The sequence below is a fragment of the Phyllostomus hastatus genome, unplaced genomic scaffold, assembly GCF_019186645.2.
Source record: "Phyllostomus hastatus isolate PE091 unplaced genomic scaffold, TTU_PhHast_1.1 phas_contig_62, whole genome shotgun sequence".
NCBI classification, from domain to species: domain Eukaryota; kingdom Metazoa; phylum Chordata; class Mammalia; order Chiroptera; family Phyllostomidae; genus Phyllostomus; species Phyllostomus hastatus.
This window is the reverse complement of record NW_025333921.1, coordinates 18117585-18184715: the sequence shown is the minus strand read 5'-3', so window position 1 is coordinate 18184715 and position 67131 is coordinate 18117585. Positions and strand designations below refer to the sequence as shown.

At 46.3% G+C, this 67131-nt stretch overlaps 1 long non-coding RNA gene and 1 pseudogene across 1 annotated transcript; both read right to left on the bottom strand.

The window, feature by feature from the left end:
- Nucleotides 1-9638: 9638 nt before the first annotated feature.
- On the bottom strand, nucleotides 9639-10813 carry LOC123825154 (annotated as a pseudogene).
- A 10754-nt stretch (nucleotides 10814-21567) lies between these two features.
- Nucleotides 21568-45503, bottom strand: LOC123825291. The gene is made up of 3 exons (XR_006786866.1): nucleotides 45415-45503; nucleotides 44844-44965; nucleotides 21568-21865 (listed from the first exon to the last, which is right to left on the bottom strand). It is a non-coding gene; the product is annotated as an uncharacterized LOC123825291 (long non-coding RNA).
- Nucleotides 45504-67131: the final 21628 nt, after the last annotated feature.

Here is a 67131-nt window from a genome sequence, read left to right as displayed (position 1 = left end):
TATCATTATGGAATATTTCTGTGTAACCCTGATAATGTTACAGAACAGACAAGGGGGGCCTGGGACAATATACTATTATTGTATAGGCCCCGGGTCCGTTATGTCCGCCGCCTGAGGAAAGACATCTCTCAATGCCAGAGATTCGTGAAAAGGAAAGGAAATGTTTATTTAATGCTATACAGACTTCAAGTAGTGACCTAATGTCTTCATCAAAAATCCTAAAGTCCCTTAAAACACCCACAAACAGACACAGTCCTTCCTTCCCCCTTTGCCCAGTCCAGAGTACCGTACCTCAGGAAAGGAAAACGAAGTCCATGGCTCAGGCAGTCCTCTGGTTCTTATTAGTCCTCCATCTCGACTGGGAGACCTCCCTGGGTTCCCGGCACCCTCGGCTGAGTCGCCGGGATCTCTGCTAAAACCAGGTGGTGGTTCCCCTTCTAAAGCTGTGGGGGTCCCCACTCCATCCAGGCCTCGTGGTTCTCCCTCTCAGGGCTGCGCATGGCTCTCCTTCTCAGGGCTGTGGGAAGGGGAGAGTCCCCACTCCGTCAAAGCCACGTGGTTCTCTCTCCTAGGGCTGTGCATGGCTCTCCTTCCTAAAGCAGCATGGTTCTCTCCGGGATGCAGGAGTCTCCACTCCATCAAAGCCGCGTGGTTCTCTTTCCTATGGCTGCGGGAAGGGAGAGTCCTCACTCTGCCAAAGCCGCGTGGTTCACTCTCTCAGGGCTGCGCATGGTTCTCTTTTCTAATGGCCGCCAAGTCTGGGTTTTAAATCCCCGCGGCCAATCTTCCTCTGCAGCCTCATTTCTGACTCCTCCCACACTCGGCTTCACTTGCCAGAATTCATATCCTTCTAGCTTTACTGGGCTGCCATCATGAGTCTGGGCAGGTGTGGCCCCATGTCCTGGAGCCAATCTTCTCCGAGCTCCCACGCAGGCGCTGTAGCTTGGGGATCTGCCCCCAGTCACATGTTGGTGGGGAAGTTACTTCCATTCCCCTGGCTCAGAGATGATCACAGCTATTTAACATATCTAAGCGACAAGCTAAAGGCTATAGATATGTTAAGTGACCACGCCAGAGGGTAGCTGCAAGGCTGTTGCTATGCAAAACAGATCTCAATGGCCCTGCTCCATTTGTCCCTTCCCCCAACCCACACCGTGGGTGGGGGGGATGGAGACATCTTAAAATCTCCTGGACACCTTAAGTTCTGGACCCCATTTCAAATGCCCATTTGGGGTCCCCCCTCTTGGCTGCACCCTGTAACAATAAGTTTTTGTCTCCAGGACTCACTTTGTTTGACATTAATATAGCCTTCAGAGCTTTTTTAAAAAAAGTTTTATGCTATATTTCTTTCATCTTTTTAATCTATATTATGTCATTATATTTAAAGTGAGTTTCTTGTAGACAACATGAATTTGGGTTTAAATCTGGTCTGTCTTGTAACTGGTATGTTTAAATCATTTATATTTAATATATTTATTGATATGGTTGGATTTAGGTCTACCATTTTATTGTTTGGTTTTGGTTTCTCCCTCTGTTTTTCATTCCTCTGTTTCTGCTTTTCTGCCTTCTTTGGATTATTTGAATATTGTTTTAGTATTCCATTTTTATTTTTCTGTTGGATTTTTTGCTATATCTTTTTGTATAGTTTTAAAGTGATTGTTCTAGAGATTATGACACACATACCTAACTCTTCATGGTCTATTTAGAGTTAATATTTTACCACTTCAAGTGAAATATGTTGAACTTGCAGCCACACAAGTTCTGTTTCCCTCCTCCTTTTATGCTGTATTTATTATAGGTAGTACATCAATATGCATTGAAAACTGAATTAGACAGTGCTATCATTTTTACTTTTAGTAATCATATATATTATAAAGTACATACGAGGTTGAAAATGGCCTATTACTTATCATTTTTGTTTCTCTTATTTTATTCCTAAAGTTCCAGTCTTCCTTCTAGTATCATTTCTCTTCTCAAGAACTTCCTCTAGCATTTCTTGTATAGTTGGCAATGAACTATCTTAGTTTTCCTACATCTAAATATGTCTTCCAAATATATATTTTCACAAGATAGACAATTCTGAGTTGGCAGTTTTTTTATTTCAGAACTTTAGAGGTGTTATTCTACCATCTTCTGGCCTCCCTGATTTCTAATGAGAAATCTACAGTCATTTAAATTATTGCCCGCCCCCTGCCCGAATACTATACCTGCTTTAGTCAGATGGACACACAGTGTTGTCTATCAGAGGATCAGCTTGAGATGAGATGTTAAGACTGTTTCGAGGGTACATAACTGGACATCTTCTCAGATCGCCAGCATCTGAATAAAGCTCCTATAAAGATTCAAATCTGAGATCCAAGATGGTGGAGGAGTAAGTGGAAGCTGCACTAATCTCCTCACAGGACCAATCTGGAATTACGACTGAATTGTAGAGAAATCATCCAGAATAAATAACTGAACAACAGTGGGAGAGAAGCCTTATAACTACAGACAGACAAAAGAAACAGCTTCACAAAAATGTGACTGGTACAGAGTGCAGCAAAGATGCAAGAGGGCAGGCTGGGCTCCCATAGGTGGTAGCTGAAGTGTTGGAGGAATATTTCTGTGGCTGGGGATTCACCCTGAGGAGTGTGGGGTCTAACCCCCAAGCTGGGCTCCCCAACCTATAGCACCAGACCTCAGAAAGAACCCAGATAACATCCAGCTGTGAAAAGCTGCAGGGTTTCTTCCTGCCAGGGACAGATGGCTGATGTTATAGAAAGCTTTTAAAGGGTAAATGCACAAAATTTCATTTGCAGCTGCTTACCCTGGTCTCTGGCAAAGGGGGGACAGAGTAGACTAGAGACACTTGAGAAGAGACTTGGGGATGGTGGCTTTGGGAAGAGAACTGAGGGAGCAGCCACCAGGATGCTAGTGCTGAGTTCATCCCCTATACTGCAGGAGCCATCTTGCTCAGGTAGATCATTCCCTTCCAAGTGGCATCAGCCTGAGAGAAGCAGTAGCCCCAGTAAGTCCACAGGAATTACTCTGACCCACCCTGTGGTGGTGAAGCCAGACTGCTGATTACAAAGTGACTAGATTAATAACTAAAGGAGTCAGCCATGGACTGTGGATCCCTGGTAGTCTCGAAAAGGCTACCTAATGCCAGACTGGGACACCATCTGACAACATCAGAGGCATGTCCAGAAAGAAAAAAACAGTGATTTCCTACCATAGAAGGTCACACCATTAAGACAGGGAGTCAAAGCAGATCAATCTAAAAAGCAGAAACAAAAAGAGTGCCTAAGGTGGGGGAACAAAGAAAAAACCCACAACTGAAATGGAAAGAAGAATCCCCAGAAAGAGTGACAAATGAAATACAGGCAAGTGAACTATCAGACACTGAGTTAAAAATAATGGTTATAAGGAAGCTCATGAGCTCAGTGAGAACCACAAAGAACTACAGGGAAGCTACAAGGAACTTACTGAAAACTACATCAGCATGGGAAAAGGGCAAAGAAACTATCCATAAAAGCCAGGAGGAAATGAAGAATACAATTTCTGAATTGAAGAACACCGCAGAAGGAATCAAAAACTGGCTAGATAAAGCAGAGGATCCAACCAGTGACCTGGAGGACAAGGTAGAAAAAACCTCCCAGAAAGAGCAAGAAAATGAGAAAACACTAAAAAAGATTGAAGAGGCATTGAGGGAAATTCAGGACAACATGAAATGTAATAATATCCATATAATAAGGATATCAGAAACAGAAGAAGAAGAGCAAGGCATAGAAAACCTGTTTGAAAAAGAAATGACAGAAAACTTCCTAACTTGATGAGAGAAAAAGTCATGCAAGTCCAGGAAGTAGAGAGGGTCCCAATCAAGATGAATCCAAAGAGGCCTACTCCAAGAAACATCATAATAAAAATGACAAAATTTAAAACAACAAGTGAATACTAAAGGCAGCAAGGGAGAAACAGCTAGTAACATACAAGGGAGCCAAGATAAGGATAGCAGCTGATTACTCAATAGAAACACTACAGGCCAGAAGGGAATGGCAAGAAATATTCCAAATAATGAAAAGCAAAGGTCTGCAAATAAGACTACTCTACCCAGCAAGGCTCTCATTTAAAATGGAAGGTGAAATAAGGAGCTTCCCAGACAAAAGAAGGCTAAAAGAATACACCTCTACCAAACGAGCACTGCAAGATATGCTAAAGGGACTCTTCATCTTTAAGAAGATGAAGAAAAAGAATGAGAGAGAGAGGAACACAGACACAAAGGGGGTAAAATGGCAATGAATAAGTGCCTACCAATAATAACCTTAAATGTAAATGGATTAACTGCTCTAATCAAAAGACATAGGGTAGCCGAATGGATAAGAAAATATGACTTGCATATATGCTGTCTAAAAGAGACCCACCTCAGAACAAAATACCTACATGGACTGAAACTGAAGGGGGGGGAAATATTCCAAATAAATGGACATGAAAAAAAGCCATAGTAGCAATATTTATAACAGACAAAATAGATTTCAAAACAAAGGCCATAAAAAGAGACAAAGATACTGTATAATACTTAAGAGAATAATCCATTGAGAAGATAAAACCCTTGTAAACATATATGCATTCAACATAGGAGCACCCAAATATATAAGGAAGACTTATTGGGAGATAAGTCTTCCAAAATATTGGAAGACTTCAAGAAAGATATCAATAGCAACACACATAGTAGGGGATTTTAACACCCCATTGTCAACAATGGATAGATCTTCCAAGCAAAGAATCAACAAAGATATTGTGGCATTGAACAACACTCTAGATCAAATAGACTTAATTGATATTTATAGAACATTTCACCCCAAAGAAGCAAAATGTATATTCTTTTCAAATGCACATGGAACATTTTCAAAGGTAGACTACATGGTAGGTCACAAAACAAGCTTCAACAAACTCAAGAAAATTGAAATCATATCAAGTATCTTCACAGATCACAATGGCTTGAAACTAGAAACCAACCTCAAGGAAAAAACTCAAAAACATTCAATTTCATGGAGACTGAATAACATGTTATTAAATAATGAATGGGTTAGCAATGAGATCAAGGAAGAAACCAAAAAGTTTCTGGAAACAGATGAAAATAAACACATAACAACCCAAAACCAACGGGACACAGAGAAGGCAGTCCTGAGAGGGAAGTTCATAGCAATACAGGCCCACCTAAAAAAGAGAGAAACATTCCAGATAAACAGCCTAATGCTACGTCTACAAGAACTACAGGAACAACAATAACAATGCCCAGAGAGAGTAGAAGGAAGGAAGTAATCAAGATCAGAGCAGATTTAAATGACATGGGGACTTAAAGGACAATTCAAAGAATCCAGGAGCTGGTTCTTTGAAAAGGTAAATAAAATTGACAAGCTTTTAACTAGACTCATCAGGAAAAACAGAGAGAGAGGACCCAAATAAATAAAATCAAAAACTAAAAAGGAGAAATTACAACCGATACCACAGAAATACAAAGGATTGTAAGAAATTACTATGAAAAACTATGCGCCAAGAAATTTGACAACTTGGGTGAAATGGACAAGTTTCTAGGAACATTGTCTTCCAAAACTGAAGAAAGAAGAAGCAGAAAACCTAAAGAGACTGATAACAGCTAGTGAAATTGAAGCAGTAATCAAACAACTCCTGGCACACAAAAGCCCTGGACTGGATGGCTTCACAGATGAATTTTACCAAACGTTTAGGGAAGAGCTAAATTCTATTTTTCTCAAACTATTCCAAAAAATTCAAGAAGAGGGAAAACTCCTAAACTCTTTTTATGCGGCCAGTATTGTCCTAATTCCAAAACCAGGCAAAGACACAACAAAGAAAAACACAGGCCAGCTAATATTGTTGATGAACATACATGCTAAAATCCTCAACCAAATATTGGCCAATCAGACCCAGTAAAACATTAAAAAGATCATACACCATGATCAAGTGGGATTCACCCCAAGGGATACAAGGATGGTACAATATTCACAAATCAATAAACATAATACACCACATAAACAAAAGGAAAGACTAAAATCACATGATATGGCTGAAAAGCACTTGATAAAGTACAGCACCCAGAAATAATCTGACTTCTGGCCAAGGTAGACATATGTTGTCTCCTAGCACAACCAAAAGAAGGACAACAACAAATGAGAAAAAAAACCAACCCACCAGAATTGCCAGAAAATAGAATTATATGGAAGTCTGACAATCAAGGAGTTAAAGAAACATTAATTCAGACTGGTAGGAGGGGCGGAGATGGGCAGCTGGGGTAGAGAGGGTGTGTGGCAAGGCAGCATATGGCAGTCCCACACGTGTGTGGATAAACTGAAGGAACAACTGGGGAGCAAAAAGGAACTGCACAACCCAGGGCTCTAGCACAGGGAAATAAAACCTCAAACTTCTGATTGAAAACACCAGAGGCAGGGAGCTGTTGAGGCAGCAGCGGGAGAAACTCTCAGCCTCACAGGAGAGTTCGTTGGAGAGACCCACAGGGTCCTAGAACGTACACAAATGCACCGACTCAGGAATCAGCACCACAAGGGCCCAATTTGCTTGTGGGAAGTGGGGGAAGTGACTGAAAACTGTCAGAGAGCAGAGCAAGCGCCATTGTTCCCTCTTGGACCCCACCCCATATAAGCGTCACAAAGCAGCAACATGGGTTACCCCACCCTGGTGACCACTCTTTACAATGTAACAGGTGCACCAATACAAAGGAATATGGCTCAAATGAAAGAACAGATCCAACTCCAGAAAAATAACTAAGTGACAAGAAGATAGCCAACTTATCAGATGCAGAGTTCAACACACTGGTAATCAGGATGCTCACAGAAATGTTTGAGAATGGTCACAAAATAGAAGAAAAAAAAGTGAAGGCTATGCAAAGTGAAGTAAAGAAAAGTATACAGGGAACCAACAGTGAGGGAAGGAAATAGACTCAAATCAATAATTTGGAGCAGAAGGAAGAAAAAACAACCAAACAGAAAAGAATGAAGAAACAAGAATAAAAAAAAAATGAGGAGAGGCTTAGGAATCTCTGGGACAAGTTTAAACATTCCAACATCTGAATCATAGGAGTGCTGGAAGGAGAAGAGGAATAGCAAGAAAATGAAAACTTATTTGAAAAAATAGTGAAGGAGAAATTCTCCAATCTGGCAAAGGAAATAGACTTCCAGGAAGTCCAGGAAGCTCAGAGAGTCCCAAAGAAGTTGGACCCAAGGAAGCATACACCAAGGCACATCATAATTACATTACCCAATATTAAAGATAAGGAGAGAATCTTCAAAGCAGCAAGAGAAAAGGAGACAATTACCTACAAAGGAGTTCCCATCAGAATGTCAGCTGATTTCTCAAAAGAGATCTTGCAGGCAAGAAGGGGCTGGAAAGAAGTATTCCAAGTCATGAAAGGCAAGGACCTACCTTCAAAATTGCTCTATCCAGCAAAGCTTTCATTAGAATGGAAGGGCAGATAAAGGCTTCTCAGATAAGGTCAAATTAAAGGAGTTCATCATCACCAAGCCCTTATTATATGAAATGTTAAAGGGATTTATCTAAGAAAAAGAAGATAAAAAATACAAACAGTAAAATGACAGCAAACTCACAATCATTAACAACCACACCTAAAACAAAAACAAAAGCAAACTAAGCAAACAACTAGAGAAGGAACAGAACCACAGAAATGGAGATCATATGGAGGGTTATCAACAGGGGAATGGGAGGAGGAAAGAGGGGGGAAAAGGTACAGAGAATAAGTAGCTTAGATGGTAGGTAGAAAATAGGGGGAGGTTAGAAATAGTAGAGTAAATGTAGAAGGCAAAGAACTTGGACAACCCATGGACATGAACTAAAGGGGGGGAGGTATTTGAGTGGGAGGGGTTGTGCATCTCGGAAGGGAATAAAGGGGAAAAGTGGGACAACTGTAATAGCGTAATCAATAAAATATATTTAAAACAAAAGAAATTAGTTTTTAAGATCAGTCTTAAATATTCCAGAACATACAAGAATATGACCTAATAATTCTTTGAATTACTGGACTGAAGATTCCAGTAACTATATAGGTCTAACTTTGGACTAAGGCACAGTTTTAAAAATACGTAATGTAGGAAGTTTGAAGTGATGTTTGGTTTCTTTATATAAGTATAAATACATTTTAAATTCCATCACGCGTGTGAGTCAGCATGTCGAATTACACCACGTGTCCACAGCAGGGAGGCAATATTTTATTTTGAGGGATAAAAAGAATACATTTCTGTTCTACAGAGGAAAATAGAACACTAAGAAATTGTAACAGGGAAAGAAAAGCCGTGTCCCAAGATAAAAAGGCCATTAATTGAAGAGAGTAATATTATTCTTTATTGACACTTAGAAGCAGTACTCCTGTTATTACTCCTATTATCAGGAGTAATGTAATAATGTAGCCGAGGGGTCAGGCCAAACTACCCAGAGAAGGCAGGGGCAGAGGGAAAAGCCCAAGGTGCAAGCGAAGGTCAGGTGCAGCCTGCGCTCCCGGCGGAGGGAGGGGCCGGAGGAAGGGCGCAGGCAGGCACAGAGCACAGGCGGCTGTGGCCTGTGCGGGAGTGTTACACATGGCGGCACTGGCCACGGTGGGTTGCACAGCTGGACACTCCCTGTGGTGCTCAGCACGCCTGGGATTCTGGGATTCTGGGACTTGAAATGGAGGGCGCCAGAAAGCAAAGAGCTGGTGGGTTCTTTCCCCTTCCCCAGCAGAGGGTGTGGCCACGGCGGCCAGTATGGGCCTGTGAGCCCAGGCCTGGGGGCAGACCCTGAAGGACGCTGGCAGCTGGAGACCCCCTAAGCCACCTACGATTATGACGCTTCGGGCGGGAGAAGAGGTTCCTGGTGCAACCTTGAACTGAGCTGGCAGAGGGTGACAGGGTGAGTTTTCTTTGAGCGTCTTAGAGGGAACGAACGGGCTTTCGGGCAGAAACTTGCCATTATTTCCAAAGACCTTGGTGATGATAGTCAGTACTGTGAACAGATTTCTGTTCTTCTGTTATTTTCAGGTATTGAACCTATATAGTAGTTGTAATGACAGATATTTAAATAGCTATTTTTGATGTCATACTGTGACTTTTTCTTTACCCTTTTGTTACCCAGATATTTTAGACAGAAACTTGCCATTATCTCCAATTAAATGATGGTTAAATAAAAGATTCTTTTCCACCGAACTGAATATTTGCCTGGTAGGCAGTGAGCAGTAAGATCCCCCACTACTGGTTGGGTTTGGTAGCAATAACACCTCCTGCTTTTATGTATTATAATCATTGAGTGTTTCTAAGTACATATATAAAAAATACAGATACAGCATTCATAAGTACTTTATATCTTAACTGCTCATTTACACCTGAACAAGTTTTCATTAACATACTAATAATTTTCAAATGCTGTAATAGAAAATCTGGTTGCAGTATTTTATTATTTTGCTGAATACATTTGGGAAAAGGAAGCTAGACGCTTCACCTATTTTAATGCTAGCTACATTCTGGATCATATTATATAAATACATGTATTGAAACTTAAAAGATTATAAGTTTCCCAGAAGGAAAATTATTTAGTCTGTGTCATTGGTGTGCACTTCTACACAAGGCCCTTTAGTGGCATCAGTCAACTGGAGGTAGGAGTTTATGGATGAATTGCTTGATATCCATCATTTCCTGTTGACATGAATTATGCATCATGCCTTCATGGGTTTTGAATGTTACATTGGCTGGATTTGCCAATGTTTTTAGCTTTTTCACAGTAAGAGAACCAAACATTAGGGGAACTAAAGGGTCCTAATCTCCCTGGCACTGAAGAATAGAAATATCTCTATTGACACCACTGATAGGACCCTGTGGAAATGCAGCCCGCAGTGGAAGCCAGCAACGGAGCGCCGTGACACCTGCCAGTTTCTGGAGTATAAAGATAAAGCTCCTCCCTGAGAAAATCCTCTCAAAATAATTCTCTTTGAAGGAATGCCATTCTTCATCTCTTGCTTTATCAAAGCTTTTACATTTTCTGTTGCCTTTTAAATTCCAGGTTCATCCTCCCATGAATCAGGTGAAAGTACAATAATATCAAGCCAAGAAGGCATAGCCATGTTCATATTTTATGTTACAGGCATAAGTGGTGCAGCCAGGCAGATATATTTGATATGTGAACTTCTGATACCTGCAAAGGCAGGTACCCATCCATGACCCGAGTCTCCCAATCTATGAAGGAAAGTCACCGCAGCAGTGACCTTCCGGGGTTGGCCTGATGGTGGGAAACCGGGCAGACGCCTTATTGCCGCGCACGCTCCGGCTGCGCGGACTGCAAGCACCTCGGAGGCGGAAAGGGCGCCCAGCCACTGCCCGGGGTGGGGGGGGGTGGGGCGGGCACGAAAGCGGTGAGTCTGTGATGTATTATTATTTTTTAATGTACTGTTGTATTTTCCTCTGATTGTTTTTGAAAAGTTTTTTCTTTATCCTTGGTTTTTAGCGAGGCTTTGATTAGGATATATTTTGGTCAGGTTCTCTATGAGTTCATTCTTTGGGGAGGTGGGTAACCGAGCTTCTTGAATCTATAAAGTTGTGTTTTTTCACTGAATTTGGTAGGTTTTCAGCCATGATTTTTTCAAATATGTTTTCTACACCAACCTTTTTCTCTTCTCTATCTGACATGAATATTAGATCTTTCGATATTGTCATTTAATTCCTTGAAACTCTATTTTTTAAAATAATTGTCCTGCTGTTAAGATTAGATAATTTCTATTGATTTATTTTCAAGTTCACTCACTTTCCTCTGTCATTTCCATTTTGCTATTGAGCCTATAAAGTGAATTTCAAAATTTTGATTATTGAATTCTTAGTTATAAATTTCCCTTTAATTTTTAAACAGTTTTCTTTCTTTCCCAAGAGCTTCTATCCTTCTGTTTATGTTAGATCAGTCTTACCTTATGGACTGTGGTTATAACAGCTGCTTTAATGTCTGTGTGTGATCACTCCATTGTCTGAGTCATCTTGAGGCCAGCATCTGCTAATTGTATTTTCCTTTGTGAGTAGTTGAGATTTCCCTGGCCCTTTGTATGTGGAGTAATCAGGGGCATTTTGAATATTATGTAATCAGTCTGACTTGTTTCAGACCACAAGTCCTGGTTTGCCCTGTGCTTTGGGTCAGTCCTACCCATTCCCAGCTGACGGGCGAGTCCAGGACTTCAGTGTCGACTCTGGGAAGGTCTTTTTCAGTTCCCCGTGCCCACCCACCCCCACTTTCTGGATAAAGCAGTGATATAAAAGAGAGAGAGAATTAGCAGAATTTCCCCCACATTCCCATAAGGGCCCACTTTTCTCAGTTTCTGTGGCCAGAGAGGGTTTTCTCTCAGGCTCTGAGGTCCTGTGCCACCAGCACTGTGGAAGCACAGCTTTATGGTTGGGACTGAATGTGCAGCAACCATGGGGAGTAACAGAAAAAAAAAAGTGAGATTTCGGCCCCCCCCCAACCCCACGCAGTCCCAGTCCCTGTGCCCAGTCCTCGGGCCAGAAAGAGAGGTTTCTCTTGGAACCTTTTCAATATGTGCCCATTGCACAGTTCTAGGATTCAGGGTCCTGTACAATACCAGCTGAAAGATATGGGAAGAAAATCCCCAGGAAATTCACTGCCATGTTGGTCATTCTTTAAGTGTTTATTTCCCTCCTTAATCCACCTGCATTTATCTGTTTTCTTAAAGAGTCCTTAGTGCTGTCTGTGTCTGTTCCAGCCTTTTTACTTGCAATCAGTGGGAGAGAGAGAGTGAATTCCATATCTGAGGTTGAAAGATATGGAAGAATTGGACTAATTTTGCAAAAGTATTGCAACATTTAAGAGAACATGAAAGTTGCTATATTTATACATTTAATTTATTCAATTTACAACAGTTTTTCAGGTACACAATAGAAAGTTTTTGCTGGTTCAGGAAGACATTTAAGTTACTTAGGAAAATCAAACATATTAAATGTTGAAATGTAGTTGAAATTGTTTAAGCAAATTTAATTAAGTTGTGAGTGCCACTGACTGGTTAAGGGAGTTTAGTTTTTTCAACCTGAGTTAATCAAATTCTAATTGAAGAAAAAGTGAAGGTCATGTTTTTATTATTCTTATAAATTGAACAATAAGATTGGTAAGTGGAACTTAATCCTTAGGAAAAGCTATGTTTTTAAATGTGTCCCTAATAAATTGAATATTAACTAAAAATATATAACTATATAAGTAGTATTTTTATGTGCCCAACCTTGCCCCAGCACACGGTACAAAAGCTTCACTGATTGGGGGGCTCACTTCCTGGGGACACAGACACGTCAGGTTGGAGAGATGTCTTCCTTTCCACCTGACACCTGTAGGCAGTGTAGACTCTACAGGTTTTGGAAACAAAGTGGCAAGTTACTTTACTTCTCTGAGAATCAGTTTCCTTATCTACAAAATGGGAATGAAAGGTTTGTTCTGAAGATGAATAAGAGGGGGTGTGTGTGTACGAGGAGTGCTCAGTGCAGAGAGCTGTTGCAGATGAGTGGAAGCAGACAGCAGTTACAGTAGAGATTATTGCTGTTGCTGGTTCTCTTACGCTCTGAACCAGTTTCCCGAGGTCCCAGCCCTGGCACAGGGAGAAGCAATGAGAAAGCCAAACTGGAGTGGGACAGTCAGGGGACTTCACTCTGGTGCTGCCTGCAGGTCACTCTCTGCTCAGCCCAGCCCTTCCTGACAGTGCACACAGGTATCTGGTGTGTCCAGGTGATGCTGGAAAGATACAGAGCTTAGGCTTCAGAGAAACTTGTTTTCAAACCCCGGCTCTGCCCTTCCTCCATGGTGATTTGGACTCTCCTTTACTCACCTGTGGCATGAGGCTGAGGATAATTCGCTCATATGATGGACTCGAGTCCTACTTGAGGCCCCGTGAAGTGTCCGGCACAGCACCTAGCATGGCAGCCTTATACTCACACACTGTGGTCATCACGCATCTCCACAGGGCCAGTTGTATTTCAAAATGTGTTCTTTTGCCCCAGGTAATCTGGTTGTCTGCACTGACCCAGGTTATCTGGTTGGCATTTCTATGCTGACTTAACTGAGGAGAAGGAGGCTCAGGAGGCTCAGGATCCAGTTCTGATCAAAGCACTTCTCCTCCCTCAGGCTGGGTTTTCTCATCTCTAGATGGGGTGTGACAATCTCCACTCTGCCTCCAGGGGAGCCCCATGGCTCAGGTGGCTTGAGTGTGTGTATGAGGGGTGGTACCCTGGCAGCCCTGGAAGGTCTGTGAATCTTGGAGAATTCTCTGGCCTCTTCTCACCCTGACAGAAAGTTGGACACCTTGAGATTCTGAGGGCTGATGATTCTGGCCAGCCTCATGGGAAAACCAGACAGCCACTCACAGGAGTGTGTTCTGGGTTATCCATTCCTTTGGAGCAAAAGCTGCTGTGACAGGAGCAGAAGGGAACCTCTGGGACACCAGTGCCATCCCTCCTCTGCTCAAGCTCCCCTCCAGCCACCATAGGCCCTGCTGCTGAACATCTACGCATGGGTGGGCGTCTGTTTCTTGGACCTGGATGGGCACAAGCACCTCCCCTGGAGTTTGGTTGTTCTGCTTCCAGGCTGTGTAACCTCAATCAGCCATGCCCATGCTCACTGCAGCTGCAACTGCATCCTTTAAGATCAGCTTATGCCTCTTCCTCCTCCAGGAAGCCCTCTGGACTCCTTCAGGCCCCACACCACCCTCCTCCTTCCTGGAGATTCTAAGCTCACACTCTGCCCTACTCTGATCTCTTATTGTTCACCTTGTCAACACCCCAAGTGAGAAGCTTCTGAAGGGAAGGCTCAGAATACTTCCTTCTCTGCCTAGCTAACAGCCCTATCTGACTGCTGGCCGGTTGGGGGAGCACGAAGTGGGGTATGGGGATGAGGAGGAGAGTCATGTCCAGGTCATGCTCCTCAAAGCCTAGGCTGCAAAGAGTCTGCAAAGGAGGGACATGAGACCCCCACGATGAGGCCCAAGGCACATTGGAGACCACTCTGTGGGCTCAAAAAATGAAAACATCTATGTATAGAGGGCCTCTTAGGTTCAGAATGTCTTCCCCATCCCTGAGACCATTCGACAGAATGAGCTTAATTACGTCTTGCCTGCAGAAGAGATAACCAGATGTTCAGATATCCAAAAGAAGAGTTGGATTTTCCAAGGGCAAATGCCCGACTAGAACCTCAAGTTCTGACTTCCAGCCTCTTGGTCTCTGTCTCTGACTTTCACAGAAGGAGGGTAGATGGTGGGATGGGAACAGAACAGCAAGGGAGCACCTTGCCACAGCTTTTCCATGCTTCCTGCAAGCCTTCTCTGGAGACTGAGGCAGCCAAGAAAGAGCATAGAAGCAAAGCTGAAGACTCTGCATCAGGTCAGCCCCTCGTGGCCTGGGATGGACAGTATGTGGAGGCCTTGGGTAGCAGGGTGGATATGAGTACAGGCCTGGCTTTCCTCCACCCTGCCATCCCAGCCATAGCAACAAACACCCCATGAACTCCTGTCCCGTGTTCTTTCCTGAAACTCTGAGGGCACATATGATCTGAGCGTCTCTGGAGCTTCCCCAGCTCCAAAACAGCACAGAGGTGAGGTTGGAGCAAGAGCAACACTGGCTAGAGACTGCAATCTAGCTGCAGAGAGCCTTCCTGCACTCTCCTAGGTGCAGGAAGGGAGGCAGGGGCCCTCTGCCTTCTGAAAGCTCTCATCCTTGTTTTTGAAAAGCTGAAGTGGACAGGTCTTTTGATCTCTGTGTAATTTAGTGCTGGCCCATTTTCCTTCTGTTTCTTCTTCCCACCTGACTCTGGCAATGGAAATCCAGCCAGTCAGCATTCCTTCCTAGTGGTCCAGCAGAAGCTGCCAGGAGAGAAGCTGTGTGTACACATGTGCATATGTATGTGTGCATGTGTATGCACATGTGTGTGTGAATTTCCTGAAGATGGGCTAGGACTTTCCAGTCAAACAGGCAGGGGCCCAGCCTTGCCTGGCGGAGCTTCCAGGAGAGGTGACTTGCACCACCAGGGCCTCAATAATCCCAGGGGCAACTTTAGGAAGAGGAGGACGCTGGCAGTCAGAAGCCAGACCAACTCAGCAGCCACCGTTCTCTGAAAGCTTGGCTGGTTTGAGAGCAGGCGGGAAGCTCTGACACAGTCAGAGCCAAGGATGAGTGGTGGGAGGAACAGGCCAGGGCTGGCAGTCAGAGACAGGACACATGGGCAAACTTCACAGATGCTCAGCATTGGCAGGCAGTGGGGAGAGGGGTCAAACCCTAATTATATATAGGGGGAAACTGAGACGGAGGGAGGGACAGGACTGTGTCAAGTATTACAGAGCAAGGTAAGGACTGAATATAGGTCTTTCGATTTTTTAATATAGTGTATGATGTCTCCTTATTTCAAAATCAATAGCTGGAAAGTATATTAATCTCTACTCATTGCCCACTGCCCAGATGCTTCTGGGCCCTGTGCTAAGCCTCTGCAGGATCTAGGGTTACATGAGACCTACTCCCTCTGTGGCCAGGTAGGACCTACTTACTGCACAGGGGATTCTACAGCTCCATAGACTGATAACTTTGAAAGAGATAACTACAGGACCACCACAGCGGGGTACACAGGAGGGACAGGGGGGTGGATTTTACTTCCTTCCTTTACCTTACCTCCTTCCCAAAAGGTTTATAGTGGCTGTGAGGCTGTGTGTCCACAAAGGTTTCTAGGCTATGACCTATGACCTAATCTTGACATGTGAACAGGATCCACAGAGGAAAAGATGGCCAGGCATTCCAGAGGAGAGAACAGGTTGTGCAAAGGTCCAGGACATGTATGAGGCCTCAAAAAACCCAAAGTGGCTGGAACGGAGTAGCAGTGAGCAGTGCTTGATGCAAAGGTAGACTGCTCAGACTGCCTATTTGCTTAGCTTATTATGTGCACCATGTGGATAAGCCTACTTCTCCACGGGCTGCTCTCCTTGACCTTAGTCACTGTATCATCGCAGTAATGCTGTGCAACAAACTCCCCCAAATTTAGTAGCTTAAAATAATTAGCATTAAACTTACTGTTCTGTGGGTCAGAAATGTAGGTTAGGCTCCACTGGGTGGCTCTTTAAGTCTCAGCTGGGCTCATGTCTGTGGAGGTGGGCTGGCTACTGGCTGACCTAGGCTGTCCTTGGCTGGAGGCTAGGACAGCTTGGCTCTGCTCCACAGATCTCTCATCCTCCAGCGGGCTAGCTCAGGTGTGTTCTCATGGTGGTGACAAAGCACAGGGAGCAGGCTCCAAGGTAAAAGCTCATTGCAAGCCTCTGCTCAATGCATGTCTTGTCTGCTGGCATCCATTGGCTAAGGCAAGTCACATACCTGGCCAGGAGTCAATGGGCAAGGCAGGTTGGGGAGAGAAGTACAAAGTTACACATAAACAGCATGGGCCCAGGGAGGGTGAAGTGTTGGGGTCGTGAAAGTGATCCGCCACAGTCGTTTTCACCCAGCCTTGGCACAAGGGCCCACACCCACACCTGTCGATAGTCACAGAGCAAGCTGCCAAGACCTAGCTCCAGTCCTGCCTTCTCAGGGCACCTGCCTTATTGACTTAGCCCTCAACTCAGTGACACTGCTTGATCCTGTGAAGGCTCAGATGGTTCTGTATGTTTGTAATTTTGTGAGTGTGCATGAGAAGTATATGTGAATGGTGTGTATCATATGAGAGTGTGTCAGCGTACATGTGGACACAGATGGGGCTGTGTGTGCGTGCATGAGCATAACTGTTCTGTGTAGATGTGCTCTGTTGTCACCTCAGCCAGATGGTGGGAAATGGTGAAGGGCTGCCTGGTTCCTCATCATCCCCATGTGTTGGGCTGGGGAGCTCAGAGGTCAGTCAGACATGTTCCTATCCTCCAGGAGACAGTCCCACTGGCAGTGACAGCCAGTGTGGCTAGGACCAAAACAAAGAACATAGGGCACAGAAAGAGCACTGGCCTGGCCTGGCAGCCAGGAAAGCTTTTCCAAAGAAGATGAAGCTTGAATGGAGTTTAGAAAATGAGTGAAAGAAGGGAGAGGACCTTTGTGTTCAGGCAGGTGGAGGCCTAGGGCCAGTGGGAAGGGCAAGGGTGTGTTTTATGTCATGGCTGTGTGTAGCTGAGGCCAGGCCATACACAGGGGAGAATGAGGATGAACCTGGAGAGGTCAGGGGGGCCATATCATTGTACCTTGGGTCTTGAGTGAAGGATGAGAAAGGCATTGACACTGAGTTAGAAACTGGGCTCTGCCATGGTTTGGGCAGACCAGACGTGTGACAGCAATCCAAGGGGAGATGGGGAAGGTCTGAACAAAGCACAGGTAACAGAACCAAAGAAGACAGAGTAGATTAGAAAAAGGCATTTAAAATCTGCAAGACTGGGTGACCTGTAAGACATGGCCTCTGAGGCAGAAACATCTTGGACCCAGGGTTCAGGGGCTGGAGATGGGGGTGTGTGGTTCTTTGCGGTCTTAGGGGTAAACTGGGCTGGTGCTGGGAGACTGCTGATTAGAAGCCAGTGAGACATGGGCCAGGGCCACTCAGAAGCCAGGGGTTCCCAGAGGCAGAGGCTGTGGACTCCTGGGCTGGGTCTGGGCTGCAGATAGGCTTCAGCTCCCTGACTCCACACCCCCGAGGTCCCAGCACCAGGGCAGGGCTCTCTTCCCTCTCGAGCCGCCTGGAGCAGCCCCTCCTACTACCTGTTGCTTCTTCATCTGGCACATCTTCACACAACAGTGCTACTTGATAAAGAGCTGAGGAATCTTGAGAAAGCCACAGAAGAAAGGAAGCATCAAGGTGCCTTCCTAGACCCGCAATCTCCCCCATAGTTCCAAAGCTTGCTTCAGAAAACCCACTCATGTCTCAGGCTCAAAGGGCCTGACTGATCACCAGGGAGGCTCTGAGCCTCATGTCCCTGCCCTGAGGAGCTTCAAAGACGGCCTTGCCACCGACCTCCTGTTTCTCGCTAGAGTGGAAGTCTTAGTTCCACCTGCCACCTGGATGTCTTTGGTGTCTTCACCTCTGAGCTTCTGGTTGACATCAGCTCATGAAGCATGCCCTCCTCCCCCCAAGGTGTCCTCTTGCCCCTGGGTTCCCTTTGAGAATTGTCACAAGCTATTTCTACTCTGGCCCAGAGCAAAGGCTTCTCTCTTTTGCCAAGGGTGCAGGTCCTTGCCAGGCCTGAGTCTGGTTCACCATGCTGGCAATGTGGCCTGTCTCTCCTGAAGAGCTAGACTTAGCTCTTGAGCAGCTGCTGAGGGCAGTGAGGCCCCCTGGATCTCAAACTCAGAATCCCCTGGGGAAGAGTAGTCCTCTGTATAAGTTTTTCTTCTTTTATTTACAGGCAGAAGCTGGGGTTCAGTACCAGTCTGGCTGCACAATCAGGAGACATGTGTTCCTATCATTTGACTTTGTGAGACCATTTGGGCTTCAGGTCCTTCAACTCTAAAATGGGGCCAATATGCCTTGAAAGACTGATCTATAAATCCAATAAGGTAACACATCTGAAAAATGTCAGATACTGCCTGAAACATAGAAAGTATTACTTTTAAAAAAATTATTAATTCAATAATGTACATAGGTTACCACGTAGCCCCTAGTCCTCATGTACAGGGAAGCCCCAGAAGGGAAGATCCTGGAGGGGAAGCCCTAAGACGGGAAGGACCTTGGAGAGTTCACAGGCAGTTTCCATGAAACACCCTGTTCCACTCTGTGCCAAAGAACACAGGTCAGGTGTAAAGTCAGCAAGTTCCGGGGTGGGAGAGATCAGTGCTGAGAGCCCAGGTAGTCTGCCAGGGCTGTGGGAATTGGGGCAGGAGGCTGGGTGATCAGGAGAGAGGGAAGTGAGTTGGGCTGAGTGGGATGTGAATATTTGGAAGACTAAGAGGATGAGCGTAAGAACCTTCATAACTCCAGTGTGGTGTTGGCCATGGGTCCTTCAAGAGGCCATCTCCTCCAGAAGGAGAAGAGACTTTTGCCCGTGAATCCTGCATCACTTGATTGACAAGGGGCATGTCCTGCTGGTCTGACCCAGGGTGACCAAACCAGGCTACACTGCAGGCCTCAGGCCAGGTCTCCTGGACTCAGGATGATGAGGCACATGGTCTTGAGCCTCTTGGGCAGCCTGAAGTCTTTGCTGCCACAGGCCCTTTTGGAAAATGCCTGTTGGTTTTGTGTGTGTGTGGCGGGGTGGGTGGGTGGGTATGTGGGTTGTTCCCGCAGCCCCCAGTTGGAAATGGAAACTTAGGGGAAGAGGGTTAAAGTCCTCAGCCTCTAATGGCAGGACTGGGAGCCTGGGGACATAGAAACTGCGTGTTCACCAGGGGGTGTCTGGAAAGTGATTCTCTCCCTGACCTGCAGAAGCAAGCCCTGGAGTTCCTGGGCAGGAGGAGCTGGGATGGTCAAGAGGAGAGGGTTGGGGAGGAAGGCAGGCACACCCAGAGCTCCTGAAGGTGGGGGCCTGTATTGACTTCTCAGAGCACAGCCAGGGCCTGCTCCAGGTGTGGTGAAAGAGGTTTGTCCAATTGGTTTGGAAAGAGAGATCTAGAGTAAGATATAAGGTGACAGGAAGACGGAGAAACTGAGAGATGAAAAGACGTGCATACTCAGAAAAACCTAGAGATAATGGAAATGGAGAAGCAAAAGAAGAGAAAATAAAACAACAGAAATGGAGGGAGAGAGAGAGAGAAGACAATGTCTTCACCAAGGCCCAAAATAGAAGTTGCTGCTGGTGCTGGCAGGCTGCCCTGAGATGGCCCCTTAATTGGGGCTAAATTCAGCATTCTCCAAGCCCAGTGCGCGTGTCACTGAGGACGGCATGTGCTGGGCCAAGGTTGTCAGAAGAGGCCCAGCTGGATCTGGAATGTGTATCAGGTGTGTGGCTTCCTGCCCCAGGTTCCAACACTCTTTCCAGCTCCATCCCTGCATGCCCAGCCCAGCCCAGCGCTGCTGCTCTGAGGAAGCAGTGTCCACCCTGGAGAGCTCAGGGCCTCTCCTGCTCCTGGGGGATTGGGCTGAAGGGGCAGGAAGATGGTGGAGGGGATGATCATTGCATTTGGAGAAGAGACAGTGCTGGTGCAGGCTAACTTGTCTCTTCATGCCCTCTCTTCCAGTTGTGTGTCCCAAGCAGCCATAATTTAAGGTATCACCTCCTCTTCCATCCAGTCCTCTGTTGCTTAGGAAGAAGGGCTGGTCCTGTGTCTTAAGGGGACAGAGCCTCTGGTCCAGCTGTGTATAAGGGGATGTCTTGCTGGGTCCCCATTTCCCCATAAAATAAAAACACCTGCTATTCCTCATGCCATGACAAATTTTTGTTAGATGTCAATAATGTTTCAACGGCGTGAAAATCAAGACTAGCATACAAGAAGAACTGAGTTGAATTGAAGCCAGAAAAGCCAGTGTTCGTGCTGCCTGTCACCTCGCAGACCCAATAAAAGCAGAGACAGGGATTGAATCTTTGTGGGTGCTTTATTCATCTGGTCCATGATCTGAGAAGACAGTGGGTTTGTACCTTAACAAACTGCCTTAAATTCCATGTTCAACCAACCCTTTTTATAAGAAGAAGAGAAGTGTAACTAAGGGGATTAGAATTCAGGAAAAAAGTTAATCATATAAAAAGCTGCAGGTTTCTTTCATCTCTGTGCTGGGGGGTGGGCATCTCACCCTGGGGCACAATGGCTCAGATACCACCTTGATTGCTTGTGTCCTGCTGGGGCACAAAGGTGGAACTGCTTATGGTCTCCTGGAATCAGGATGGGTCATCTTTCAGTTCCTGGCCCAATAGCTTTTTATATACATTGATTACTAAGCTTATTAGCTATTACCTGAAACTAAAATTTTTCCAACGTTTCAGCCCCCCTTTATTCCCCCACTGTTAATTTAAACTATCTTATTTCTATGAGATCAGTTTCATGTGGAAGTTGAGCACGTATCTTAGCATTAGGCCATCTGGTAGGGGCTTAGGAAAACATTTAATTGCAGATCCACATAAGGGGGCATAGTGTATGCAACAACAAGCTATGATAAAGCACAAATTTAGCACAATTCACAGGAGTTTCATGCTCTCCAGCTGGGGCTACATTAGTGACTTTTAAGAAAAACATTTCCCTGTTTTTTAGAATTACCACAGGTTCCCAATTATATTTATCAAAGTAGGTTATTTTCTTATCGATATGCTGAAACAAAGTGTAATTTCAAAGGCTTTCTAGGGGAGTACAAACACCTATAAGACTATAGTGAAAGTTTGTTCAACATAAGTTCCTCCTGCAAGACAAAATTCAAAGATGTTTAGAACATTTTTGCTAAATATACCCAAATATTTTCATTTCATTTGAAAGGAACAAGTTTTCCATAACATGAGTTTAAACAAAAAATAATGAAAAGAATATGTCATTGTTTTCAAAAGATGACTTTCAGGTCCTCTTGAGGCTCAGTGGTCCATTGTTCTTCTGGTGATTTTAAAAAAATATATTTTATTTGTTTATTTTTAGAGAAAGGGGAAGGGAGGGAAAGAAACATCAATATGTGGTTGCCTCTCACATGGCCCCCACTGGGGATCTGGCCTGCAACCCAGGCATGTGCCCTGACTGGTAATCAAACTAGCAATCTTAGTTCGCAGCCCGCATTCAATCCACTGAGCTACAGAAGCCAGGGTATGGTCATTTCTTTAGTGTTATGAATCCAAGGTTTTATTTCTGCCAACTTCACCACAGTGGGAGTGTGAGAAGTATGTCCCAAGGTCCAGTTCACTTTTCTTCTAGTTGGCTTTCTGGAGATGCTATTGTCCAAGTCTTGAGGAGCACCTTATCTGTAGGCTCAAAGGAATGCAGTGAACCTGTAGGAGAGAAGTCTCTGATACAGGCAAGGCTATTAATTACAACCAAGGTCTGACCTAAATGTTGTACATTTTCTTTACCTTCACTTCTTGATCTAGATACGAATCTCTCCCCGCCCCCCCATCATAGTCTGAAATGGTCACTCATACACAGTTTTATAAGGACTCAACTGAATCCCACTTTGAGGAGCCACCCTTACCCCGAGCAGGACAACAGGCAAAGCTTGATCCCAATGGAGATGAGTTTCCTGACACAGCTTGGCTATATTTTTCTTCAAAGTGTGGTTCATCTTCCTAACTTCCCAGAGGCCTGAGGTCTCCATGCCATGTGGAGTCTCTACTTGATTCCTAAAAGTCTACTAACCTGTGTAATTTCTGAAGCAAAAGCAGGTCCATTATCACTCTAGATGCTTCTGGGGAGGCCAAAGCGAGGGACTATTTCCTTCAGTAAGGTTTTCACTACCTTTAGGATTTTTCTGTTCTAGTAGAATAGGCTCCTACCCATCCTGAAAAGGTGTCAACAAAGACTAACATATCTCCACCCTCAGACCCTTGGCATCTGGGTAAAGTCTATTTTCCAGCCCTCAAGTGGGCTCTGTCCTTGGTATTGTTTCCCTTCTTTCTTTGGATGGGGATCTGTCTTGGGGTTGTTCTGGCACACAACACATCTAGCAATTATTTTTCATGTGGCTTTAGCAATTCCAGGACCTGTGAGCCATGGTTTGACATAGGTAGTTAGTGAGTCTCTTCCATAGTGAGTGGACTCATGCAAATGCTTCATGACTGGCTCTACTAAATGTTCAGGAAGCAATATAACTCCTTTCTTATTCTTTCTCCATCCACTATCAGCTCCTTCTCCATCAAAACCCTAACTCTCAGCTTTCTCTAAGTCTGCAGTCAAATCCTCAGGGTCATATTGTGACAAGTCTGTAACAGGTACCAAAGGCATAAACGTTCCTGTAGCAGCTCCTGTCTCACTGCTCGATCAGCCAGACTGTTTCCTCTAGCCACTGCACTGTCCTCTTTCCGATGTCCCGGGCAGTGCATAACTGCTACCTGTAAAGGTACTTGAACAGCCTCTAACAATTAAAAAATTTCTGCTGCATGCTTATTCTCCTTTTTTATTGGAGGTTAACAGTTCTTTTTTCCTTCCAGATGGAACCATGTGGCTGAAAAATTAGGAAAGCTTACCTTGAGTCGGTATACACACTCACTCTCTTTTCCTGCGACAATTCCAGCACCCTCGTCATTGCAATCAATGTGGCTTTCTGAGCAGAGGTTCCTGGCAGCAAGGCCTTAACCTCCACTATTCCTTCAAGACTCACAACTGCATACCCAGCCTTTCTGTTTCCTTTGTTCATATAACTGCTTCCATCTGTGTTGACAGTCCAGTCTGCCTCTTCAGGAGCATAGCCCTATAAATCAATTCTGCTAGAATGTACTTCATCAGTTATCTCAGCACAGTCATGCATTAGCACAGCCGAGTCAGACTCTGGGAGAAGAGATGCAGGATTTAACTTACAGTTTTGAGGGAGACATTGGGATTTTAAGAAGAATGGTTTGGTCCCTGCCCCTTCTTCCAGCAGTGAGCCACAAATTTCCCTTTTGCTCCAGCAGGCTCAACACTTGCTGGGGTGCATAAATGGTGATAGGCTGTCCCAGGGAAAATTTTCAGCTTCCTGTAAGAGCTCACAGGTGGCTGTCTCAGCTCTCAAGCAGGCTGGCCTCCACTGGACAGTGCGATCTAGTTTTCCTTGACCAGTAAGCGATGGGTTGTAGAATGTCACTTAGCATTTGGGTGAGGACACCTGGAACAAGGCCCTCCCATTCATGAATGTATAACTGAGAGGCCTTTAGTAGGTTTGGAAGCCCCGGGGCTGGTGCAGAAGCCAGGTGCAGCTTCAGGGACTCAAGAGCCTGGTGCACCTCTTTGTCCGTTCTAAAGGGACATATTCTGATTCTTTCAGTTTTTCCAGTTTAACAGATTTGATGTAGAAAATGGAGTATGTTCCCAGTAATATCCAGTGGGCTGGCCCTCTGGCCCTACTCCCTCTGGACGTTTTTGCCCTGCCCTTGTAAGGGCTTTTCCTCCACCGAGTTTGGCTCCGTGACAGGCTCCAGATGGTGAGACCAGTTCAGACTCACTTTCCCCAGTTCCCTCAGCCAAGGAAGGAGGAAGATCCCCCAGGGCTGGAGGGGCCGTGGGGACCCTGACCACACTCACAGTAGCCGTGATATCCAGATCTTCCTGGTTCCTCTCTTCTGAGCTTCTGCTATCTTTCACAGGCAAATTCCCTTTTCTGTGGACCATTAATCTATTTCCTTTTAATCCTGCATCCTGATTATGTAAACTTATGCAAGTTTCTAATTAAGGCATTTTGTCCCACTTCCCTGATCTTTGACAAAGCAACTCTAGTTAAAATATAATATAGTAATTTAAATACCCATTCAGTGGCCAGCACCCTCCTGAGTCTGGATTATACAATACATAAGCCAAACAGTGTTACAATAAAAACTTAGTTATAAGTTTATCAGCATAGGTCAACCAGTCAGCCAAAACTCACCCTAAAGAGCTGTTTCCCAAACCAAAAACCACTGTTTTACCAGACAGAGCTCTGTGAACCAGAAGGCGCCTTCATTCCTGATGAACTAAATTGTGACCCAGGATTGTAACCTCAACCAGAAAGCACAGTGATTCAGTCAAGTGTGAAGAGGATGGGAAGTGCTAAGAACTGAAGGAGAAGAGTCCCCAAGTGAAATCACTTGGCAGCTGCTAGAGGGTCTCCAAATCCACACTCCAGGGCCCACCAGTCCAGGCAGCTGATGGGACTCCAGGTCAAATACGTAGATTTACTGGAGAGTCCCAAAGTCTGTTTCGCTGTGGAGTCGCCAGAATATGAAACGGGAAAAGCCAGTGTTTGTGCTGCCTGTCACCTCCCAGACCCAATAAGCAGAGACAGGGATTGAGTCTTTACGGGGGTTTTATTCAGATGGCTGGTAGTCTGAGAAGACGGCAGGTGTGTACCCTAGTGGGCCGTCTTAAATTTCATTTTCAACCAACCCTTTTTACAAGGAGAAGAAAAGTGTAGGTAAGAAGATTTAAATTCAGGAAAAAAAGTTAATCATATAAAAATCTGCAGCATTCTTTCATCTGTGCCCTGGGGAGTGGGCATCTCAGCCTGGAGTACAATGGCTCAGATACTCCTTGGTTGCTTGAGACCTGCTGAGGCACAAAGGTGGAACTGCTTATGGTCTCCTGGAGACAGGGTGGGTCATACCTTCAGTTCCTGGCACAATAGCTTTTTATATACATTGATTACTAAGCTTATTAGCTATTACCTGAAACTAAAATTTTTTCAGCTTTTGAGCCCTCCATCAGAATGACCACCACCTCGCCTTCCCGCTCCATCACATGAAGCTATTTTATAGATTTATACCACATCTGTGCCTGTAGTGCTCAATACTGGGTCAACTTAAAAGTAGTAATAGGTAATTAGTTGGAAAGTGCCCCCAGGCCCAAAAGAAGAAGGGAAGGGAATTAATATTTGTTGAGCACATATTTACATGCTAGGCATTGTGCTAAATATTTTTCGTTATGTGATATCATTTACTCCTACAACAGTCCTGTGGTGTTTTTATTATCACTTCTGCTTCCAAATATGGTAACAATGGCTAAAGGGATTAGGTAACTTTCCCAAGGTCACAGAGCTGGTTAGTGAAGGAGCTGGGGCCCAAACCCTCATCTGCTTGCCTTCAAAACCCATCTTACTATGCCGGCACACTCAAGGAATGGCAGGGAAGGCCTGCTTCTGTAGAAGCTAGGCTGACGACTACCACAGAAAGTAAACAGTCTTTTAGGAGGTTTGGAGGAAAGCAATATGCAGGACAGTGCCACTCTGCCTTGGTGGGCCTGGGCTCACATAGTCAGACGGTGGGCAGGGGAGTCAGCAGGAAGTGTAATACAATTGGGCCAAGACTTTAGAGCTATCACAGGTCAGGTTCACCTGGAAGTAGACTGTGAGATGTAATTGGTATGCAGAAAACTTCTTGGGGAGTGGTCTTCAGAACAAGGATTGTAGGGGAGGGAAGGGAGCAGGATTGGGCAGAGAGAGGAATTGGAATGTGATGCGGTCTCAAAAAAGCTTCAACTGATTTCGCAGGAGCTCTGGAGCCAGGGTGACCTTTCAGTGTTGTCTTGAGTTGGGGTGAGGGAGCTGGGCCTTTGTACCCTGTCAGTGACCTGCCACTGAGTGTTGACTGCTCATGGAAGAGGATGTGTCCTTGGATAAGGATGCTTTCCTCAGCTGAGGCAATTCCCAGAGAGAAAGGATGGATGAGGGTTGTCAGACAACTGATTCCCAGAAGCTGGGAGAATAAGTCTTGTAGGGGGTCATTTGGGCACACAGCACCCATGACAAGGTTTCTCAGTGATACCAGTGGGGAAGGTTGCTGGGGAAGGCCACCTCCAGGGTAGACAGAGATGTCCAGGTATAATACGACCATGGATGAGATTTCCCAGGGGCAATGGCCTTACAGATTATGGGACAAAGGGAAGGAAGCTGGGCCAAGGAGTTCTGAAAAGAAACTTGAAGTTTGAATATGCCTCCCTGCTCTCTGTGCCAAACAGGAAATGAGCCCAGGATGGAGTCCTGGGAGGAAAATCAAAGCTGAAGTCATCCCATGGCTAACATGCCCTCCAGAAAACCTTGAGATCCCAGCCCTGTGTGGAGCTACACTGGGTGGGAGCAAAAGACGGAGACAATGGAAGAGGCAAGTAAAGGACAAGTTGGTCTTGTCTCAAGGAATTCACTTTCTGGCTGGGGTGCAGCTTCATATGTGAGAACAGGCAAACAGCAGTACTCGGTGTGCTCCCAGGCTGTCTTGGGTGGTTCTGCCGGCTCTTGGGGTAAATTAATTCAGAGAAGAGATCCAGTAAGGTGAGAAAGTCAAGGAGAGATCCTTAGAATCAAAGAGACTTAGGATGAGCCTCAAGTACTGGAGATGAGTCAGGCATGCAGGATCTGCACTCCTGAAATGTCCTCTCACTTCCCACTCCTGCGACCTTGGGAGAAAGTGGGGGTCAGTTCCCACTCAGGGTTTGTCCATCTCCAGATTAAGAGGTGACTCACAGAAGCACCCAGGCCTTTCTCTTGCCTTTTTTCCTATTTGTTATATAAACTTGAAAAAGTTATTATTCTATTACAGTTGTCCCAATTTCCCCCTCTTTGTCCCCCACCACCGAGCTCAACCCCTACTCCCATGGTCAATCCCTACAACATTGTCCGTGTCCGTGGGTCATTCATACATGTTCTTTCAGCCCTTCCCTTCTTTCCCCCTTATCCCCTCCACCCTCCCTTCTGGCAGCTGTCACTCTGTCACATGTTTCCATGTCTCTGGTTCTATTTTGCTCATTAGTTTATTTTATTCATTAGATTCCTCATCTAAGTGAGATCATATGGTATTTGTCCTTCACTGACTGGTTTATTTCACTTAGCATAATAATCTCCATTTCCAACCTTGCTGTCCCAAAAGGTAAGAATTCCTTCTTTCTTTCTGCTGCATAGGATTCCTTTGTGTAAAGGTACCACAGTTTTTTAATCCACTTATCTTCTAATGGGAACTTAAGCTGTCTCCAGTACTTGGCTACTATAAATGGTGCTGCTATGAACATAGGGGGGCATAAGTTCTTTTGAATTGGTGTTTCAGGATTCTTAGGGTATATTCCCAGCAGTGGAATCACTGCGTCAAAAGGCAGTTCTATTTTTAATTTTTAAGGAAGGGTGATACTGAGAGATCTGGTCAGATCACTAGGGAGGAGTAGGGAGGGGACATATAAGGAGGTTGTCGGAGGCAATGCTAAACAGTCTAGGACAGGATTGTCTGAGAGGCTGAATGCCTCCAGAGTGCATGGAATTATGGGCCAGAGATTTGAAATAAAAGAAGGGCTCTTGCTCTCTTAGGCGGGCTGGCTCTCTGGTTCTGTCTTCTTCCTCGAGGATGCCTGGGTGGTTGTGCTGCAGTTGCCTGCCTTCTCCAACAGGCAGGGTATAGCCTAGGATCAGGCTATCCCAGCACAGGGTGGCAGGGTCATTCTTCTTTGGGTGTTCTAGCAGAGATGAACTGTGAGGCAGATGCCCGCTATTCTCCCCAAATTGTGTAGCTTTTGTATCTTATGTTGTGTTAGTTTGTAAACTAACCCTATACAAACGTGATAATTAAAAACTAACAGGGGGGCCCTGGTTGGTGTGGCTCAGTGAATTGAGTGCTGACCTGTGAACTAGAGGGTCACAGGTTGGATTCCCACTCAGGGCGCATGCCTGGGCTGTGGGCCAGTTTCCCAGTTGGGGGCACACGAGAGGTAACCACACATTGATGTTTTTTTCCCTCTCTCCCTCCCTTTTCCTCTCTCTAAAAATAAATAAATAAATAAATAAATAAATAAATAAAAAGATCTTTCTGAAAAACTAATAGGGTAAATGATAGGGGAACTCAGGTGTAAACGAGTTTAGCATAATTGATAGGTTTAAGTAATAAAAGCTGTAACTAAAGAGTTAAAGAGTTTAGCCTTAATTGATAAGCTTAAATAACTAATTGATAGGCCTAAGTAACAGCAGGTGGAAAGCTGTTACTCCAAAGTTGTGAAGCTTTTGAATAAAGACCTCTTTCCTTTACCACCAAAACTTTGCCTCTGGAACTGTGCCTCAAGGGTGGCAGTGGGCAGCAGGATCCCACTTGTTGTTCAGTAACAATGTTGAGCATTTTTTCATATGTCTATAGGCCATCTGAATGTCTTCCTTGGAGAAGTGTCTATTCAGGCCCTTTGCCCATTTATTACTTGGATTGTTTTTCTTCAGTGTGTTGAGTTGTATGGGTTCTTTATATATTTTGGAGATTAAAACCTTGTCTGATGTATCATTGTCAAATATGATCTCCTATACAGTCAGTTCCCTTTTCATTTTAATGATGGTTTCTTTAGCCATGCAGAAGATTTTTAATTTGATATATCCCATTTGCTTATTTTTTCATTTATTTCTCTTCCCCTAGGAGATATATTAGCAAAAATATTGCTAAGTGGGATATCTGAAATTTTACTGTCTATGTTTTCCACTAGGGCTTTTATGGTATCATGATTTATATTTAAGTCTTTTATCCATTTTGAGTTTACTGTGGTGTACGGTGTAAGTTGGTGGTCTAGTTTCACTTTTTTGCATGTACTTGTCCAGTTCTCCCAACACCATTTATTGAGGAGACTATTTTACTCCATTGTATGCCCATGCCCCCTTTGTCAAATATAAATTGACCGTAGAGACATGGGTTTATTTCTGGGCTCTCTATTCTGTTTCATTGATCTATACATCTGTTCTTAAGCCCATACCAGACTTTTGATTACAGTGGCCTTGAAGCATAGTTTTATATCAGGTATTGTGATCCCTCCAACTTTGTTCTTCTTTCTCAGGATTGCTGAAGCTATTTGGGATCTTTTTTTTGGTTCCATGTATATTTTTGAAGTATTTGTTCTAGATCTGTGAAATATGCCATTGGTATATTAACAACAGGAATTACATTGACTCTAGATTGCTTTGAGTAGTGTGGACATTTTAGTGATGATAATTATTCCAATCCATGAACACAATATATGCTTTCTCAATTTCTTTCTTCAGTGTTCTATAGCTTTCCTAGTGTAGGTCTTTTACCTTTTTGTTTACATTTATTCCTAGGTACTTTATTTTTCTTGCTGCTATAGTAAATAGGACTTACCCCTAATTTCTCTTTCTGATAGTTCATTGTTTGTGTACAAAAATGCCATCAATTTCTGAATATTGACTTTGTATCCCACTATTTTGCCAAATTCACTTATTAGGCTGAGTAGTTTTTGATGAAGAAAATAGGGTTTTCTGTGTACACTATCATGTTGTCTGCAAATAATGGCAGTTTTACTTCCTCCTTTCTAATTTGGATGCCTTTTATTTCTTTTTCTTATCACATCACTGTGCCTGGAACTTCCAGTACTATGTTGAATAAGAGTGGTGAAAGCAGACACCCTTGTTTTGTTCCTGATCTTAAGGGAAAAGCTTTTAGTTTTTGCCCATCGAGTATGATGCCAGCAGTAGGTTCCTCATATATGGCCTTTAGGATGTTGAGTTATGCTCCGTGTAATCCCACTTTGCTGAGTTGTTTTTTTTTTTTAATGTATAAATGAGGGCTGGATTTTATCAAATGATTTTCAGTATCTATTGATATGCTCATATGATTTTTGTCCTTCCTTTTGTTTATTGATTTGTGAATACTGTACCATCCTTGCATCCTTGGGATAAATACTACTTAATCATTGTGTATGATCTTTTTAATGTATTGCTGGACTTGGATTGCCAATCTCTGGTTGAGGTTTATTGCATCTATGTTCATCAGAGATATTTGCCTGTAATGTTCCTTCTTTGTTGTAACTTTACTTGGCTTTGGAACAAGGATGATACTAGCTTTGTAAAAAGAGATTTGGAGCCTTCCCTCTTCTTGAATTTTTTGGAATAGTTTGAGAAGGATAGGAGTTAGTTCTTTGAATGTTTGATGAAATTTGCCTGTGAAGCCATCTGGTCCAGGGTTTTTGTGTGCCAGAAGTTTTTTGATTACTGCTTGAACCTCACTAATTGTTATTGGTCTTTTCAGGTTTTCTGCCTCTTCCTGATTCAGTTTTGGAAAATTATATTTCTAGAAACTTACCAATTTCACCCAGGTTGTCAGATTTCTTGGCATATAGTTGTTCATAGTAATTTCTTACAATCCTTTGTATTTCTGTGGTATCAGTTATTACTGTTCCTCTTTTGTTTATAATTTTGTTTGTTTGGGTCCTCTCTCTTTTTTCTTGATGAGTCTAGTTAAATGTTTGTTAATCTTGTTTATCTTTTCAAAGAACCAGCTCCTAGATTCAATTATCCTTTGACTTCCTTTTTTAGTCTCTATGTCACTTAATTCTGCTCTGATCTTGATTATTATCTTCCTCCTACTTGTTCTGAGCTTTGTTTGTTGTTGTTCCTCTAGTTCTTTCAGATATTGGGTTAGGTTGTTTATTTGAGAGTTTTCTGTCTTCTTTCGATAGGCCGATATTGTTACGAACTTCGCTCTCAGGACTGCCTTCACTGTGTCCCATTGGCTTTGGGTTGTTATGTGTTTAATTTCATATACTTTTTAATTTCTTCCTTGATCTCATTGTTAATCCATTCATTATTTAATAACATGTATTCAGTTTCCATGTATTTGATCGTTTTTGAGTTTTTTCCCTTGAGGTTAGTTTCTGGCTTCAAGCCATTGTGATCTGAGATAATATTTGATATGATTTCAATTTTCTTGAATTTATTGAGGTTTGTTTTGTGTCCTACCATGTGGTTCATCTTTGAAGATGATCCATGTACATTTGAGAAGAATGTATATTTTGCATCTTTGGGATGAAATGTTCTGTAAATAGTAATTAAATCCATTTGATCTAGAGAGCTGTTCAGTACCACAATATCCTTATTGATATTTCGTTTGGATAATCTCTCCATTGTGACAGTGGGGTGTTAAATCCCCTAAGATGACTGTATTGCAGTGATCTCTTAAAGTCCTCCATGATTTTCCTTTGTACTTAGTGCTCCCATGTTGAGTGCATGGGTACAAGGGTTATATGCTCTTGTTGGACTACTCCCTTAATATTGTGTAGTGACTTTGTCTCTTGTTATTGCCTTTGTTTTGAAGTCCATTTTGTCTGATATAAGTGTTGCTACTCTAGTTTTCCTTTCACCTCCATTTGCATGCAATATTTCTTTTCATCCCTGCATTTTCAGTGTGTGTAGACCTTTGGTTCTGAGGTGAGTCTCTTGTAGACAGGATATATGCACATTGTGTGTTTTTTAATTATTCTTTCAGCTACCCTATGTCTTTTGACTGGAGCATTTAATCCATTTATATTTAATGTTATTGTTGATAGATATTTATTCATTGCTATTTTTCTTTTTGTACCTGTCTCTCTCTCTCTCTCTCTTTCTCTCTCTCTCTCTCTTTCTTCATCTTAAAACAGTACTTTTAACATTTATTGCAATGCTGGTTTGGTGGGGATATACTCTTTTTTAAGATTTTATTTATTTATTTACTTTTAGAGAGGGAAGGGAGGGAGAAAGAGAGAGAGAGAGAAACATCATTGTGCAGTTGCTGGGGGGTCATGGTCTGCAACCCAGGCATGTACCCTGACTGGGACTCGAACTTGCGACACTTTGGTTCACAGCTCACGCTCAATCCACTGAGCTATGCAAGCCAGGGCTGGGATACACTCTTTTAGCCATTTTTTGTGGGGGGAGTCTGAGAATTTCCTTATTTCACTTTCCATTTTAAATGAGAGCCTTCCTGGGTAGAGCACTCTTGGTTGCAAGTCTTTGCTTTTTATTACTTGGAGTATTTTGTGCCATTCCTTCCGGCTGCAGCGTTTCTCTCAATAAATCAGCTGTTAGCCTTATCAGAGCTCCCTTGTATGTTACTAGGTGTTTCTCTCTTGCTGTCTTTAAGATTCTCTCTTTGTCTTTAAATTTGCCATTGTAATTATGATGTGTCTTGGAGTAGGCCTGTTTGGGTTCATCTTGATTGGGACTCTTGTGCTTCTTGAACTTGCATGATTTTTTCCCTTACCAAATTAAGAAAGTTTTCTGTCATTATTTTTTCAAACAGGTTTTCTCTTCCTTTTTCCTTTTCTTCTCTTTATGGTACCCCTGTTTTTGAATATTGCTACATTTTATGTTGTCTTGCAATTCCAATTAAACTATCTTCATTCTGATTGAGTCTTTTTTCATTTTGTTGCTCTGACTGGATGTTTTTGTCCTACCTTGTCTTCCAACTTGCTGATTTAATCCTCTGTTTCATCTAGCCTGATTTTAATTCCTTCTAGTGTATTCTTCATTTTAAATATTGTATTCTTCATTTGCTCCTGTTTCCTGTTCATAGATTCTGTGTCCTTTTTCATGCTGACGTAGTTCCCACCAAGTTTCTTATAGCTCCCATAAAGTTCCTTGAAATTCTCTTTGAACTCTTTGTCTGATTGATTGCTTGCCTCAATTTCACTTAGTACTCTTTCTGGGAATGCCTACTTTCCTTTCAATTAGGGGTTGTTTCTATATTTTCCCATTTTAGGTGACTCTTTTTGTTTGTTTCTGCATATTAGATTGATCTGCTTTGACTCCCTGTCTTCATAGGGTGACCCTCTGTGGTTTCAGACCTGTGGGACTCACTGGTGCAGTCTCCTTGATCTCCAGAGCTCAATGCTCCAGGGATGACCTTTATGCAGTTTATGTGGGCTCCCTTGTTTTAATTGGGTTTTGGTTGTTTGTTGGTGGGTTCCTCCCTCCAGCTGGCCAACTAAGAGTCACAGACCACACCCTGTCTTATATACTGTTGTACAAGTGCTGCCAGAACAAAACAACCCTGCAAATAAAACCCACACAAGCAAAAATATCCCCCAACCACAACCATAATATCAATAACCAATGGGCAAAGATTAGTGAATGTGGAGAGAATACGAATATTATAAGAAAGGAAAAATAATAGGTGACTAGTGGAATGAAAAATTATTTTGAGATGGTAGAGGGAGGAGAAATAATAAAAGTAGGGAATAGTCTTGGCTCGGTGGATTGAGTGCCAGCTTGTGAACCAAAGGGTCACCAGTTCAATTCCCAATCAGTGCACATGCCTGGGTTGCAGACCAGGCCCCCAGTAGGGGCAGATGAGAGACAAACAGACATTGATGTTTCTCTTCCTCTCTTCCTCACTCCCATCCATTCTCTTTAAAATAAGTAAGTAACATCTTTTTTAAAAAGTAGGGAATAGAAACCAGGTGAAGAAAGGAAGGGAATGAAATTTACAATGTAAATAGAAAGGGAGGGAATAAGGGGAAATGAGTGATAAAAAGGAAGAATATAATATTGGGTTTAAATTTTTTAAGTGAAAAAGTAGGAACCAAAGTGAAGAAAAACAACCACTGCAGCAATATCCATGAAAAATGAGCAAAGATTAATAAAGATGAACAAGTAATAAAAATATTATAAGAAAGAAAAAAGATTCTGAGATGTCTAAAGGAAAGAAAAATGATTTTGTGAGGGTAGAGGGGGTAGAAATAATAAATGTAAGGATGAGAAACCAGGTTAAGAAAGTGACAAAACAAAGTTTAAAAAAAAGAAAGGGAAGGAGGAAAGTGAAATGGAGTAGGACAGGGAAACAGTAAAATATGAGATTTGAAATGAAAAAATAGTGAACATCTAGGAATAAAATTGAAGAAATGCAACAACAACCACAATATCAATGACAAATGAGCAAAAATTAATAAAGGTGGAAAGAGAATTAGGATATTATAATAAAGGGGAAAAGAATGTGAGATGACTAATAGAAAGAAAATGGTTTTGAGAGGATGGAGGGAGGAGAAATCGTAAAAGTGAGGAATAGAAACAAGGTGTGGAAAGGGAAAAAATAAAATTTAAAACAAAAATAAAGGGAAGAAAGAAGGCAAAATGGAGTAGGAGAAGGGAGGAGTAAAATATGAGATGTAAAATAAAAATAGTGGAAAAATAGGAACAAAATTGAAGAAAAATGTTAAAAAGCTATTGAGGAGAAAAAAATAATGCAAATAATGAAAAAGAACAAGGTGGAATTAGTCTCAGCAGAGTCTAATATTTGTCTACTCTCTTTTCCTTCTGGATCTTTCTCTGGTAATGTCAGATGGTGTCCTGGTGTCCCAGTCTAGTTTGAGGCAGACTGTTCAAGGCTTCAAGAGATCCACGGTCTGTAGCTGTCTTCTTCAGGCTTGGCTGGTCCTTGCTCTTCTGCCCTGATGGCTTTTTATCAGCATAAGGCCCAGGGATGGTTCATCTAACATCCAACAGCACCACACGTACCACCTCCACCTGCCTCTAGAGGAGGCCTCTGCTGTGATCAGAAGGGTGAAATCCCTCGTCCTCCCCTGAGAGGTGCTGTTTTGTCTTCATGGAAGATGGTGGATGTGTTTCCCTGCCCCCGTGCCATGTCTTGGTCTATCCCAGATTATTTCCAATAATGTATAGTTTCAGATGAATTAGCTGTCCATTTCATGTGAGGGACCAATCTGTGTAAAAGGGTCAAGTCTTTCCTTCTTGGCACTGATGGCAACTCTGTATAAGAGCTGAGCCTGGGCAGGGCCTTAAATAACCCTTGCTGCACCAATTTCTAATCTCTCTGCTCTGCTGTTTTCAGTGGAATAGAGCCCAAGGAGGAGCCAGCATAGAGTCTGATACATAGTGTCTGATTAAAGTTCATAAAGGGCTTTTTGGAAATTGTCTTTCTTTCCCCTGTGGATATGTGCCTGGGAGGGAGCTCTTGAATCCGGCTTTACTATTCAGAGTTTGCAATCCTGCCGGTGGGGGTTGGGCATGCCTTCCTCTTCCCAGAGCTTTGTACTCCATGGTGTGAAGGGACTTGCCTGGCTGCAAAGAATCTCAGGCACTCAGCTATTGCTCATCTAGCTCCCAGCCCACTGCTCTCACAGGAGCTCAGACCCGAACTTTCCATTTTGCATGCAGCCCTCACTTGCCAGCCCTGCTGGGTGGGGCCCCCTAATCCCTTCACCATGCAGCTTTATAATATTCCTTACCAGCTGGATTCTGTGGGTATGAACTGCACTTTGAATCTAGTTTCTTTGCTGGCAGGGCAGCTGCATGTGTGTGCAGGGTCCCTGCCTGGCCATGTTCCTGCTCCTCTTTTAAAAAGTCTCTATGTGGTACCCACACAGCAGTGTCGAGTCACTGCCCAGGTCTCTGTGTACTCCACCTTCCCCGAAAGCAAAAAGTCTCTCTCAGTCAGGGTTGGCCATGGCCTGCTGGTGCCTCTCACAGTTTTAGGAAACAGAATTTCTCTCTAGGACTCTCCCAGTTGGTGCTGCAGCAGTGTGTGTGCTGCTTGCTGTGTGTGTGCAGCCTGGAGTTCCCAGACTCTGTATATCCTCCAAAGTCTCTTGAATATGGTTGGGGGTTCCCTCTGTGGGACTGGTGTCTGCCCACCCCCTCTGGGAGGGGAAGGAGCTACTAAGCTGCATTTTCTGTCTGGTCTCTCCTCTGCTGGAGGAACCTCACACAGGGTATTTCCCCTTCAATTTATAAAATCTCTTACTATATGGTGCAAAGCATCCTCTGTACTCCTTGGCTTCACAAATTTATATCAGTTGAGATTATATTAATTGTTCAAGTCACTTGTCAGAAGATCAGCTGAAAATTCATGCTGGAGGCACCAGCAAGTGGGCTCAACTTGCACATACTCAGCCATGAAGGAGAGGAATGAAGGCGAGCTGATCATTGCCAACCCCCAAAATGTGGCTCTCAACTCCTTATCCCTCTCTTGCCTTTATAAACCCCCTTTGCTATCCCAGGTACCCTGGAGCTGTTTGTGGCACTGAGTCTCAGGGGCTTGTCCACACCTCACCTTGAGAAGACCAGGTCTGCAGAGTTTCAGTTTCTTTTCTGCAAGAAAGTCACAAGTGAACCTCTTCACAGAGAGCTGGCCCTTAGGGGTGGCAGCCAACTGCAGGAGATATGCCCCTGGACACCCAGGCTCTACTTCCTCTGCCTGTTCCTAACTTCAAGGTTGAAAATAATTCCTGACACATTTAAGGCCCTTCCCATAAATCATTCCACTTGGTTGAACAAGGATGGATTGATGGTTCCATTTTAAAGATGAAGAAACTAACCTTCGGCAGGTGGTGCTAAAGGGACTTGCCTCATGTCATCCAGGGAGCCTGTGGCAAGGCTGTCTAATCCCAGGGCTCCTAATTTTTGCTCCTGCACTCATCTTAGGGTTCCTGTCCCCATTAGCCTTCCATAGTCTGCCAGCAAACACTGCCATGGCCTCCTCTGCCATACTGCCCTGTCTGCTTTGCTTTATGTCGTTGTCCTTCTCCTTTCTCCCTTGGGACCCAGCCCTGAGCTGGGTGCTATGGGGGAGGAAGAGGAGGCAAAGTCCCACTCCCAATGAGCTTCAGGCTCAGGAGGCCAGAATAGCTTCACAAACACATTAGTTTCCAATCTCCATAATAAATTACCACAAATTTGGTGGCTTAAAATAACACATTTATTTTTTCACAGTTCTGGAGGTAAGTCTGTCGCTGGTTTTACTGGGCTAAAATCATGGTGTTTGCAGACTGTGTTCTTTCTGGAGGCTCTAAGGAGAATTAGTTCCCATGCCCTTCTCAGCTTCTAGAGGCCACCTGCACTCCTTGGCTCATGGCCCCTTTTCCCATCTCCAAAGCCAGTGTCAACCTCTGGTCTTCAGTGCTAATTCAATGCCAATAGGAATCCCCAGTTTGGGGTGTGATGAAGAAGGAAACTTTATTCAGTGCAAAACAGTTCAACTATGATACAGCACCAATGTGAAAACAGCATGGCTGTGACTGAGCCCTGCCGTCAGGACCTTCTCTGGCTAGATAGGTCTTTTCTGCATTTGTGGACTTTGCACTGTGCTGATCTGCTCCTCTCTGCCTTGTGCATCTGCTCTGGCCTGCACTGGTCTGCTCTGCTCTGTTTCAGTAAGGCAGCTCAGCAGAGGAAACACAGTCTTCAGTCTTGGTGGAAAAGAAAAGTGTGTTTGTAGAGCCACCGGTGAGCTGGCTTATATAGACAGAGGTTCCTACTCCTGGTCCCTGATTGGTCTGTCCTCATGCAAATGAGGACTCCACATCCTCACAGTTTGATTGGTCCATAACGCACTATCCTGATTGGTCAGAATAGAACGGCTCTGGCTGGTCAGAGTTGTCAGCTGTGATTGGATGGGGAAAGACCAGCTCTTCTTAGTCAAAATAGGACTCTAGGAACTCCTATATAAGGTCTGACTCAGATGGTAGAATCACAGTGCAGGCAGGCAGTTCAGCACAGAGGCAAGTAGTTCAGTGCAGGCTTCTCCTTGAAGTGCAGTTTGTGTGAGAGGCTCTGTGTAGAAATGTCTGCTAGGCTTTGTTTGTATGTTTGTTTGATTCCAGTTAGCTACCAGGAGCCCAGTGAGCCTAATTCCAGTAGGTATCTTCTTTCTCAGGGTTCACAACAGCAACACTGGTTGAGTTTTTCTAATCTGTCACTCTAACATGACTCATCTGCCACCCGCTTCCACTTTTAAGGACCATTGTGATTACATTGAGCCAACCTGGATAATCCACATTATCTCACTGTTTTATGGTCAGCTGATTAGCAATCTTAATTACATCTGCAACTTTAATTCCCCTTTGCCATATAACCTAACATATTCACAACTTCTGGGGATTAGGATGTGGACATCTTTAGGGGCCTGGGGGGATTATTCTGCTTACTACACCAAGTAAAAAAGAGTGTAGCTTCTACCAGTGGGGCTCAAGCTGCCATTGGGAGCTGTAGACCTGGGTTGTCACTATGGTTTACCTCCTGACTGTTGTATGGCCTTAGATAGGTCCTTCCCCTCTTGGGCCCCAGGGTTTCCTTCTATGTTTAAGAAGGGGGAACTAGATGACAACTGTATTAGTGTAGAGCTGGGCTTTGAAACATAGATACCCAGCAAAAACTCAGTGGCTTTAAAAAAGCAGCCTGATATACCAAACCAAGATGAACAGCCCAGATATACAGAGACTCTGCTCCATATAGTCATTCAGGGATTGAGATTTTTTTCTCTGTCATATCTTGGGGCCTTGCCACTCAAAGAGTGGTTCCTGGACCAACAGCATCAGCACCACCGTGGAGCTCTTTAGAAATGCAGTCTTAAATGCAAAGTTCCCACCCTTAGAATTACTGAATCAGAAACTTGGGGTGGCACCCAGTAATCTATGATCCAACAATCACTTTAGGTGATTCTGATGCACAGCGAAAATTAAGAACCACTGCTCTGGGATATTATATGCTTGGTTGCATATGCTAGGGACAGCATGACAGGGAACACACTGGTTATTGCCCTTCCCCCTCCATCAATGTCATCAGTGCCGATATTTATTGAGTCTTCATCATGTTCCAATCCCTGAGTTGTATGCTTAATGAGAAAATGACACTAATTGCTGAAGACTCCAGAAATGCCAATGCTGTAGGTAAGAAAAGAGGGGAACAACTGCTCATCTTCCCCTCCCTCTTGCCACATTTCTCCAGGAGCTTCTTAGGGTAAGGTGAGAGGCCTGTTTCTTTATACTGGATATAGTTAGGGGCAGAGACTCTGCCTGCCCTTGGGTTCAGAAGCCCCAGGAGCAGGGTATGTCTCCTGCTCTCTCTTCTCAGTCATATTGAGCCCTTTCTGGCACTCAGATTTTCTGGACATTCACTCTCAGATGGCCCACGTCTCTGGCCTATGTTGACTGCAGGAACACTGCCCAAGGCTGGACTTGGTGCTGAGCCATGACTTCTGCAGAGGAACTGTGAAAAGCATGGCTGCATTTTCTTTGGCTGTTTGGGAGATGCTGCTGGTTGTGCAACTCAATGTACCTTAAGTAATGGCTCCCATGATAAATTCCACTTAGAATTTAACACCAGGGACATGTTTATGTCTCCTGAAATCTGGCCCTTTGTTTTGTCAGGGAGAACACTATATTCTTTTGGTTCCACTTTGGTCTTGAGCTGCCAGGAATCTTGGAGCTAAATTTAATGATTAATTTCAACAACCTCCATGCTTTTAGTGTAGAATGGGGTTCTTGTTTCCTTTCTCATTCACCAGAGCTTCTCAAAGAGAGGGCTATAGATGTATGGACCAGAGACAACTTCCTAAAGTGCAGTTTACTGGTCTAATCTGAGACCTATGGGGTCAGAATCCTGATAGGGAAGGTGGTCTTTATGCATCCCAAGTCAATTCTTATGCAAACTGAGACTCACTGCTACGAGTCAACTTGATCTTTTATCTCAAGCATCCTCTGCTGAAGGTATGCTTCCCTATAAACCACTTCAAAATGTGTTTGGGTGTAGGAGGATTTGGAATAATAAATAAAGACTGCAATGGAATACTATGCAGCTGTGAAGACAAATGAGTGAGTTTATTAAGAAATAAAATTATCTCCAAGATATTTCATGAGGCGAAAAAGCAAAGAGCAAGATGGCAGGTATATGATACTAGCTTTTGTAAAAAATAGGGGGAAATGAGAATACATATTTGGCTTTGCTTATAATAGATGTAAAGATACTCTGGAAGACTTCATAAGAAATTAATAGCAGTTTGGAGTGGGGGAGTGGTAGAAACTGTTTGCATCTTAGATGAGAATGAAAGAAAACCTTTCACTATATACCTTTAATAGTTTTTCATTTGGAACCATGTCAAGATATTTCAGATTCAAATAAACTTAAAAACATATATATCTCTGATCAAAAGACACTGCTGTGTCAGAACCATGTTACCTCTTTTACTAAGACAGGTGTTTGGAGCCACAGAGGTCCCTCTGTGTGAATGCTCATCTTTTGAAAGGGCCCCTGGAGCACATTGCTTTCGACAGAACTAGCTGTACCCTCAGAGGGTGGAAAGTGAACTGGGGAAATTAGAATAAAATGCTTCCCAGCATCTAAGAACATCTGATGTTCAAGGTCCAGGGTCAGGAATGTTTCTCCGTCATTTATTCAAAGAGGGTCTGTTAATGAGACAGCCTCTGATAACATTAAACATCAATAAGACCAATTAGAGTTGGAGAACTGAGGCTTCAGGTCCTGATGTTGGGTTTGGGACAACACTGGGATCCTTTCTGGTTTGTCAAAATGTGGTTTGAAATACTTTGTGGGAAGCAGGAGAGCAAATTTCAAGGCAGGCATTAATCAGATAAGAAGGAAAGGGAGAGAGAAAGAAAGTAGAGGAAAAGAGGGGGTGGGAGGCAGCAGTGAAGCACCGCCCCCAAAAGAACAGCTCCAGATGGGAGCCACCCAATGCGAGGGTGACTACGTGTCATCCTCACAGACCCAGCCTCAGCCTTTGGCTCTGGCTTCCCTCTGGAACTCTGGAATGCCCACCCTAGACCAGGCTTTGCCTGGACCCAAGGCATCCAGGATCTGTGCTTCCCCAGTTTCAGAGTGGGAAGAAGCATTAGGACTCATCCAGTTCTAATCCTGTCATTTGGTGGAGAAAGTGACAGTCCCAAGAGTGAAGAATGACTTCTACAAGGCTACACAGCTGGGATCTAGAATTGCGGTTGTTCCTGTAGAGCCATTAAGGGTGAGAGATGAGGGCTCCCCTGTAATGCTCACATCCCCAGAGGGTCCAGCAGGCAAATCAGGAAAGGGGCCTTATCTCCTCACCATACAGGTTATACTCTGGTCATCTGCTTTCCCAGGTCAGAGGCAGGGGCTGCCCCGAGGTGAGAGCTAACCCATGGGATTGGAGAAGATAACAAAGAAAACACTCCCCAGCAAAGGCCTGCAAGTGGGCAGACACATGTCTTAGGTCATTAGGAATGGCATGTCAGGGAGACAGAGGTGTTTCAGGAAGACTGTCCCTGAAATGAAAGAGTGGCATCCGTTGTGATTTAACACCCCCAATAAATCCTAATCTGACACTTCAGTGTTCTGGCTGCAGGAATAAATGGGGGGCCTGGGACAGATGGATGGACAGATGATGTGCTTGAAATGATGAAACGCTCTACCTGCACTTTCAGTTTCTTGGATGGTGCCCACTTGTGTTATGCTCAGTATCTGTAACAAGGATATGTCCTATAGTGAAAGATAGTCCAGAGATGGCAGGACCAACATGTCTCCATTATATCTTCCATGGCAGCAGAGGACTGCAGGGCCGGCCTTGGAGCCAAAGGAGCTCATGGCCTGTTTCCTGGTGGAGGGAGAGTGCACACACACTGGCCTCCTCTCCTACCACTTGCATCTCTCCACCTCTTGGCCACCAGGAGGCACGGAGTGACCAAGTTTTCACCATCAGCACAGCAGAGGGGTATCACTTATTCCAATTTGGTTTCATTTTCTATGGCTTAGGGGATCAGGGCTTGGGTAATATGCTCTACAAACCCAAGACTGAGGGCTACAGGTGCCTGAGTCCTTGGCCATTAGGATCTTGACTGGCCTCCTGGAGATGAATCTGTCTACATGGGGAAATGAATTCCTTTTTGGGCCCAGGTTCCGCTCACAGAGAAACAATCCCAGAGTGGTCTTGGACCTGCTGGGATCACCCAAGGGTCTATTTCCTGTACCAATAACTTTAGCTCTGAGCTGAAGTTCAGAAAAATCTCTTTCTGAACACTCTTTTCCATATCTACCCATTTATATATGCTGAGTCCACCTGGGAGGCATCCCCCTCCTCTAATCTTCTAAGCCATTCTTTCTCATTCCTCAAAGGCTAGGTTCCAGCTCTGCCTCATCCAAGAAGCCTGCACTGATTACTCCGGTGTATACCGAATTTCTCTCTTCCCCTAGCTCCTATATACTTAATATGTGAACCACCTGTCACCTTGAGTTACCTGGGTATTTCGCTTCTATCTAATTGCTTCTCTTTCAATTCCAGACAAACTATAAACTTTACTTTTTATTTTAAATATTTCATTTATTTTTTAGAGAGAGAGGAAGAGTGGGGAGAAAGAGAGGGCATGCCCCCAACCAGGGACCTGGCCTGCAAACCAGGTGTATGCCCCAACCGGGAATCAAACCAGCAAACTTTCAGTTGGCAGGACAATGCCCAACCCACTGAGCCACATCGGTCAGGGCCAAAAACCAAAACCATAAACTTTTTAACTTCCACAGTTGGCTCCTACCCTGCCTGTGTCTAGCAGACGGTGGATGCTCAATAAATGAACCCTGAATGATTACCCTGAGTTGGAGTATGAGTCTCTTCTTTCTCACCCACCTGGGAGCTCACCAAGCATACAGAGGCCACCTTCTCTGCATGCCCCACTGTCCGGCACAGAGCACTGGCACAGGATGTTGCTAGAATGGGGGCCAGTGGAGCTGCCAGTTCAGTCTCTCACAGCAAAGCTAGGCCGTCTCTCTCAGGAGTAGCTGGCAAAGCAAGCATTCTCCAGATGTTGGTGCCGAGCTCCCCAATTCTTGCAGGAATCTCTCCACAGATCTCAGGAATCCACCTGCCATAAGGGCCTAGACAGGCTCTGTCCCTCAGAGCCTCAAAGAGCGCAGGGCTAGGCAACCTGCTGTTTCCTCTGTGGGCTTGGGGGGTGGCCGCAGTGCTGGCTCTGCTCCTGGTCTGACCCGGAGGAAGAAAGCTCAGAAGGAGAAAAAGGGGTCACTCAAGACCTCCTCACATTGTCAGGTTCAAGCATTGTGATGTCTGCCTCCATGGGGCCTGGCTGACTCTTTTCCAGCTCTGTTTGCAGGAAGGCCTCTGGGACTTGCTGTACCCTGAGCCTTCCTCCTTTTCCCCTCTTCCCAAGTGTCATCTGCCTCCACCTGCACAGACTTCTTATTTGACAACGGAACCATTCTTATTCCCACAGACCTTGGAAAGGTCCCCTTGTCCCTGTGTCCAAACCTGTCCAGGAGGGATATATGTGTCGTTGGAAAAAGGAGATGATGTCACACCTATGCCAATGTTTAAGCCCCTCACCTTCAGGAAGTTCATCTTTTACCTGACCCCAATTTCTATGGGTGCAGGTGAGGCCCAGTTTGCTCACTGTCCTCCACAGAGGTTGGCTCTTGTCCTTGAGCTCATTCCCTTGCCTTCTCTTTGCCCGCTGTGCAGCTGAGATGGGGTCATTCTGTGGCCTTACTTTAAATCTCAGAGCCTGGAGATCAGCTTTTATCATTCCTGCCAGTTGGTTCCATCTGACTTAATTACATTTTTTATTTTGTCACTTACAGTCACTTTGTATTTCCTTCAGTGGTTAAGCATGCCCATGAGGACCCGGATGGGGGGTTCCTGCCCTTCTTGGCTACTTGGTGGTGTTTGGCTCCAACACTCAGGGCTGGAAAATTGCTGGCACCTGCCCTGGGGATTGCTGCAGAGCAGGCTGAATAAACCTCAGTCTCACCCTCTGCCCCAACTGAACTGCCTTGGCTGCAGCCCAAGGCTCTGATCCAGGATGTCCCTGCTGCCAACTCCTCCAGCTGGCCGCCTGCCTGTCCATGGGCTTCAGGGTGAGCTGGGGCTTCTCTCCAAAGCGCTGCAGGAAGCTGAGAGTCCACTAGGATGCCCTGGGCTGGTCACCTGCTCACCTGGCCTCTTGCCTGGCTCTGTCTCTTTCTGAACTTGCTGTAAGAATAGAGGTAGCTTCTTTTAACCCTCTTTGCCTGCACACCCTCTTCTACCAGAGGGGATAAGGATCTAAACCTAAGTTTGGAGGAAGAATAGAGAAGACACCTGGAGTAAAATGGATTTGAAGGCTAAGTGAGAAATAAATGTACAAATCACACACACTGACCACCTGACATTATGGTTTCTTATCCAAGGAACTAATGGCACTGAGCTCACACACAGGCATCATACCCAGGGGTTAACAATCTTTTCCCACTAAAACCGGAACCTGACACCAGTCCCAGACTGAGCCCTGCCACTGGACCTAGATTGAGCTGTGACCCTTGTCACAGTCTAGGCTGTGAGCCTGGCCCAGGCTGAGTCTTACCCCAGCACAGACTGGTCCCTCACTGAGTCTAATTTCTAATCCTGGCCGTGGACTCTTCCTTCACCCTGGAAAATCCTGATCTGGTCCCTAAATAAGCCCTGACCCTGTCCAGTTGGGGCCTAGTCCCCACATCCTAAACATGCACTTTTTATAAAGACGGGTGAAGAGAGAATGGCTAGGCGGGTGTGGCCCAACCCCAGTGCTGGACATGCAGGCTCACTGACTGTCCCTGAGTCCCAGGCTCCTTGCCTACCAGGGACAGCCCTGTTTGAAGGCCTTCCTGTGGAGCTACAGGGCAGAGGTGGGGAGAGCCAGACCAGGCTCTACTTCATGACTTGAGGCCATTTCCTGAGTGTGTCCATCCCCATCCTTGTTTTCAGGGACTTGAAATTAATGTCGCAGAGACACAGGTCCCTCCCTGTGGAGCAATGCCCAGCCCCTTTCCCTTCATACCTCTTAGGCCACCCTCTGGTCTCCATCTTGCTCCAGGCAGAAGGTCAGCTCCCCTGGTTAACTGTGGGCACCACGCTCTCCTGCCTAGGAGCTGGCAGGGCGGCTCTCTGGTCAGTGAGGCCCTGGGGAAGGGAAAGAAAATTGTTTCCACCAGAAAGCCATTCTCTTCCTCTCCATCCCCAGCTCCACCTCCTATAAGAAGTCTTCTCCAACACCCCTGGACCCTCTGAGCACACTCCAGTTTCCCTTAGCATAGAATTAATGGCCCACATTTGGCACCAGCCACAGCCTTGAATACTGCTGTGTCTCTCGGTGGAGTATTTATTGCTGCAGTCCTGATGGCCAGGTTGAGTTGACACTGCAGTACCGTCAACACTACAGGTTTTTGAAGTGATTACCTCTGAGGCCTCATTTTACACTTCTTGGTGCTGTGTTGGAACAGGCTCAGCTGCTGAAACAGTGACTTAAACAAGACAGAAGTTTACTTCTCACCCATGCAAAGGTCCCAGCTCCTGTGGCATTTTAAAGACCTCTAATGTGATTCACTGCCACCCCACAAAGTTACCTTCACCTTTGTGTCCTTGTCCCGGCCGGCAGGAAGGGTGGGAATGAGTACTGAGCAGTGGCATTTGGCCTGTCCCTGCCCTTCTGTGCTTTCACTTTATCACAGAGCCCGGAAGCCTCGGTACAGAACTGCTCAGACTCGTTTGCCACTAGGATTCTGGGTGTGACTAGTTCCAGCCAATGAGCTTCATGCATATGCGATTGGGAAGGCAGAGAGCAGGCAGAGGCCATTCTTCCTGAGGCAGTGACACAACTGGCCTGTAGCCTCTGGCCTATGGGAGTTCCTACCAGTGGCTAGATCTCCAGTATGCTATCTGGTTACCTTGTGTCTGTGGGCGGCTGTGACACTGGAGTGGTTTTCTGGAGCTTTCTGACCTCTGGTTTGTAGCTGCCATGACTGCAAATCCTAGCAGCATCCCACCACCTCCCTGCTCCCAACCCTGCCATTTGGACTTTGTAAGTGCCTTCCTTATTATCAAGTCTCACCTTGCTTAGAAATAATACCGTAGACCTTGTTTCCTGTACACACCCAGACTGATTCTCAGGTTATGTCCACCACACCCTGTTATAAGATCGTATCTAGGGTGTCTGGGAAGTATAAACTTGGTTCTGAGATGCATGTCCTCAGCTAAAACACAAGCACTCGATTAGCAAAGGAAAAGGAGAGAGTGGACACAGAGGAGCACTCACACTCGGTTTGGGGTACTGTGAAGAACGTGATGAACCTGAAGAACACTAGAACAGGCCGCTTGAGGGATACCACCCTAGCACTGGTAGCTTCAAAGTGCCCCCAAGGCCACATAACTACTACAGACTCCAGAATCTGATCACGTGAGTCCAAGGCAACTGACATAACTGGGTTTCTCTGTCACTGATGTTCTGGCCAGGATGTAGAGATGATGCGAATGAGTGAGAGCCAGGCTCTGGGCCACTGTGTCAGCTGGACCTCTCTGGGCCTGGCCTTTGGCCCTACATGAAGGTCATATTAAATTCATCCAATAAGTCTTGGGCTCCCACCACTCCAGTGCCTACCTCGAACTCAACAGCACAACACAGGATTGTACTGGTCTGTCTGTAGCTCTATCTCTCCCATGAGGTGGGGGGTCTGAGATGGCAATGTTCTCATCTGATTAACCTCTGGATTCCCAGAACCCAGCACCACCTGCCCAAATACTGTCCTCCGTCCATATTCCTCACTGCCCTTCCCTAACTTGCAATTTTTCTCCTGCTGCTGGGACTCCACAAATGGTGTTCCTCCACCCAGCATGCCTTCTCTACTTTTCTCCCCCAAGTCTTATCAGCAAAGACCCTCCAGATACCACCTCCTACAAGAAGACCCATAAAGGGGACCAGGTACCTCCTCTAGCTCACACAGCCTCTGAGCTTCCCTCTGCACCTTCTCTACTCAGAGTGTGTCAGGGACCATTGGCAGCAGCATCCACCCAGAAATAGTTGGAAATGTGGAATCTTGGGCCCCACCCCAGAGCTCCTGCAATTTAACAACATCCCCAGTTGATTCGTGAGCATATTCAAGTTTGGGAAGTGCTGTGCCATGGACCAGGGCCATCTCCTGCCAGGCTGTGAGCTTGTTCTGAGGGCAAGAAATATTTCTTATTCTTTTTATTCCCTCCTTCTTCCCCTAGTCAGGTTGCCAGTTTTAGCAAATAAAATACAGAACTCCTGGTTAAATTTGATTAACAACAAATATTATTGTATTTTAGTGTATGCTCCATGCAATATTTGGGGCACAGTTAACACTACGAAATGATTTTCTGTTTATCTGAAGTTCAAATGTAATTGGGTGTCTTGTATTTCATCTGCAACCCGATCCCCTGATCCCAGCCCCTGTTCAGTACCTGACCTGCTCACAACATGTCCTCCACCCACATTTGCTGGATGTGAGCCTTGTTTATAAACCAAAGAAACTTGCTGCTGTCTACTTCCCGGGGTCAATGCTAAAGTAAAACTGGTAGAGGTCCTTTGGAATCTCCAAAGCTGTGTATAAATGCAGTTTGTTATTACAGCCATCATTACCATTGCCGTATTTCTAAATGGTCCCAAATAAATCTAAGCTAGGCTTTGTGAGCATTTGTGTATGTCAGTAATTCTTTTATATTGCTCAGATCAATCTGGATTTAGCATGTTAGGGCAGATGACATTATATTATAATCATGTTATTACTATTATTATTGCCACTACTGATATTGTTACATTATGCCACCTTATGGATCACTGTGATTATTTTCCCTACAGAGAATTTCATGTTCTTGTCGGTGACCTCACTGCGACACCAATAGCCAAGACCCTCCCCAGGGCTCTGAATGGTGGGTGGCTGGAAGCTCCGCCTTCCACTTAGTCAGGGCAGCCGGCAGTGGGTGCCAGGCCGAGAAAGTGGGCGTGTTGGTGCTGGGTCCTTCAGGGGAAACGGAGATACGAGGCTACCTTCTGAATCAATATCTAGGTCAGCGGTTCCCAAAAGTGTGGTCCTTAGACCAGCAGGATTAGCATCCCCTGGTAGCTTGTTAGAAATGAAAATACTTGGACTCCACTCCAGACCTCCTGAATCAGAAACTCTGAGGGTGGGACCCAGGAACCTGAGTTTTAACAAACCCTCCAGGGGATTTGATGGGCCCTAAATATGAGAATCACTGATCTAGGGCGGTGTGGGAGGACTGGGAGTTCTCAGGTCCCTTCCAACTCTATTTGATAATTCTGCTGTGTTTAGCAGGATCTAGGGAGACAGAGGCCAAGGGAGCAGGGTTTAGGTCCTGAATTGACAAAGTAATAAATGGACAGTATATACTTTCTACTGGAAGACACTGAGTTACCCTGAAAGGACAAGATTTCATTATCAGGCCTGCTGGTTCGGTTCTCCTTGCGTCACAGGCTCCTAGGGGAACAGTGGGATGAGGGACGGTGGAGCACTCCATGCAGAGGGCATGTCATGTGCAAAAGCTATGAGGCTTGGTGGCAAGGGGCAAGTTTAAGTTTGACTGGAATCTGCCGTTTGAGTAAAGGTGGTTTAGAGCCACAGTGTAGCAGCTCATCCATTTGGTATTATACAATCTTTGATGTTTTGTAAAAAATCCTCACCAGAGGACCTGCTTATTGATTTTAGAGAGAGAGGGAAAAGAGGAAGGGTGGGGGGGAGAGAGAGAGAGAGAGAGAGAGAGAGAGAGAGAGAGATATCAATTGGTTGCCTTCCTGCACATGCGCTGACCAGGGATCAAACCCAGAACCCAGGTATGTGTCCTGACCAGGAATTAAACCTGCAACTTTTGGTGTATGGGACAATGCTTCAACCAATGGGGCACCCAGCCAGGCCAAATCTTTGATGAATTTTGAACAGGAGAGGGGCATAATCAGAGCTGTGTTGGTGTGGGATGAAGAGGGCGAGAAAAGAAGCTGGAAGCATAGCAAGGAGGCATCTTCCAGGGCCGCCTCTGACAGCCACACAGCTGGGCCCTAAGGTTGCACAACATGCCACCTTGCCACTCTGGCTCCAGAGTAAAGTTGGTTTCCTTCTCCACAAAGAGATCTATTTACTCTCAGCATTAAAAAGGTAAAAAATACTGCCTTGGTCGGTTGGACTTTGCGGCTCCTGTGAGCTGGGGATTTGGGATCTGTTACCATGACCGCTGTGACAGCTCTGCCACCTTCTGCAGGCCTTGCCCTGGGCTTCCCAGCAGAGGCTTTGGTCCAGCAGCAACTGTTGCTGCAGACATTAGTGAAGGCAAGTTTTGGGGAAGTGAAGGGGATTGGGACTCACAAGGGCAAGGTGGCAGATGGAACCTTGCCCTGCCCCTGTCTACTTCCCTGGCCTGTGGGAAGGAGGCTACCCTTGATAGGGTCTTGTTAAGAAGAAGGAAGCAGGATGGAGCTTGGGAGGCAGGGGAAAAGGAAAGGACAAATATTTAAACACCCCTGTTCACCCTCTTTCACCCCCTTCACTGGCCCCAGGCCTGCCTCAGAGGACTGAGGGCATCTCTCTTTTTCTTCTGAGGAGCGTCGGGAAGACCATCAGGCTTCCTGGTGCCTGTGGACTGGCATCTTTGGGAGCACAGCCAGCTGTGGCCTTCTCATTAAAGGCGTTGGTGATGAAGCCAGCAGTGGGCGTCGTTGAGAGGGTCTCTGGTAGGAGAGCAAGGACATGGCATGTCCCCACTTGACAGCAGGGATTAGTCCCCAGTACCATGGGGACACCCCATGGAAACTCCAAATATCCCTGTGTGTTGTGAGGGGGCAGGTGCTTACATAGAGAAAGGGCCAGTGAATTGAAGACAATTAGTATGAAGTTGCCCCCATTGTGCCTCTAAGCTGGGGAGACATGATTTACATGGGCAGAGTCCCTGGCATAATGAAAGCCCCTGACAAATGTTTATTGACAGGTGAATGTTCCATGAATGAGCAATGAGTAGTCACTGAGATCTAAATGCCTCTGTGGCCCCATGGCCCCCTGCCCCAATCCCTTGAGAGCAAAGCCACTGATGGAATGTAACTTCTCTGCTTTCCATGGACAGACATCTGGTCTCACCTGCTGATGGATGATCCCCCGAGAAGCACCAGGTTTCCACTTTCTACAGCCAGAAAGTTAGAGCCAAGTCTCTTCGTGACTTTTTAATCAACTCCCACCATGTAGTGGAAATGGAGAAACAGAACCCTGCTGGGGGAGTATTATGGTCCCATGTCTTGCAGGTGGTTCTAGAGTCTGGGTGGTCTGACTTTCACACTAACACTGGCTCCTCTGAGTCATGTTATCAGTCTTGGTACCATGCAGGAGGGATTGGGGAGAGTTTGCCTAAAAGAGCACTCAGACACCACGGGGCCAGAGCTGTAAGGTTTCCATCCTCCTTTTCCCCAACCCCCCTGACAGAGACCTGGGGGAAGCTACCCCTCATCCTTTTAGTCACCCATGCCTCCAGGGCAGTTGCTGAGGTTAGTGATTACAGCTTGGGCAGTATGATGGTTAAAGACACAGAGTCTGCAACCAGACTGACTGAGTTCATGTCCCTGTTCTGCACTTACTTCCTATGTTGACCTTGGGCAAATCTCTCAACCCCTCTGTGTCTCAGTTTTCTTATCTCAAAGTAGGGATGCTAACAATGCCTACCTCACAGGGTTGCTGTGAAGATAAAAAACTTTTTTTTATAAAGGACATAGAACAGTATTTACACACTATTACAGCTAGACAAGAATTTAATGAAATAAAATACCATTGGGATTTAGATTCCCTAGAAACTCAGCCAAGACAGAGTTTCAGGTGCATGGGATTTGTTGGGATATTTTCAAAGGAGAAAGGGAGGGAGGGAGGGAGGAGGACAGAATAGAGGAAGGACTTAAATAAGGATGTGGTCTCAGTTGGGGTCTGGTTGCACACTCTGGAACATTAACCACGCCACAGAGGTAGCCTTACCCTGCAGCAAGGGGCAGGGATAGGGACAGGTGCAGCAGGGCAGCCTTTAGCTTACACCACTCAGGCCTTGTCTAGAGGATGCCCAAGCAGCAGGGAGAATGGAAACTCCCAGCAGATCTGAATTCCTTTTGCCAAAAGCAATTCTAGAGAATAGGGAGCTATGAGCCATTAGCAGCTGACACTTGCAGCAGCTGGGCAATGAGGGGTTGGCCCAGCACAGGGGCTCTGGGCAGGCACCAGTGGTGCTGGCTCAGAGCACTAAGACCTCAAAACTCCCCCTCTGCTTGACAGAAGGAGGGACATTGTCTTTGGTCCTGACCCTTCCCTTGCACTTCCAGCAGGGCTGGGCTTCCTCTGCTACCCCGTCTTCAGCAATAAATCCAAACTTTCATCAGGAGCCAGAGAAATTTAAGGGCATCATCACCGCCTGCACCACTTTATCAGCTCTCCTCAACCACCTCAGCCCCCTAAGGATTCCCTTGACTCGGGAGGCTCTGACCCCTGGCACTCAGGCAGGGTCCAGCCTTCTGGTGATAGTTTGACCTCAGCTGCCCCCACCCAGGTCCCTCTGGTGGGGACTTTACCGTGCAGGAATTTCTATCACACCATGATCACCTCAAAGGAAAATCAGCAAAATTAATTGGAAATTAAAGTCACCAAATGAGCACTGAATTAAGAAACCATTAACTCCAAATGACTGCTGGAAGGGAACGGAAGTTATTGTAATTACAAAGGCTGCCTGGTTATTTTGTGTGTTTTCTGTATCACAGTATCATCTTAGATCCTGAGTCTGCATCTGATCAGCATTCTGTGAATACCAGTGCTGATTTTGATGAGGTGTGTGACCCTCTCCCTTACCCATGGACCAACCTGGGCAGTGAGGCAGACTCTCTGGCCCGAGACACGGCCTGCCCACAAACCCCCTGCCTGATGCATGGCAGCATGCCCCCACACATGCCCCCTACCTCAGCACTCTGTAAGGGAAGCTATTGCCAGGGGCATCCCAGGAGTACTTGCCCACACATTATCATTGCATAATGGGCACCACCATTCACCTCATTAGGCTCTGCAGGGGATCAGGACTAAATGAGATAAAATGGAAGAAGTACATGGCTTATTGGCCAAGGGGGCTGTGGGAGAGAGTTGGAGTGGGGAAAAGCTGACTGATCACCAAGAGAACCTCCCAGATGTACTGCCCTGAAAGACAACTCTGGACCCACTTTCCTCTCTCCCTGGGAGCAGTCTACAGCAATAGAGATGGCTGTCATGGTGGGAGCCTCACAGAAGCAGGGGATTTCACTGTTTGAATCACAGATCTATCCCCAGTGCCTAGACTTGTTTCAGAACAATGAATATGTGTTAAATGAATGAGTGAATTGCAACCCCCAAGAAACCTTCATTTGACCAGGTGCCAAGGAAAAGGAACTGTTTGCAATGGTCAACCAGCTGCTGGGAGCCAGGTATCTCAACTGGAGGATGTGATTGAGTCCTCCACGATCTTTCACTGATGCTTTGGCAAAGCTGATTCTTCTTGACCCTCATCTTTATATTATGGATGAGAGTGCTTTTTCTAAAATCCATATCTAATCATATGCCTCCCCAGCTCTCAATACTCTTCAATAACTCTTTGCTGCCTACAGAGCAACCTATAACCATAGAAAAGGTCCCCAACCTGGCACTGGAGACCCTCAGAGATCTGTAGTCCCAGTTTCTCTTCCTGGATGTCCTCCTCCAGGAAACTCTTCCCCAACACATAGACCACTATGAACCTGAGTTCTCTCTTCTGTGATGTTCTTTGTCTTGACTTTAGTATGTAGCCAGCAATTGTCCAATATTTTCATTCTTAGTGTCTTATGAGTGTTTCCTCCTCCATATTAATTTTCTTAAGCAAGTAGATTAGTATTTCCTTGGGACTCCCACAGAAAACTCCAGAAAGAGCTGAGGAGATCGAGATCTCATGAAGGACACTCATTGCTCAATGGAGTTCACTGGTTTCCCCTCCTTCCACTCTCCCACCGCACTATCTTATCATAGTTCTCAACCCAACTCTTCCTGGAAACCTCACACTCTCTTCCAAGTATTGATTTTCTTATCTGGCCTCATCCCCTGGGCTATGGGATCTTAGAGAATAGGGTACAAATGCCCCTTCTCCCTGAATCCCCAGCAACTGGCACGGTGCCTGCCACTGTCAGGAAACAGGAGACAATGCAACAACACCTCCTCAGGTGTCTCCTGACCCCCCAGTCTGACAGAGTCTTATCTATATCCTCTGTAGCATTGGTTCCTTCACTTACTCATTTACTTATTTATTTGTTCAGCAACTTTATTAAATATCGACTACATGTCAGATATTAAGTTAGGTATTGGGGAAAGAGTGATGAAAAGACAAGACATCTTCCTTTGCCTACCATACAGTGAGTTTCTTGAGGTTGGGAACATTGCCAAATCTCCCCATGGTTCCATTGCTTAGCATAGTGCTTGGCACATTAAGTGTCTACTGAATTGGTTAGTAATGCATCTAATTGGTTTTATCTTCCTTTTATGCCTATGGTCTCCTATTAATCCTATGGGATATTAGAGGGACTGGCATTGCTATAAGGCTGGAGTTGGAGGAACCACACAAAGGCCAGGTCACTGAGAAGACGCTTCCATTCAGCAAATATTTCCTGAAAATGCCCCTGCCGTTGAGGAACCCATAGTCTGGAAGAGAAGACAAAGATAAATAGAGAGAGGTAAACCCTGCAGGGTAAGTGCAGAGAGAGAGGGACAGCCAGACATTGGTGTGAGGGCAGTGAGAGGTAGGAGGGATGTTTTCTCTGTCCTGAAGTGGGGGATGGGGCTTCACAGAGGAGGGATCTCTCGACCTGGACAATCAGACAAAGTGCAGTGCGTCATGCAGATAGATGCAGTGCCAAAGACAGAGGAAACGGGTTGTGAGAGACACAGTGAAGACCTGGGAATCTGAGGAACTGCTGGTGGAAGCTGAACATCGCCAGAGCTTGTGAGATAACGGAGAGGGTGGAGCCTAGGCAATAGGGAGGGTATGTTATAGCCTCAGAAGCACAGGCTTTATCATGTGAGCTGGAAGAGACTCGAACATTGCTATAGCTTCTTGAGAAGACAGCAGAGAAGGATGAAGTAAAAATCCATGAGGGAGAAGCAATACAAACCCAGCAGGTGCGTTGAGATGTTTATCTCTAGTTCCTGCTTGGTCAGCACCCTCCACCTGGTAGGAGCATTTTCCTCTGTGGAACAGCCCCTGCCAGTCTTAAGTCAGCCTAACCAGAGCAGTCACCTGCCCAACCTCCATCTCGCCATGGAACCCACACCCCACTAATCTCAATCGTCCCTTCCCCTGGCCAGTGATTGCCTCAGAGATGGTCATGTGACCACACCCAACACACTGAGACTCAGTTTCAAGGTGGTGGTGGTGGTTGTTACAATGCAGGGGACCTCTCTTCTTCCGAAGATGTTGAGAGAATTTAAGAAGTGGGAGCAGTTTGCAGCCCTCTGCCCACCAGGTGGGAAAGGCCTGCTCAAGTGAAGCCATCCCAGGAATACAGAGCCGAGAGATGATGATATGCGGCTGAGTTCAGATGGCATCAGCTTTGTTCTGGGAGCCATAACATCAGCTTCTGGACTTTTCAGTGGAAATCTTTTTTCACTTTGTTTTAAAGTTAAGCTAATTTGGATAAGGTTTCTTTTATTTACAATGGAAAAAGTCCTAACACACAGTTTACAGAGAAGTTTGAGTCTCCTAGGGGAGATTCCTGGGGCAGCTGCTGGTGCTGTCTAGACCATAAATGTGGTATGGGGAAGATGAGCAGGAGGCTGTGTGCCTAAGGGGGGTGGGTTAGGGAACATTTGTGAAAGAGCTCGGAGAACACCACTAAGTTACTATTTGAGGAGAGTCATTTAAACTTAAAGAGATGGTGGACCTGGGACCCATACAAGTGCAGAAGCCTGCTGTGGGAGGCTGTCATCCCAAGCCTAAATTGTTGACATCACCATGGCCATAGATGATAGCCGTCTAAGTGAACATTCTACTGTTTCTTGGGAATAGTGTTCAGCATGCTTAGAACACCCTTGCAAAGCCAGGCCACACCAATGGACTATGAAAAAAAGCGCACATTGCAAAAAGCCATTAAATTTTCGGAAACCTGTAGAAAACATCAGAGAGACCAGACTCAGCACTTTGACTCTCCTCGGTACATCACACTGTGCTGCTCCAGAGACCACATAGGTCCTTGGGTCATGGGTGCAGAGTCTCCAGCTGCCTCTCCCAGGCCAGGGGCACCCTGCTCAAGCAGGGTCAGAGGCAAGGCACCAATAACTTATATATCCTCTCTACCAGAGAGTAGTGTGAAATGAGATCGCATACTTTTATTAATGAAATTACATGAGACTCTCTTCCTGCTCTCATTGACTGTATTTTTTCCTTTCCCAAGGCCTCCTGCCTATGACAAAATCAATTACTCCAGGGGTGCATTCACAGTCCAATGTATGGTTCCATGGTTCCATGGATCCTGGTTCCATGGCCTCAGGGAGAAAAAGTGGAGAGCTGTGGGCCAGTGATGGCACCCCGTGATCTGCAGCTGAGCGTCCAAGCTCTGGAAGGGCTGTGGACAGTTTGGCAGGCTGGCGGAGTGAGTCCCTGTCAGAGGCCAAAGCTGTGCCAGTACTGATGGTCCGGCAGCACTTTCTCCAGGGATGTGGGAGGTGGAGAGCTCACATTGACCTGTGGCCACATCCAGTCTCTGTAGGCCTGAGGTCCCAAAGCAGTTTTCCTAACTCACGTGCGTACTCACTCCCTATACACACACACACACACACACACACACACACACACACACACACACACAACACACCCCTTCACCCTCCTCTAGAGCTAAGCCATGCATTTCTGCCCAGGACTGGCAGACCATGCACTGCTTTGTTTTCATGTCCCCCAATCACAAAATAGGTCCAATGTAGAAGGTCTTCCATCTCAGGCCTTCTTCTCCTCCTGGTTCTGCACCCTCAGTGCCTTTCTCTGCCCCCATCAGGATGGTCCAGGGGAGAACCCCAGCTCTCCCAAGGAATGCTCTCATACCTGAGCATTAGTGAGAGATGTAAACTTTACTAAAGGTCCTACAGGACAGATAAGGAGGGATCCATACTGCAAACCCCAGAAACATCCCACGGACCTGTCTCCAAAGCCTCTCTCTGCCTGGCCGGCCCCCGGCAGAATGTCTCTTTCGTCCTCTGCACTGCAGCCGCAGACTCTGTGCCTCCCTTTGATAAATATAAATGTCAACCTTTAGTGATGGGCGACATTTCTAAATGAATTTAGCACTACAGTTCTAGTAGGCTGAATAAGGGCCCCCAAAATATCAAGTTTTGGCAATGTTACCTTATTTGGAAGAAGGGTCTTTGCGGACATGATTAAGTTAAGGATCTTGAGATGGGAGATTACCCGAGATTATCTGGGTGGAGCCTAAATGCCATCACAGGTGTCCTTGGAAGAGGGAGACAGAGGGAGATGTTACTCACACTGAGGGAAGGCAGTGTGACCACAGAGGCAGAGAGAGTAGTGATGTGGTCACAAGCCAGGGAATGCCAGCAGCCGCCAGAACTTGGAAGAGACAAGGAATGAATTCTTCTCTAGAGCCTCTGGAGACGAGTGCAGCTCTGCTGAAATCTCTGACTTTAGCCTTCGAGACCCCAGAACCACGAGAGACTAGATTTCTGTTGTTTCAAGCCACCCAGTTTGTGGTCCTTTGTTATGGCAGCCTCAGCAAATTAATACAACAGTTTAAAACAAACCATATCCACAGGGAACTAAATAAGCTGTTTGTGAACCTTAAAAGTCACCCTTTGGAGGAACTGACCATCCCTCAGGCTGACTTGATGTTATCTAATGCACCCAAATGGCAGAGAAGAAAATGGGTCCAGATAAAGGTAGGAACTTGCCCGAAGCTCAAAAGCAGTTTAGGCGCGGACAGGACTAGAACTCAAGAAACTCAACTCTCAGTCCTCCCATGGCCCCAGGCCACCTCCTCCCACCCCTTCTTTTCCTACCTGGGGAGAGAGAAAGATCTTGAAAGGTCTGACGAAGCAGGAAAGTGATATTGGAGCTGGGGTGGGAAGAGCCCGGGACAGAACACTGTAGGGCTAGAATCATATCCAACAATGTGCAGACACTCTAATACTTTTCCTACTAAAAAGCAACTTCAGAGACTGTGATAAGTATCAAATTTGGTTAATAAGGCCTTACAGAAAAAGTTGGTTTTAGATGGTATTCTTCATAACCTGTGATGGAAATCAAAACAGGCACTTGTCAGCCCTGGCTGCGTGGCTCAATTGGTTGGGCATTGTCCTGCAAAGCGAAAGGTCGCCAACTTGATTCCCGATCAGGGCACATGCCAGGGTTGTGGGCTCGATGCCTGGTGGGGGCACACCCAAGGAGAAAATGGTCAATGCTTCTCTCTCTCCTTCTGTAAAAGATAAATAAATAAAGCATTAAAAAATGAACACTTGTCAGTCAAGAGATGCATCTGGTGAGGAAATAGTGCAGAAGGGAGAGCTAAAGGTGCAGCCTAAGTTGTGGGGGGAGCCAAGGCCAGGGTCTGCGAGGGGGATGGAGTACCGGCCTCGGAATCCTCAAACTTCTCAGCTTTGCTGAAGGGAAGCCCTTGCTGGGGGCAAAAGATGTGGGCAGATGTAGCCAGGCCTTAGCATGTATACAGACTACATGCACATGTGTATATTTAGGAAACACTTGTTTCTAACTATTTTTAAGGAGAGAGAAATTTTCAGCTTAGAGGGAGAGAGAAGGTCCAGTGTAGCAGCTGCCCTGGGAAGTGGAGCTGCCCAGATCTAATCTTGCCCTCCTCCCTTAAAAGTTTATGTGGAGGCAGCTTGGGATCAGGGCATGGGCCCCGGGCCCCAGCTCCTAGTTTGAGTGTAGCTCCTCCACACAGCCCATTCTGCTATGTTGGGTGCTCACTGTCCACAGGTCTGTCTCCCTGCCAGGCTGAGAGCCTTGGGCAGCACTGTTCCGTTCACCCCTGACCTTGGCATTGCCAGGCTGGAGCTGCACCAGAGCATGCCTAGTGAGTCTCTATCTTGGGAGAAGTGAGTGGATGCTCATCAGGAGGCCCAGAATTCCACATGGAGGCTTCACTAGAAGCTCCCAGAGGTCCCTTCTCCTCCAGAGTCGGGAGGCATTACCTTGTCAGGCCCTCCTGGTGACAAATGATGGACATCCAGTTTGAGACAGTTACGCACAAACGGGATGTTACTGGATCCCAAAACCAAATGTTGGGAAAGTCTGGGGAGCAGCAAGCCTCAGAAAGACTGGATGTGACTCTTGTACCACAAGGGTCCCTCTCAGCCTCTCCTTTCTGCTGGCAGAGCTATCAGCCTCTTTACTTGTGGTAGCCTTCTCTACCAGCCAGAACCGGGCCCATGGGCACCAGGGTTCCCTCTGCCAAGAGCTTTCTGCTCTTCCTTGGGCTCTAAATGTTCAAATCTAAGGGAAAGATGCTAATTGGCCAATCTTGGGTCTTGCACCTCTCCCTTTGTGGGGGGACTGGGGTGGAAGGCAGGGTGGGGTGGGGTGGGGTGGTTCAATGATTGGCAGGTCCCCGAGAAGCAGGAAGAGGGGCTGAGCAGACAAAGCAATAGAGATTGTGTATTACTTACAATAGTCCCTCCTCCTCTGACCTGGCAGAAGCCAGAAGTGGGGGTGCTATAGGTGGAAAGTGGTCCAGGTAATATGCAGAGGCTGTCGCTTCTACTTCCCTGCCATCCATAGGATCAGGTCTCGAATCCTCTCTGTCATTTAAGTGCTTTTACAGCTCCTCCCCCATGCCATTACCTCTCTAACTCCTCCTGTCCCAAACTCTCCCTCCATTCAGGTAACTTCTCACACAGCAGAGCAGAGTGGTTATGAGCCTGGTCTCTGGGGCTAGACTATCTGGGTCAAATCTCAGCCTTGCACCCTGGCTGGTGTGGCTCAGTGCACTGAGTGCTGGTCTGCAAACCTAAGGGTCATAGGTTCGATTCCCAGGCAGGGCACATGCCTCCCTTACAGGTCATGTCCCCAGTATGGTGCACTTGAGAAGCAACCACACATTGATGTTTCTCTCCCTTTCTTTCTCCTTCCCTTCCCCTCTCTCTAAAAAATAAACTTAAAAAATTCTTTTTTAATCCCAGCCTTGCCACTTACTAGCTATTTGGGCAAGTGACTTAACTTCTCTGTACCTTAGTTGTGATGATGAAATAAATGCATCCCTGCAAATCTACTTAGAACAATGCCTGGCACATTATCAGCCCTCAGGAAGCACTAGTGCTTTGGTTCGCACTGCCCACATCTAGGATGCCCTCTTCTTGTCCAAGCCCTCCCCATCCTAAGACTCCCCTGACTATTGCACCGCATGGGACCCTCCTCCTGGCAGAATCCCAGCGGCACTCAGATTGGGCATCTGTGGGGGAGACTCACAGTCCAGGCTCCGTTCTTTTGGTGGCACTGTCCCCAGAACACTCGAGCAGGTCTAAGCACACTGGGGTGTCAGGAAAAACTTGACTCCTCTCCCCTGCAGGACAGGAAGCACTGGAAAGGAGAAGCTGTTAGTGACACTGGAGACCAGTACTGATGGGAGCCAATAGAGCTAAGCAGGCATAGGCCCTCCTCCCTAGCTGCCACTCCCTGGGAGCCAGGCAGTCCCTGTACCTGTGACATCACACCTTCACCCATAAAAATAACCAGCACATCTAAGCAGCCTGCTCTATGAGGTGACAGGTTATGAGTGCAAGCCAGCCCCTGCTGAATGAGTGACACCCCTCTTTTCTGACCCCAGAGTAGGGTGATGTGCACCCATTGGTAGAGGTCTCTGAAGACTGGGAGAGACAGGAGAAGCAGGAAAACAGACAGAGGCAGAGCCTAAATTTTCTAAATTTAAATTGTAAGCTGGGGGCCTGGCTGCTGTGGGCTTTTGCTTGGGCTCTAGGACTGGGCCCCAACCCCTGCTTCTGTCTTCATTCTTCCCTCCCCAAGCCCATCCTGGCTGAGGGCATGCTAAGGGCTGTGGGTGCTGGACAGCGAAGGGAAGCATGACAGGGGTTCGAGGAAGACAAATACAGATTAATGAAGAACCGTCAGGCTCAATTACATCTCCAGGGAGCCCAGTAGCAGCGTTATTTAGTCTTTGGGCCAGACTCGCTGGACTCCACTGCCTCCCACAGGGCCTCCCTGGGCTCTGGCCACAGAGGGCATCTGGGTGCACCACCCAACTTTCTGAGTGAGCCAGGCTCAGAGGGGGTGCCTACCCGTCCTTCTGCACCCAGCAAATGGTCTGGGATGGGCAGAGGCATTCCCGTTCCTTCCCAACCTGAATCTGGGAATCTGACAGTGACAACTAGCAGTCTGGGTCACTCTTGGCACCAGGACCCCCAGTCTTTCAGTTTCCTATCCTCTAGGAGGTTATTATAAGCAGCAATGGCCTAGAGAAACACTCAGAATAGCCCTGAGTGTATGTGTGTGTGTACAGTATGTGAGTGTGCATGTGCTCAGAGGGGAGTGTGTGACTGTGAGCTTGGATGAGTACTGGGTGGTGACTGTAGAGTAGCTGGCGATAGCATCCGGTGGGAGGGTGTCTATGTGTGTGTCTATGAGGGTGAAAGCTGGGGAGGCTTTCTGGAGGGGGAGACAGTGAAGGGGGCTCTCTGCACATGTACCTTTAAAGGCTAACCCCCTTTATCATTTTATCCCACTTCTATCCCTTCTGGCAAAGAGTGGAGACAGATCACTCCAAACACTATCTCTTTAACTTGAGACCTCATTACACAATTATTTTTTTCATCAGAAAATTTGTTGCAGCAAAATGCTGTCTGGATTCATCAAAAAAGCCTGTGTGCTTTCCCAGAGCTCACACTGGAGGAAGAGTAGTGAGGAGCCCAGGGCCATGGGAGGCCAACTGGGGACCCTTAGTTGGCAGGGAGAACCCTCCGTGGCTGCCCAGTGAGCAGCCTCAAGGCCAGGGGGGCTCACCCCTGTCTGCCTTTGCCTGTACCACCTCTGCCTGAATGTTCTGCTCTCCCCTTGCCTGCCGGTGGACAACAGCTCCGCCTTCAGGGGTCTGTGCACCAGCCACCTCTGTGAAGTCATCTGATGCCCTTTCCCTCGTGATGCCCACAGCACCCACATCCTGCTCTGCCGTTGTCCTGCGTTCTCTGGTGGTTACTCTGAACTTCTCCCCCACAAACTGGCGTCTCCTTGCAGAGAAGGTTCTATTCAGTTTCTAACCCTAGGCTAGGGTCTATGCACAGTATTGACTGTAAAAGTTAACACATGTTGGACACCTACTATGCACCAGGCACTTTACAAGGATGCCTCTTTCATTCTTCCGATAATCCATGAGCTCGGTTCCCTTTAGCATCCCTGTTTTACAGAAGAGACTTGAGATTCACATTGGCCAGGAGAGGAGGTGGGCAGTGAAGCTACGTCTTTCTGCCAACAGAGCCCATGGTCTTCACTGTTGCCGCCCCACGGGGACAGAGGCTCTGGACTTAGGTCAGGAGTCTCAAGGTCCAGCATGGCCATGCCACTTAGCTCTTTGTCACCTGAGGCCTTGGTTTCTCCACCCATAAATGGAAAAGCAGGTGCTTCCCCCTTTAGATCTATGCCAGTGTCTGGAAAGACAATGATTGTGCCTGTGAGTCAACATCTCATTTCCAAGGTTGTTCTCTCAGCTTTGTTTAATTACAGCCTCTGCCCGTGGCCTCTGGAGCCTGGCTGAGTGAGGCAGGCTTGTTTTCTCCTACAATCTGGAGCAGGGGACAGCACCTGAAGCTGGGGTCTCGGGCACTCGGGTTCAGTTCCCACTCTGCCCAGGCACCTCTGTGTGGTCTGCACCACCCAGCCCCGGGTCTGGTATCTAAGGCCAAGGGGAGCCAGCCCAGCTGGATCAGATCTGGCCTCTGGAGCTGCGGGATAGGCACCACCAATTGTAGAGACCCCCATTTCTCCTGTCTGTAAGGGACCTGTCACTCTGAGTGCCCCTAAAGCTCAGGCTGAATCTCAGGCTGAAGCACAGTCTCCCCAGCCCCTCCAGGGGAGCCAGAAACCCAAGTCCCTAGCCAGGCAGGTAGGGCTTGGGAGGCAGTGACCAGGCGCTGGGTGCCTGAGCGTGCAGCCATGCCCACACTGCCCCTGGGCACTCCCAGACAAGCCTGCTCACAGCACAAGGGGCCCAAGACAAAGGAGCCCTGAGAGAATGAACCAATGGGCCCTGAGCCACTTGCCTTCGGAACAATCCCAGCAGGGTGTGACTCTCTTCCTCTCCCTCCTTTCCTCAGCTCCTTGTTCCCTCTCCCCTCCCCCTCCTTAGCCTTCTTTTCTCTTATTGTCCTCTCTGACACACAGCTACCTCCTAGGAACTCCTGATGATATACTCAAGCCCTGAAGCAGAGGATGGCAACAGGGCTTCAGCTGTGCTGTTTGTTCTCTCAATCGGAGAAGTTCTCATGGAGACTGACAGCCTGACTCAGGTTACTTGAACCCCCATCTGCAAGGACCATGACCTTTCGTAATTTAACTTCTGATTAAAAGTCTCAAACATAGCTGAGAGCTTGTGGAGTTGTACAGCCATCCAATACACACAGAGCACACACCCATGCATGTGCACACGCAGGCACACACCACACCCCGCCTGATTAGACCACAGGCTAATGGGATGAATGGGTGGATATTCAAGAGATGGAAGGGTGGGTGCTACCATGAGTGGACAAATGAGGCTGGCTTGGCAGGTGAAGGGGTGATGGGCAGAAGGCTGGCAGTGAATGGGGGAATGTTTGGTGAATGGAGAGATAAAAACCAGTGCTGGTGCGTGGAGGTGCCGACCAACAGGCTTGGAGCTAGGCTGACCACATCCTTGCACAGTGCGTGCTTGTGGTGTGCCAACGGGTGTGCGGGGGGGGCTGCCTACAAATTCATCCCTGATCAGCGTGCAGCTTTCATGATCCCGGTGATCTGTGAACAGTTTCAGGCTGGAGCGTGGCAGTCATTCAGGAAAGACATAAACGCCACACAGAAGGTGAGGGACTGGCCTGAAGCAGGGCCAGCAAACTTCTGTAGAAAGGGTCAGATAGTATATCATTCTGACTTTGCCGGCCACACAGTCTTTGCTGTGACTGCTCCACTCTGCGGTCGTAGCAGCAGAGCCACAGAGAACAGGTAACAGGTGAATGGGCTGTGTTCCACTAGAGCTTTATCTGGGGTGCTGAGGTTGGAATTTTATGTAATTTTCTCATGTCAAGAAATATTATTTTTCTTTTGGTTTATTTTCAATCACTTAGAAATATAGAAACCATTTTTAGCTTACAGGCTGCACCAACACAAGCAGTGGGCTGTCGTTTGCTGACCCTGGGGTGGAGGGTGCCTGAGGCAGATCAGGTCACAGAGGTGGGGTGGGGGGCCCGTGCGTGCGTGAGGCATCAGACAGCGAATCACGCCGCCATCCCTCTGCCCAGCCCAGCTCCAATTTAGGTTCGCCCAGGGGTCTTCTGATGAGCTTCTCTTGTAACATGCTTTTAGGGAGAAAAGAGACTCCCTCAGAGTCCTATTTCTCACTGTGAATTACTAAGCCAGCATTTCTGATGATAATTTGACTTCCCATATTACTTGCCTACTGGGAGAGACTCCATTCTGTCAAGGCAAACATCCGTTCCACTTGAGTAGCATTTCTGATTACAAATTAATAAGTTGGCATGAGGGTATGTATGTAAGCACCAGTCCCTGTGAGCCTGGTAAATATTAGTCTGTCGCAGAGCAATCACTATCCTTAGTACCCAGCTCCCCAAAGCAGGTTCTGCAGCTCCCAGGCTGGCAGCTGGGTCCTTGGTACCTTCACAAGGTAGTGCCACCTTGAGGAGCCTCCAGGTTGCCAGCCAGGCTGCTGGTGAGGAGCCTCTGTCTGTGCTCCGCTGTCTGCCTTTCCCTTGTGTGGGGAGCTGGCTGAATGAGTGGCTGGATGTGACAGGGTAGCTGGCTGGGTGGGTAGATGAGGGCAAGGGCAGATGACAAATGGAAATGGTGTGTAGGAGGATGGATGGATGAGTGGACCCAATCTACAGATTTGTGCCCACCAGAAAGAGTGGCCCTGGTGGCCACTGAGGGTGACTAGGCAGCCACAGATGCCTCAAAAGGTAAAGGTAGAGCCAAGGACTCACGTATTAAGCACCTACCATATTCGAGCACAGAGCATAAGGTTGGTTCCTTCTCCCCTTGCCCTCTTTGCTCCTCTCCCTGCTCTCAGGAACTTGTGTGCACGAGCTTGACCTTCACAGACCTTATTCAGGCCCTTACTGGCTCAGTTACTAATTAAGAGACAATTCTCTTAACTGTTCTGAGGGCTTTCAGGAGCTGGAGGGGAGCTGTCTCCTCCCACACCCTCTCATCAGCTCCAGCCCTTGGTTTATTTGCAGTAGGTACAAAGTGCTTTTGCCCCAAACTTCACTTGCAGGGGCAGAGCCCATCTCTAGAGAGATTTGCAACAGTTAAGGCTTCCAAAAAGGGTCCCCAGCCCCTCTCTGGACTTTACTCCCTTCACTCCATAGCAACACCGTATCTGTCCCTGCCGTTGGTCCATTATAAGTCAGATTCAGACATTCCCTTCCCATTCTCAGATCTGCAGGGCTTTTCCTCCAGGAAGCCTTCCCTGATTGCTCCCAGAGAGCCCCTTCTCCTACAGAGTGTCTCCTGAGCTTCATAATCCTACATAGAGAGATGCAGCAGGCTGGGGGGTGTGTGTGTGTGTGTGTGTGTGTGTGTGTGTGTGTGTGTGTGGTGGGGGGCCATTCTGAGGCGTCTGCATCTCCTCTCCCCTTCAAGCTGAGCAGGCATGAGCTCTCATAGGTGCTAAGCAGCAACCAGCACAGGCTGATTGCTCCATCTTAAATGAGGAGCTGTTTAATTTTCCCAGCGAAGCTTCCCTTCAAGGATGCACTAAGGGAGCACGGCAGGCTCATCAGAGGAGGGGACCCGCAGAAAATAAACACCAAACTGGCTATTATTACTTTTTGTTGTTAATTTATCCCCTGCTTGGCTCCTAATAGGCTCCAAGATGACTAAATACACCCAGGAATCAACTCTCTGCTCCGAAAACTCGATCTTTAGCAAGGAAGAGCTCTGTCTGCAACATAAATTAGCAGAAGCCTGAGTATAAAAATATGATTCTGTGAACAAACAAAAGCCTTCAGTCATGAGACCAGCAGTGGCTGAGTGTTCCCACTGCTGTCAGCTCTGTTTCTAGGCAATTAAAAGGCAGAGGGAGAAGAGAGAACAGCACCCCTCGACCCCCTGTGGGGCCAGCAGGGAGGCTCCCAGGGCCCTGATGCTGCCCTCAAGACCCTGAGAGCTAGTGCCAGGGCAGGCCTGGCAGGCAGGAGGCCTGGTCTGTCTGGCCCCAGGCTGTTGGGGCATCAGCAAGCATAGTTCTTGCCTCTTGGCCTCAGTTTCTTCATCTTTAAAATGAGCATAATAACTCCTAGTGGGTTTCTCACAGATCTGGGAGAATCAGACAAAATAAAAAGTGAGAGTTTGAGGAAAGGTAGAGGTATGTGAGGGGTGTTGCTGGACTCCCTGTGGTCAGCCAAAGGACTGCCCAGGAAGGTGCATCCCCCAGAGGCCTCCCTTCCAGTTCACAATCTCCACCCAGACCCATTTTGCAGATGTCAAAAGTGAGGCTCAAGGAGGTTGGGTCTGGTCCAAGGTCACTTTCCAGAAATCAAGCCATGTCTACCACCTCTGTAAGGCAGACGCCCACTGCCCTCTCGGAGCTTACAGAGCTTACAGTCACGTTGAGCAAAAGGAAACACAGGATGTTAAATGGTGTCAAGTGCTATGCAAAAAATAAATAAATAAAGCAGTGAAGGGTGTTAATGGCTTTAAGTCAGGATAATTTAATCCTTAAAATACCCCTCATTTGACAGTTGAGGAAACTGAGACTCTCAAAGTTTAAGTAACTTGCCCCAGGTCAGATGGTGAAGAAGGGAGGCATTAGGCTTTGAACCGGAATGTTCTGATGGGGGAACTCTACTCTGAGCTCCCAGGCAATCATGACACCAAAAGACCCCACAGCAGACAGAAAGCGATCTGGATGGAGGTTCCAGCAAGGAAGCTAGCCAACTGAGAAGTTCCATTTATTCTGTGCAATCGGGAAGGCTTCACATAGGAGGTGGCAGCACCTGCAGCTTATAGGGGAGAGGTCCCTGCTGCCCCTGTCTGAGGCTGTGTTGGTCTGGTGTAGTGTGCTGGTGCAGGCTAGGGGCTGCCTCTGTTTCTCTGCCTTTCCTCTGCTGGGATGACCAGCTACATTCTGTCAGCCAACCTCTGCCTTCTGACTTGGCTTGGGAGGCAAGCACAGAGGCCCCTTCTTGCACCAGTCTACACGAGCCGGCAGCCAGCTCAGCCTGTGGCTCCTCCTGGTTGCCTGTGCAGCAGAGGAGCCTCCAGCCCTGGGCTCTGGGCATCAGCCTGTTGGCCCAGCAGAAAGGCTGCTGGAGGAAGTTAGGCTGACAAAATTTAAAGTGAGAGAATTGATTTTTTTTCAGCTACACAGTTGTAAACATAAACTGGAAGATACATCTCTTCCTTTATGGGAGACAATATAAAACACAATGCAAGTTTATGGAGGGAATATGTCTTTCTTACACAGAGTGTTTTCCCCCAAACACTTGGCAGCCTGAAACCACTTCATTCCAGACATAGGTAATCAGTGGAAGAGAAAGTGTAAGGAGAGACAACCACAGTTTTATGAGCAGAGGCCCTAGGCAGTTAGGAGGGGAGGCTCTTTCCTTATTTCTAGCTCCACTAGAGACCCAGGGCCTTCTGAGATGATGAGCCCCCAGACCTGCGGATCCTTGAGGAGCCAGCCAGCCGGCAGGGAAGGAAGATGCTTAGGCAACTGGTGCTGACTGTCAACAAAAGAAATTAAGATTTCTTTTTAAGATTTCTGGGCTGATCTCCTGGCCAGTGGGGTTTGAAGCCAGTGGGTCACTTGTTGCAGCCTTCTATCTCTCAGGTAAACAGTTAGGGAGGTCCCTGGGGAGCAGAGCCCCACTCCTCCTTGGCTTTTCAGCTAATGCTCCTTTTTTTTTCTTAATTAGCCTTTCTGCTTTTCCTCTCTCACTCTCCGGATTCCCTCTGTCCTGCTCCCAAGTATAGCACTCATGCCCACATCCTGGTCTCGAGTTTCGCTTTCAAGGGAACTCAAACTAAGAAGCCTCCCCTACCCCCACTTCCGTACCTCTGACAGGCACTGTCTCTGG